The 72,089-nt window shown below is 40.7% G+C and overlaps 1 protein-coding gene across 1 annotated transcript; it reads right to left on the reverse strand.

Annotated features, from left to right (window-relative positions):
* Positions 1–19,066: 19,066 nt before the first annotated feature.
* LOC127650370 (acidic leucine-rich nuclear phosphoprotein 32 family member E) lies at positions 19,067–26,446 on the reverse strand. Its single transcript, XM_052135737.1, has 7 exons — positions 26,263–26,446; positions 22,268–22,417; positions 21,707–21,829; positions 21,296–21,458; positions 21,011–21,132; positions 20,877–20,922; positions 19,067–20,761 (listed from the first exon to the last, which is right to left on the reverse strand). Exons 1-7 carry the CDS (start codon positions 26,314–26,316, stop codon positions 20,685–20,687), a joined length of 735 nt encoding a protein of 244 aa, XP_051991697.1. The 5' UTR covers positions 26,317–26,446; the 3' UTR covers positions 19,067–20,684.
* Positions 26,447–72,089: the final 45,643 nt, after the last annotated feature.

The raw sequence follows: 72,089 nt of genomic DNA on the forward strand, positions 1-72,089 counted from the left end.
GTCTAAAAAGTTTAAAAAATGTAGGCATACTTGGTAAAACATAATTATTAATTATATATAAGTAATTATTTATCACAAAACGTGTCTTGGACTAACCAAAGTCTAAGTAGTGAATGTTTTGACTGTTTTGACATTGACGGATTTGAATTTCCGTTCATTACCGGAAAAGTTTAAACTCTTATTTTAGTGAGACATAGCTGATTGAGGAGTAGTGCTTTGCTGCTTTCCGGGATGCATTCAGGATGGATTAGCGTTTACACCTCAAATGCGATGAGGTCACATGCGTTTTTGACTAGCTTCATTTGTGGTTTTTGTGATCCGATCACAAAACGTTTTAGACCCTGTGTACACCTGTATTTTGCGCTGACCATAGGTGATCATATCGGCTGAAATGCATTTTAATTCCAGATATAAATGGGGTCTGAGGCTAGCATTCTTCCAAACACATCTCCTTTTGTGTTTCACTGAAGAAAGAAAGTATTACTGGTTCAGAATAACAAGAGGGTGAGTAAATGACAACAGAATTTTTATTTATTGGTTAACTATCCCTTTAAAACAATTTGGAATATTGAAAACACCAATTTCTACTAATCAGTGTGATGAACTGATTCTGCTGCCTGACTAGAATAAATGATTTATATCCCACTTCCTTTTGTTTCTCTCTTCTCACCATCCTTAACAAGCTCTGGGGCCCTGAATGTTCAGCACAACATTTCATTGTATTATCGAATATAAAGGAGTTTTGTATTCAAATGTGATTATGTAGGATCTGATGTGATATGTAGGACTGTCCCAGCAGCTGTTTCTATCATTTGCACTACATTTATTTTGGATTGGGCTCATGTTAACAGACTTGTGGCAGCTTTCACAAATAAAAGGTGATTCTGTATGAACTCCGGGAACTCAGGTGGGCAAGCAATAGAGTGGATGATCCACTACACCTGATTCACATGGAAGCAACGGTTCATCTGGGCCAGTGAGTGAGTGTATACCTGTGGGGAAAGATGGGGGTGGGGTGTTGCATTGTGACTCATTAGCCTTGCAGCATCTGGTTTTAGTGCGCTTCCACTGATTTAAATAGATTAATAGAGACATCCCAGAGACGGCATAACAGGGTTTGAGGCCTGGAGCAAAATGGTATTGCCTTGCTCACCCATACATTTCTTCATAGGACAAGGCTTAGAAAGAATGGCTGTTGAATGTGACCTATATTCATAAATAGATCAGCCACAGTGCAGCACAACGTGGGATGCATATGGGTTGTCTGTACCATTTATTTAATGGGTATGCCACATGCACCATTAATCAATCAAACCAATTCACTCCATTAATATGGCCCTGATGAAATTGAGATCCTTCAGGTCGGTTCAATTTGCTACCCAGATGAAAATTCAAGAGGACAAACCTAACTTGAGCAGGTTACTTTTGCCTTGTGATATCATTTTAAGGTAGTCAATAGTAGAGTGACAGAATCTGATGGTGATATATTAGCATTGGCAAACGACAACCAACGCTCAGTAATTCTTTTTTGTTCATCTTGGACTTACACTGACAACTATGTGTGTGGATGTACATAATTTCAACGCTATACTTTTCAGTTACCAATGCCCCTGTAGAAAATCACTACGCACAGCCATGATCAATTTAATCCACAAGTGTAAGAGTCCAATAACAGGGTGGTTACTGAGATTAAGTGACTAGTAATACGTATTTATCTCAATTTCAAAATTGCCATTGATTTCTTTGAGTAAAACTTTTTTAAAAAGAAAACTATAATTACACCTTTTTAACTGGATTGTTCACTGAATAAAAAAACTTTCATCATTTACTCACTTTCTATTTTTTATCTCACATCGATCTCAAATCCTCATCATTTAGGAACAACCAACAACAACAAAAACACAACAAACAATTGCGGTAAGTCGAGGCATCTTCTCATGTTATTTCTTCTTGCTTTGCATGTCACATGTTTATGATATCTTCTTCCATCAGCAGTGAGGGATTCACATGTGATAAATGTAAGGAATAAGCAGGCTGACGGAGAAGGAGAAATGTAAGAGAAAATGAGTAAGAGAAATGTATCCGAACGCTACTTGAGGTCAGTGAGGAAGAGAAGCCGGTAGATACTGTTTAGGATACAGGGAGTACAACGAGCAACACACACACTTTGGTTCCGGCTGAAGTGCCCCCACAGAAGGCAGACAAACTGGTTAATTTGAACGTCTGCTATCTGCCTTGAGACGTCACACAGGTCACATAAACTACAACACATAGAGACTGTATTACCTAGATATCTCATAGAGTCTGTGTCTGTTCCCTGAATTACCAAACACAAAACTCTCACTAAATCATTTAGAAAAAATCTGATTAATTTCAAACTTGAAAAAATTATAAAATAATAAAAATTAAAGATATACATCATATGAAGTAGGGCTATTAAACATTAGATCTCTTTCTACCAAAGCACACATTTATTACATTTATACATTTATTTAAATTAAATTATTACAGATAATAGTTTGGATGCAATATGTTTCAACAAAATATGACTTAAACCAGACGAATATATTAGTTTACCCCCCCCAGGTTATTGCTATTAACATGAGCCTCGTCTGAAGGGTCGAGGAGGAGGTGTTGCTACAATTTACAGTGAAGTTTCAGGTGTTACTCAGAGGACAGGATATAAATGTGTCTTTTGAACTAATAATGTTTAATGTGACACCGTCAGATATAAATTAGAATAAAAAAAAAAATCTGTTGTCTTTTGCCCTTGCTACAGTTTATAGATCACCAGGGCCTTATTCTGATTTACTTGGTGAATTGGCAAAAAAAAAATGATCAGATCTTGTAGTTACTGTAGATAGAGCTTTAATTGTTGGTGACTTCAACATTCACATAGATAATGAAAATGATACATTGGGATTAGCATTTATCGATATTCTCAACTCTCTTGGAGTCAGACAAAATGTGACAGGACCAACTCATTGCCATATTCATACGCTAGATTTAATTCTGTCATATGGAGTTGATGTTGATAATATAGAACTTCTGCAGCAGAGCGATGACATCTTGGATCATTACCTCGTCTCTTGTATGCTGCAATCAGCTAATGTTACTCAATCTACAACACGCTATCGTTCAGGTAGAACTATTCTTTCAACCATTAAAGATAGCTATACTAATAATCTTCCAGATCTATCTCATACACTCAATAAACCCCAAAGCCCAGAAGAACTTGATGAAATCTAATCAAGATTTCAAGAACCGGCTGGATCCAGCTCCGTTCCTGCTTTCTTTTGGACTCCACTGCTAAGTGTCTCTGAGTGCTGACAACTAAACATCATTTCAGTCTATTACGATGGACTTCAGAGGATGAACAGATGCCAACTCCAACCATAAGACATGGGATACATGGGATCATGTGCCATTGCCTGAACCATAACTTAGGATAGACCTAAGTTATGAAATTACTGGCCGGTTGAACTGTGATCCACCTCACTGATCTCTGCCTGCATCACCTAGGACCTAATATCTTCATGAAACACAAAAGGAGATTTTAGGCAAAATGTTAGACTCAGTCACCATTCACTTTCATTGCATGTGAAAAAGATGCAATGAAAGTACATAAGAACAAAAGTCATATTGAACAACAAGAGGGTAAATAATGACAGAATATTCAATTCTGTGAACGGTCCATTTTAAGTGCATAGTTTTGACATCTAAAATCTTCTGTCTCTAAGAATATAGTCTTTTGTGAGTACATGTGAATAAAGGGAAACATGAACGTTACAACAGAAAGGTCAAGACCATTTGCATGAGGACATAAATATGTGTCCCCAAAACAAATATTTAAATATTAGATTTAAAAGATATGACTAATTATGATGTCAGTTATGATGGCATGCCACATGAAGACATTCTCAAGGACATGCATGAACCAGTGTTATTAGAACAGCTGACTTATATATTATGTGACTTATACACTTCCCAGTTACAACTCTGTGTCTTCACCTTTCAACAATAGCATTTTACTTCCTTCTTTTGAGAAAGGATTTTCCCTAGTGTGAACTTTGTGTGGATTCTAGAATCAGAGCTAAAAATACATGCAGTTTTACTAATACCACACAATAAAAAACACACATAAGGCTCTGGGAGAGCAAAGGCCCAAATCTAATATGTCATTTCTTTCGGACCAGTGCACTGTGCACATGGCCACTTATAAAAATAACATGACAACAGAGAGCTTTTAGAGAGATGCTGGGGTTTGCATATTTAAACGATGAGCCACAGTGGAAAATGTAAACGCTTGGACATTAAGCTCTGAGAGGTTTAATGCAAAAGTTGTCTTTAGGATACCGTGCTATCTAGAACAATCTTGAGATAAAACAATGTTTGTTTAACATGGAATAATTACAATTTTTTTTAAATTTCAGTTTCTAAATTTGTCTGCTTTTATTTCCTTGTCCATAAATTAACATCTGGGCCTTTCTATATGTTCAAATCTCACTGTGAATTCTGCAACAGTAGGTCGACAGTTCAGGAGCAAAATTCAGTCTGTGCTTATCAGAATTCGAACTACTGCCCCCAGTGTTCAAAGAGGGAACTGTTTTTAAATTATGGGCATTCGTGAGCTCCAGTTTCTGAGTGGAATGTCCACAGAGGGGTGCCAAAAGCAAGATTATTTTAGTTTTAAATGATGTAATAAAGGAAAGAGCAATGGATTTTTTATTAATATTACCCCCAAACCCAGGTTCCCTATAATCATGAATGTAACCACCATAGACATTGGGGGAACACAAGCCCCCCAATTTTCAGATAAGTAGTTGAATATGTTTTTAAATATTGATTCTTAAATTGTTACGTTGGACATCCTCAATCCAGGATATGTGTTATATTCTTCCCTTCAATAAATCATTTGCTACTTAAACAAGTATTTTACACTTACCAGATAACGAGAAGAGAACTCTGCCATAATTGCAGGCTCTCTTCTGTCCCCATAATCACTTGAACCCTGGGTTCAAAACAGCTGCTGGTATGCCCTCTCATGTTTAATTCATTAAGAATACCGAACATATGATTATAGCTTTTAAAAAAGAACAAAAAAAAGCCCCTATATTAGTGTTGTTCATGTGTTAGGCACCATGCTTCCTGGTAGTTATGTGATGTGCAATGTTGTCCATGACCACCATTGAGGCAGTTATTATGTAGAGTGGAGACAATTAGCTAAATCAATAAAAATGACTTCAACCCAATGAATTTGATAGGACAACGATTAAGTAAAAGTAAAAGGTTAAAGTAAATTCCACAGTGTTGTGTGAGGTCTAGACATGGCCTATGGGATTTGGTCTGTAAGGGATTCAGAATGTAACCGTTACTGTATGTATGCATGTATTCTGGGGTATCTGGGCCAGAACAATATTTCAAGATAAATAAATAAATACAATAATTTAAATATATAAACATGCCTCTAAAAAGATTTCCTACTTACCTGGGTGAACACCCAGATTTGAATTGATATTTTTCCCCCACTTGCGGCTGTTGCATAATGAGCTACTACTGGCAAAATTGATCCTGCCAGGAACAGCTGCATACTGGCAAACATTTAATGAGTTCTCATCTTGGACTGTGAATGACACCATACACCATAAGTATTTTTCCCTTTGTTTAGGAAAAAAGATTGTGCTCAGTTTTAGAAATCTCTGGTGATGTTCTGTCAATTTATTCAAGCCTTGTTTTCTGCTAATGTCTATTTATGTGTTGACGTCAATACCAAATAAATCCTAGACAATTTAAAATCTCATGTAAATGTGGCTTTCTTGTGTTGTAGGGGTTTTACAATGATTTTTTAAAAATTATTAAGCCAGCCTCTTACAAATTAGATTAGATAACACATTTACAAATTAAGATCCATCCACACTATATTTCATTTGTATTGCTACGGTATGTAGCAAGACAGACGTCTATAAATTTGCAGTGCATCTTGCTGTTTTTTTTTGAGCAGGAGCACCATGTAATGTTTAAGGTCCACTCAGTAATTTTTTGTTTATGTTGTTCTGGGCAGTCGTCTTTAGGGTTGCAAAGTCTGCATAACAAAGAGAGCCTAAAGACCAATAAAATCCCAATACCAAAAATCTAAATATGACATACCTAAAATACAATAATACATTTTGTACATTATAAAAAAATGTTTGGTAACATTTGTTTTATTGATGTCTGTTCTAATGAATTTGACACAGTTTAAGAGTGATTTTAACGGTTTCACAGGGTACCATCTGGTTTCCTATGTTAACGTAGGACATTGGTTTGAATGGGAACTGGTAATTACACTTGTCAGAGCAGTAAATTGCAAGTGGAATTATTTTATTTGCAAAATCAAAGCATCATAGGCTGAAATGTCTCAATGATTGGCCTATGCACTTAAATTACATGTATTTATTTATGAAAAATAATGTATTAAACTGATTAATCTCTTTTTAATGGTTCTGTTGGTTTAGTGGTTGGATGTTTGCTAACCATGCATATCAACCTGGGTTAAAATCACCTTGATCATCTGTATTTTTATTTACATTGTTATAAGAGCATCCTTTACTTTTTAAAGGTTATGGGCATGACAATGCTGAATGTTTACGACAACCCTTGACACTACCAAAAGATGATCTTTCAGAACAGAGCATTTTTTTGTGTGTGTGGAGAGCATGTACAAATGCCAAAGAGCAGGTACAAATGCCAAATTGACCAATGGGTGAGAATAAATGAGAATAAACTCTGAGAAAGCATGAGACATTTCTCCAGAAACATAATCATTCTGAGTGTTCAGCAAATTCTTAAGATTTGTAATCTTAAATTTGTATGACAATTTTAAGAAGCCTCTTATGGAAAATGGAGTTAATTTTTTCTTCTTAGTAATTCAATAGATTATACTGTAATTGCTGGCTGTCAGATTCAGTTAAAATTTTGATAAAAAAATTATATAAATGGTTTGTCTGTGCACGTGTGTTTTACTAAATTGTTTTCATTATGTCTGTTAAAAATACATCACAATCTGTAGCAAAGCTTCAAATGCATTCTATCGAACCTGGATTTGAACCCAGGTCACTGAATGTGCTGCCTCTTTTACTTTTTTTAACCAACATCAGGCCTGATCATAAATACTAAATATTCATTCATTTTCAGGATTTAAATGTCAGTTTGTTTACATAATGCCACTGTTGTTTTTCTCACACACACACACACACACACACACACACACACACACACACACACACACACACACACACACACACACACACACACACACACACACACACACGTTGTGTTTCCATGTTTTATGGGGACTTTCCATAGACATAATGGTTTTTATACTGTACAAACTTTATATTCTATCCCCTAAACCTAACCCTACCCCTAAACCTAACCCTCACAGAAAACATTCTGCATTTTTACCTTTTCAAAAAACATAATTTAGTATGATTTATAAGCTGTTTTCCTCATGGGGACCGACAAAATGTTCCCACAAGGTCAAAAATTTCGGGTTTTATTATCCTTATGGGGACATTTGGTCCCCACAAAGTGATAAATACACGCTCACACACACACACACACACACACACACACACACACACACACACACACACACACACACACACACACACAGCACACACACAGCACAATTTAACATCCATAACAACACACCCACACAATTTTAGCTGCATCATTTATTCAGTTGGCCTGCAGTGCACTGTAATACAGCAAACAGGAAATAGGAAAAAAGCATGTATTAGCTCCATAGGCTAAACATGAGAATAATGGCGCCACCTGGTGGAATATATAAAACATTTTTAAATTTTAAGCCAGGGCTCTGGAATGAAAGCATAATATCGTAGAATTCATGATTTTATGCGTTAATGGCACTGCGATTAAAAATTGCAGTTTTAATGGGTTTCAATGGGGACATTTTTGTCCTTAAGGTTCTGAATGTAACTATTTTCTGTACACTGTGTATTATAGATGTATTAGAGGAACTGAGGTTGAAATATCAAAATTCTCCCAAAAATACACACCTTTGGCAAAATGTATGTAAATGTATGTAAAGAGAAATAAAATTACATTATATGTCCTGAGCAAAGTTGCCTGAATGGATGCCAGTGTGGTTTTATATTTCTCACCTTTTAACCCAATTGAGATATATATAATACACTCACCTAAAGGATTATTAGGAACACCATACTAATACTGTATTTGACCCCCTTTCGCCTTCAGAACTGCCTTAATTCTACGTGGCATTGATTCAACAAGGTGCTGAAAGCATTCTTTAGAAATGTTGGCCCATATTGATAGGATAGCATCTTGCAGTTGATGGAGATTTGTGGGATGCACATCCAGGGCACGAAGCTCCCGTTCCACCACATCCCAAAGATGCTCTATTGGGTTGAGATCTGGTGACTGTGGGGGCCATTTTAGTACAGTGAACTCATTGTCATGTTCAAGAAACCAATTTGAAATGATTCCAGCTTTGTGACATGGTGCATTATCCTGCTGGAAGTAGCCATCAGAGGATGGGTACATGGTGGCCATAAAGGGATGGACATGGTCAGAAACAATGTTCAGGTAGGCCGTGGCATTTAAACGATGCCCAGTTGGCACTAAGGGGCCTAAAGTGTGCCAAGAAAACATCCCCCACACCATTACACCACCACCACCAGCCTGCACAGTGGTAACAAGGCATGATGGATCCATGTTCTCATTCGGTTTATGCCAAATTCTGACTCTACCATCTGAATGTCTCAACAGAAATCGAGACTCATCAGACCAGGCAACATTTTTCCAGTCTTCAACTGTCCAATTTTGGTGAGCTCTTGCAAATTGTAGCCTCTTTTTCCTATTTGTAGTGGAGATGAGTGGTACCCGGTGGGGTCTTCTGCTGTTGTAGCCCATCCGCCTCAAGGTTGTGCGTGTTGTGGCTTCACAAATGCTTTGCTGCATACCTCGGTTGTAACGAGTGGTTATTTCAGGCAAAGTTGCTCTTCTATCAGCTTGAATCAGTCGGCCCATTCTCCTCTGACCTCTAGCATCAACAAGGCATTTTCAGCCCACAGGACTGCCGCATACTGGATGTTTTTCCCTTTTCACACCATTCTTTGTAAACCCTAGAAATGGTTGTGCGTGAAAATCCCAGTAACTGAGCAGATTGTGAAATACTCAGACCGGCCCGTCTGGCACCAACAACCATGCCACGCTCAAAATTGCTTAAATCACCTTTCTTTCCCATTCTGACATTCAGTTTGGAGTTCAGGAGATTGTCTTGACCAGGACCACACCTCTAAATGCATTGAAGCAACTGCCATGTGATTGGTTGATTAGATAATTGCATTAATGAGAAATTGAACAGGTGTTCCTAAAAATTCTTTAGGTGAGTGTATATATATATATATATATATATATATATATATATATATATATATATATATATATATTCAAAAATATTATATTATTTTGTAAACACACACACACATACGTATATATATATATATATATATATATATATATATATATATATATATATATATATATATATATATATATATATATATATATATATAAATATATGACTTGATAATTGCCAAATTGCTATATAACCCACCAGCAAAAGACACTTCACTGACTGCTGCCTACATCCCTCTGTTAATGTTTGTATGGACTACAAAGACTCTTAATCTATAACCTTGCAATTTAATAATTATCTTTACAGCTTTAAAGGCTGCATTACTGTCATTTTTAAAATATTAGGTCACTTAATCTATTCAATGAATACAACATTGATATTACACATACCATAGAAAAATAATATTGGCATATCATATCTTCTTGATGTAAAGCCAGAGGAGGATGGGTCATCTTCAGTGAACATTAACACCAAGGCCTACATAAAAATTCATTTTATGGATCATTTTAATTACAGGTCTCTCAGTCAAACTCCAACAGTATCATACCAAATAATCAAAGGAGAAACACACCTTTTACCGTTAATCTTTTTTCCTATCATGTTGTCATTGTGGGTTGCCTAGTTACAGTGTCACTCACTGATCCAATTTTTCGGTGTAACTGCCTATTTCACACATGATCCGTGTGTGATGTGGTACGTATATGGTACATATGCATGCAAAGCATATGTAATGCGGAAGCAGCACATGCTTGATTATGCTTTCACATAAGACGCGTTTGCAGTGCACAACTGATCCGCAGCTTCTGTATACCACAAATACAACAACGAGTAAGTATTTTGACATTATTTTGATTTTAAACATTTAAACATGGTACTTTTCTTACATGAAAAGGTAGTATCACAAACATTTAAAATTAAAACTTACCATCCACACAAAAAGCCGAGGAATCTGCTCCCATACTTTTTCTTTTGCATTTAAATCTTTATACAAGAAATCCTGCAGGTCATAGAGAACTTTATGTTTTCCACCTCCACGATGAGACGAGTGTCATCCATTATGTCTTGTTTTTCCAAATGTGAGGTAAGGTGGAGTTCTCACCACCAGCCTGTCACATGATTGCCGCTTTCTGCTGAGATGCGAGTGTCGCCCCCCCTATCCCACACACAATATAACAGGGTGTGTAGTGTATTTCACATGAACAAAAATAGACTTGGTGAGGAAATGATCGCTGCACTGCTGATTCTGCACCGCTCATGCAAGGCATTACAATGCTGTCTCCGTGCACGGTCTGAATGCTCTAACCTGTTAACATGGGCACTGAAATCATATTTCATATCTCATATTTGCAAGCAACTTTCTGAAAACGCTTATAATTAGTGGAATTGGTAACTGTGACTTTGGCCTTAACTCCAGCTCTGCTATGTCCTAACAAAAAGGCGTGAGCTAGCGCTGTGGTGTGACGCCATCGCTTACAAAAACTTCCAATTTCATTGGCTAGGCATAAACCAATCAAACGACTTCATTGACCCCTCCCCTCCGAACACTGGTCAGCATCAGGATTTTACAAGTGCAAACGTGAGTTTTGCTACAGGTTTTTCACAAATGTAGATGCAAAAGTCAAGGAGTGAATATTTAAAGTTGCAGTGCCAGATTTGAGAGGTTGTAAGTGTATTTGTGGTTGTACTATGAAAATGAATGAAAGCACAAAAGTTCATATGTAATTGCAACATTCATCTTCAAATGTTTATTTTACATGTTTTCAGATCGGTGCTGTAAGTGAAGGTTTCAACTTACGAGTACAAATGTTTTGTACAAGTTCTCAAATCAAAATATGCAAGCTCTTGAGTTTTGCTACTGATTTACCTTCATAGTTTTTGCTCAAAACATTCATATGAGAGCTGTGTTCATATTTGTGTTTGCATCCCTTATCTGTAGTACACACTACTACATTCCCTCACAACACTTCAGGCCTTCCTTTTAGCTTGTTAAGGAGTTTGAGGTTTTATTGTATATCTGATGGAGATGAAAGGCACATAAAAGCATTGCTATTATAGAAGTTCCCTCTAGGAAGAGTGTAGATATATCAAAAGCTATATGGCTACTCATCATATCTGCTCATCCAGTCTTGGCCATTCACTGCATTGACTCCATATAAGGCTTAATCAGGCTCAGGCTTTCTGATTGGACGACTCCAGCTCATGCGGTGGGGGTCGAGACAGTCTGTACATGGATGAGCTTCAGGCTGTGTGACATATGTGCTTGTGTGCATGTAAAGATTCAGATCTGTTGAGAAACATTTGCATTTTTTAAGGTGCACACGTATTGAAAATGCATTATTTTTCACATTCATTTGGAATTTGTAAAATCAAAATGCTCTTTGTGTGATGGCCATCATACACATCACTAAGAGACATCTTGTGTCATGAGACCATGAAACACCAGTGCATACCCTATGCAAAACAGGATGCAAATCTTAACAGAAATTTGTGTAGCTTCATCCATGGCCCTTTTAAGTATGTTTACAGAAATATCTTAACATGGTCAAAGCTTCTTAAACAAGACTTTATAATTATTGGGATATGATAAGTGGATGTGAGAATGAATTCGTGTAAGACAACAAGCAGTAATAGTGAACTAGCTCCCTCGAGTGGTGTTAAGCCAATGGTACAGTGAGAGGATCAGTAACAAAGATTAATTGTTTGGTGGTTTGCAAAATACCATCCTCATCTATTTACAGTAAAACATCAAGGACTTGGAGAATCAGGGGTGTTTTCAATCAATAAAAGCTTTTCATTTTAAATTCATGGTAGTAATAATGATGTTGTGAAAGTTTGATGTTAGATGTTGACAGCTACTGTTTGTTGACATCTATGATTGTGATGTTTCACATTTTACATTTCCAAGGCCAATACGCATAATTTATGCATAATAGTCATAATTATCTCAGTAGCGAGTGATGGAAAGATATTCTGTCCCTTACTTGCAAAGTAAAACAAATAAATAAAATACAAACTAAAATATCTGCACATGGATCATTGGACATGGACTTTTCAGTATAGGCCTATAACCTTTTTAAAGGTAATATTTCGGGTTCAATAAAGGTTAGGTCCAATTAACAACATTTGTGGCATAATTTTGATTACCACAAAATTCATTTTGACCTATCCCTCCTATTCTTAAAAAAAAAAAGAAGCAAAAATCTGAGTTACATAGAGGCACTTACAATGGAAGTGAATGGGGCCAATCCGTAAACATTTTCAAAAGTATAGCTACTGTATAAGAAGTAAACATAAGTGTGTTAACATGATTTTGTGTGATAATGTGAAGATACAGTACCTGTGCAAAAGTCTTAGGGGCATTTTATATATTTTGCTTTCAGTGTAGCCTATCAGGAAATATCCATTTTAGATTTAAAAAATCCTTTTGTCCAAATAGAGTTCAATAGAAGAACAAGGAGCCCTACAACAGATGGTATGGGCCCCACAGAGCCCGGATCTCAACATCATTGAGTCAGTGTGGGATTACATGAAGAGACAGAAGCAATTGGGACATCCTAAATCAGAGATTGGGAAAACTACGGCCCGTGATAACAGATAACAGATTTGTTTTAGAATTGCACTAAGTTTGTATCCATGTATGTGTATAATATTTTTTTATTATTATATATGTCTTGCTGCTGTTTTTGTATTGTTTTTGTTGTGCACTGGAAGCTCCGGTCACCGAGACAAATTTATTGTATGTAAGCATGGCAATAAAGCTGATTCTGAAATTCTTGCGGTTTTTAAAGGGTAACGAAACCCCTGCTCAGAGTCTGACTCCACCCACTAGCAATATTTGAAAAATGCTCGAAATGCTCTATCCCAGCGGGGATAGAGGGGACGAACCGAGGGCGGGGATGAGCGGGGGGTGGGGGGGGGGGGGTGTGCACCTGAGACCCGTAGTGACAGATTAATTGACAGCTGCTGTCAGACTCTTAAATGGAGAGTGACGCAAGTAGTTTTGCCACGGAGCGGTCTTTTGAAGTCGAGGACCTTTCTCCCCCACCTTCACCTGAAGTGGAGGAGGGTGAATTGTCTGTAGACACAGGGCCGGAGCCAAATCAATTCGAGCCGCTGGCTCAAACTGCGGTTTTAACTCCCTGCTGAGCATCCGAGTGCGCATTCACCTTCACTCGCATGCAGGAAAAACAAACGAAACGCTGTTCAGTGATGTTTATCCTTTTAGCAGGATTTTTATTTAGCAAGCTTCACTTGAACATAACATCAGTTAGCTGTTCTCTCAACTTAGAAGAATGTGACGTAAAGCGTAACGTCATCATGTACAAAACCATATACCTCCAAATAAAACTATACAGGTAGTCAATACCGTATTACAATGTATAAGGGTGCAACACGTTTAACACTCCCGCATCGCGAACGCGCGTTTGTCGGCCCCAGAGGATTAACTTTATCCTAACCATAAATTGTGATTCAAATATATATGATCACTCACCTCAAGACGCCACTGCGGTGGTGGAGTCTATGCAGGAGAGCAGCGTTTGGCACTGCGTCGCTTTTCACCGTGAGCTGTTTGGAGAAGCCCATTTCCATCTCCATTGCGTTGGAGAAGCAATCCCGCGTAAAATGCAGTTTGCACACTCCTACAGCTCTAGGCGGGAACTTGCGGTCTTCCAGAACAAGGACGTGCAACCCCTGGCGCCTAATTGATACAGTCCAGCAGTGCTGTTGCAACCAGCAACATTACACCTACGTACCATCCTGACCACTGTACTAAATACAGATAATCTACGCTACTAAATACAGATAATCTACGCTAACTTGAAGCTATCCTAACTGACGCAATACTATGCTACTAACTAACTATGCTACTAACTAACTATGCTACTAACAAATATGCTAATTAACTACCTAAGCTACACGAAATAATCTAAATAACTATATAAATGCTATGCTAAATAGATGATAAAATACTCTATCCTGATCGTTTTCAATACTCGCAATTCCAACTCCTGACTCGCTACAGTGGTTTTGACGAAACGAGATGGTTTTTATACTGCCATGGGCGTGGTAGCTCGTATCAAGGGCGTGGTGAGCTGGAACCTGCTTACGTCAGCTGTCACCGCTTACGCCACGGCAGTACCGCAAACAGCCAATAGGAAAATTCAACTGTAGTAGCCACCGTTCAACCTGAAGAGGGCAGCACTCAGACGTTTTTACACCATATAATGTAGAATTAAAACACTTTATACACAAATGTCAAAAAAATTACTTGAATCAATGACCAGTACTAATAAAGCCCCATTCTTACAGATCATTAACTAAAAAAAGTTGGTTTAGGGTTTAGTTACCCTTTAAAGACTACAAGTCCTCATTTTTCAAGCAAGCATGCTAACTATGCTGTCATCTTCAGAAAATGCAAACAAGGCTTTAAAACTTGCCCAACAAAATACATTTACGAAACACTCTGTAACGAAGGCTAGTTACGTAGTGGCACATAAAATCGCAAAGCATAGCCTTCATCGGATGTGGAGTTTGTGAAGGACTTTATGTTGGAGACTGCTGATATACTTTGTCCTGTTACAAAAAGCCAATTTGAGAAAATTAGCTTATCACGCAGAACCATAACCATGAGTGTGGAATGTAGCTGAAGAGCTAATCACCGAACTGAGGAAAAAAACAAAACAAACAAACAGGTGGCTTCACCATCTTTTCTCTTTAGCACTAGATGAGAGTACTGACATCAGAGACACGGCTCAACTTTTGATTTATGTCAGATGAATAAATGGAAACTTTGAAATAACAGAGGAACTGCTTGCGATGGAATCGATGATGGGAACAACCACGGGAGTGAACTTGTACGACTTGCTTGGAAAAAATGAACCTACTGTTAAGAAAACCGACAAACGTCGCAACAGATGGATCCTCAAATCGAACAGGTAAAAACATTAGCCTGCTAATAAGATTACAAGACAAAAGAAGAAAGGCCAAACTCAAAGAAATTAATACATCAGGAAGCCCTGTGTAAAAGTGTGTTGAAGCTTGAAAATGTTGTCAAGGTGGTTGTGAAACTTGTCAACTTTATACGGGTATGGGGAATTAATCATCGGCAATTAATTCGGTTGCTCACTGAAACAGGCGGAACACCATGACTTGCTGTCCCATTCAAATGTGCCCTGGCTAAGCCACAAGACACACATCTGCAACTCTTCGACATCCAGCGTTACAGTGCTTTGAGGTATTTCAAAACAGCACCAACTGATCAGTTTTATGCCTCACTAGATGAAAAATGTTCAAAACATTAAAAGGCATCCCCAAAGAATGCTTGTTTTATTTGGGTCTACTTTTGTGTGTGAACAAACCATCCCAGTCATGATCCACAACAAATCCCACCACAGATCAAATTGCCACTTGTCAGCTATTCTGAGGACCTCTACATCAAATATTACACCACACATTGACGCCTTTGCAAAGAGCAAGACCAGGCTCATTGTTCACATTAACATGGTCATAACCACGGCTGGGAAAGGCAAAGATTATGGGTTCCTCTGTTTTCAACACATATTTTCATGATGTTTAATATGAGGTAGTTATCTAGCAATGCACTTGAGATGATCTGATCATTGTAAATATGGCTCACAATGGATATTAAATAAGAATTGTTCCTTAACATGCCAAATGTTTCACTCAGTTTATTAATTATTTGTTTTTTTCCAGAACTGTATATTTACACATTGTCATATTTGTATGGATATCCAGAGATATGCACAAGGGTAGAGATGCAGGAAACTGAGTGTTTTAAGGTGTTATAGAAATGTATAATTGTAAGAACAAAATGTCCATGTATACCTACATTACATTAGTAATTAAGTGCCAATATGAAATAAATAAATAATAAAAAGGCATTATTTATCACACATGTAGTGTGTGGCCCCTCACTTGGTTTCAAAAACTTGATATGGCCTAAATAGAAGAACTGTGGCAAGATCTCCAAGAAGCTTGAAGCTTGCCAACAACCAAGAAAAACTCTGTCCAGATGTACCTGCTGTAAGAGAATTGGTGCTGTTTTGAAGGCAAAGGCTGTCACACCAAATATTGATTTAGCTTATTTGTTTTCATGGACTTGTGACATTATTTGATAAATGAAAGCTATTTATGGCATTATTTTTTTATTTTATTTCACAAGTGCCTAAAACTTTTGCAAAGTAGCCTACTGTATAACCAATTTTACATCACTGTTGCTTTGATGTAACACTGAAAGCCCTAAAAAACTAAAATGACCGTAAAACTGTGAACTGAACTGTAAGCTCATATAATTCATAAGCTCAAATAAAATACGTTTTAACAGAAGAATTAAAGGGATAGTTCACCCAAAAATGAGAATTCATCATTTACTCACCCTCATGCCATCCCAGATGTGTCATGTGTGTGACTTACTTTCTTCTACAGAACACAAAGTTTTTAGAAGTATATGGAACTCTGTAGGTCAATACAATGCAAGAGAATGGTGACCAAAATTTTGAAGGTTCAAAAAGCACGTAAAGGCAGCATAAAATTATTCCATACGACTCCAATGGTTGTTCCATGTCTTCCGAAGCGATCCGATCGGTTTTGGTTCAGAACAGAACAAAATATAACTCCTTTTATTTGATTACACTGATACACGAATGCATCAAGCACTAGGAAGTGTAATCGAACATTAAATTATGATTGTGCCAAGACACTGCAACGGCAAGTTTACACTGATCAATCACAACATTAAAACCACTGACAGTTGAAGTGAATTAAGTGTATTATATTGTTACAACGGCACCTGTCAAGGGGTGGGATATATTAGGCAGCAAGTGAACAGTCAGTTCTTGAATTTCATGTGTTGGAAGCAGGAAAAATGGACAAGTGTAAGAATCTGAGCGACTTTGACAAGGGCCAAATTGTGATGGCTAGACGACTGGGTCAGAGCATCTCCAAACGGCAGGTCTTGTGGGGTGTTCCCAGTATGCAGTGGTCCAAGGAAGGACAACCGGTGAACCTGCGAGAGCATCATGGGCACCCAAGGTTAATTGATGCACGTGGGGAGCGAAGGCTAGCCCGTCTGGTTTGATCCCACAGTACTGTAGCACAAATTGCTGATAAACTTAATGGTGGCCATGATAGAAAGGTATCAGAACACACAGTGCATCGCAGCTTGCCGAGTATGGGGCTGCGTAGCCGCAAACCGGTCCAAGAGCCCATGCTGACCCCTGTCCACCGCTGAAAGCGGCTACAATGGGCACATGAGCTTCAGAACTGGACCATGGAGCAATGGAAGATGGTGGCCTGGTCTGATGAATCATGTTTTCTTTTAGATCATGTGGATGGCCGGGTGCTTCGTTTTTCTGGGGAAGAGATGGCAGCAGGATGCACCATGTGAAGAAGGCAGGCCAGTGGAGGCAGTGTTACAGGCATTGTTCTGCTGGGAATTCTTGGGTCCTGGTATTCATGTGGAAGTTACTTTGACACGTACCACCTACATAAAGATTGTTAGAGACCACGTACACCCCTTCATGGCATGGTATTCCCTGATGGCAGTGGCCTCTTTCAGCAGGATAATGTGCCCTGCCACACTGCAAAAATTGTTCAGGAATGGTTTGAGGAACATTACAAAGAGTTCAAGGTGTTGACCTGGTCTACAAATTCCCCAGATCTCAATCCGATTGAGGATCTATGGGATGTGCTGGTCCACAAGTCCAATCCATGGAGGCCCCACCTTCAGAGGTCTTGTGGAGTCCATACCTCGACAGGTCAGCGCTATTTGGCGGCACGAGGGGCACCTAAACGATATTAGGCATGTGGTTTTAATGTTGTGGCTGATCGTGCAGAGTAAGATTAACTTGCATTGTATGGACCTACAAAGCTGACATTTTCTTCTAAAAATCTTAGTTTGTGTTCTACTGAAGAAAGTCATACACATCTGGGTTGGCATAAAGGTGAGTAAATGGTTTTTTTTGCCCAATTCACTTCGATTGTATATGCCTAACTGTCACCTCAACTTTTGCTTTTTTATGTGGTAATCAATATTATGCCACAAATGCTGTCCATTAAGCTTAACATGTATCGAACCCAAAATATTCCTTAAAGCTCTTTTTGAAATAAACCTACTGCAATATTCCTGACAGATCACAATTTGTATTGGAGTTGCATAAGTCTTACTTCTCATTACTACCAATCACCCAGAGAAACACTCTCACTTATCAAATCTATAAATAATGAGAAGAGAAGCATCATGACTCCACCTTACCAGTGTTCCACAGGTAATTCTATTGGCTGGATGATGTGAGCTTCAATCCTGATTAATTAATGACACTTGTGGTAACTCTGCCTGTTCTGATATTGTGTGTTCATCACACCCTTTTCCACGATGGCCTGCCGCTTAAAGTTTGTGTAACTCATAAATGATAAATGGTTTTGTACAAGGCAGTAGAGCTCTCAAGCCACAAACAAAAACTACACTTGACATGTGGATTGTTTGTAATTTAAATGAACATATTTCTGCTCTTCTATTTTCTTCACACAACTTTTAATACTGTGGATAAATTGTTTCTTTGAAGAAAACAAAATAATTTTCTTAACAGCAAGGACATTAAGGTGAAAGGTTTTCCTTTATTTTCCACATCAAACATACGTCGCATTCATTGAAAGTCTGTTATAAATATTTTCCAAATTCATCTAAAAAGAGATTGAAACATCACTAATTTCCATCAACGCTGGAGACATTAAAAACAGTGCTTTCTCACCTGTTTCAGGCTACCATTTGCAAAAACAAATTTATAGGCTACAATGTGAAAATTCATAATTTTATAATCAGATTACAGAAACCTTTTCTGCACAAATGTACATCTTTTGACCATAACATCCCAAGGAGCTGTCATTTTAATAATCAAAAGGACAACTCATTCACTCATTACACTAACTCCAACGGTTCATGATCGGAAAAACAGAGCTTGCAATCTAAGAAAAAAATGAAGGAAAAAAATACCCAAACTTCCAATTGAAATAAAAACATCAAAATCCAACGAAAAAACTAATCTTTGAGAGGTTTACAGCACATAAAACCCCAAATACAACACTCGCACAACAACCAAGAACTGGAAATTAAACAGGTGACCTGTGTGTATGAAAGTAATTTTAAAACAATTGACCAAATAGATTTGTTAAAAAAGAGAGGGGGAGAACAAACACAAAAAACGGCAACCTGTTGAAACAGATACTATATACATATTGCCATACAATATTAGATTAAAAAGGTATTACTCTGTAAAATGCCTCAACAAAAGGTAGAAACTAACCAGTTTCAACAAAGACAAAAGGTACAAAGGGTTTAAAACCAACAAAGCTGTAAAACATGAACATGAGAAATTTCCAGCAATGCCATTTCTCTTAAAATTGAACAAATCTTGATCTTCAACATTGCTCTAGATCCAAAATGACATCTTGTCAAAAATAGGTGACTTCTGCATAAAACATGAGGAAGGGTGAAATGCTTACAGGTTAAGAACAATCCATGATGTATCTGTACTAAAAACTATTTTGAGATTAATACAAATTCGATAGCTCAACTCCCAATCTTTGCCCAATTCATTTACATCACATTTACATACATCACACTTAAAATGTATGAGATTACATGCCATCTGGTTTGCCTACACAAGCAAGCCTGATCTATAAGAAAAAGTGAAGGTTTGGAGACCATCCCATTCAAAGAGTGTGACAAGATCCTTGGCAGTGTTTGGTCGATCAAGGAACAAAGGGGTTGATGGCTGGAGATGATTGGTGTGCCGCTCCATGGTGGGCTGAAAATGAGACCTGGAGAGGTAGAGGAAGAGCAGGACTCTTCTCACAGAGGCCTTGCGTAAAGTCACTGGGAGCCGGATTTGGACAAGCAGAAATCCTAGTGCTGTCTCTAGATGCAAATGGGCTGTCGACCAGCATATTTGGAATCACGAAATCTCAAACTTGACCCGCAAACCTCCCCAAGCACACCCCTTGATGACACTGATTTCTGTGTTGAGAAATAAACTTGGAATGGCTATAAATGAATCGTCAATAAACCCCTTTTATATATAGTGTAATATATAATGTATTTATAAAAGAAAACACTTAGCTTCTACAATGACATATCTATGGTTTACAAAGAGAAAAACAATCTGCAAGATCACGGTCTTTTTCAGGGTTGATCTATTGTTTCCAAGAAGTCAAACAAATAGGGTTAGTCATCATCGTCATCTTCACCCTCATCTTCAGCGACCCTCTTTCGCTTCTCCCCTCGAACTTCAGCCTCTTCTTCTGCACAGAGTAAATAGTTGTTGCTCATTATAGAGTAGCTCAATACAAATGTGACCGCTTTAAGGATTCAACTCAAGATGTTCCATTGATCCTGAGGTTGTTAATTAATGCTTACCCTCTCCTTCCTCCTCTTCCACATAGTCATCATCATCTTCCTCATCCTGTTATGAAGTGAACCATTAGAGATTATTAGCAATATAAAGTTTTAGATAGGCAATCAATGTTGGAAAAAGGTGGAAGCTACATTACCTGGATGTCTTCTTTCATTAGATAGGATAGCCCAACTTCTCCACCCTCTGAGCCTTCCTCCTCTTCTTCCTCATAGTCTCCAAGTTTCCCAGCTCCTTCCTCACCATCCTCATCCTCATCATCTATGCAGATAAATTAGCAACATTCATTTAATGTAACCAACTCTTATGTTTTCCCATTTACATTTCGCTACATGTATGATTTGTAAATGTTTCAGTGCATCTATTTGATAATATCCAAAACATATTAAACAAAAATAATTTCAGTTTTGTTCACTGTTTTTACCATCATCGTCAGCTTCCGAGTCTGGAGCTTCATTGTCCTCTGCATCAAAGCCATCCAGGTATGTGACCTGAGGCAGCAGTTCAAAGATGCTTTCCCTGTAGTCCTCCAATGTGGTGATCTCGCAGTTGAACAAGTCCAAACACTTTAGGTTCTTTAGGTTTTGCTTAAAGACAAGGTTGAACAACTTATAGGTTTTGTATTAACAATTTATGAATGGCAAAAAAAAAAATAAAACACTTTAAAACTTTTAACTATTAACATTTAACTATTTGTAGGGTGCAATCATACATTTTATGGGCACATTTCTTCACAAATTCGTAAAGATTATGTGCATGATCTCCCATATACATGCATATTCTATCTATACAGTGATTATATACTGGGCAAGTAAAAATTCATCAGTGTTTTTACCAGGGCCTCCAGTGTGCAGAGTTCTTTGATCTTGTTGCCACTCAAATTTAGGTACGTTAAGTTGGGGCATTTCTCTGCAAGTGCCTCTAGTGCCCCTGAGATGTTATTATCACTCAGCTCCAACTGTAAAATTAAAAACATCCTTAATCTATATACACAGGGAAGTCAAGGCAAAACAAGTTACTTAGAAGTCAAACTTAAAGTAATTACATAGTTTATACTAATCAATATTCACTAAATTATACAGCACTTATTGTAAAAGTATTATGTGGAGTTGCTTGCAATTACGTTTTTGTAATTATGCAATACATTTAATATGAACACAACAATGTAAAGATTTTTGGTAGGCAGTGTAAAGATTTTGGGGCATTCTCCACTTCAGTATTTTGAGTACCTTTATAAAAAAGAATGTCCAAATTAATGTGAAAACTGCTTATTCTGTATCCGATTTCTGCATGGTTAGCAAATAGACTTCAGTCAATTTTCTTCTCATTAAAACATCTTTGACTGATGTTTTCGGAGTTAAATTGTGATATGAGCTTGCTAGATCTTTTGACTGACCTTCCTCAGTTTTGGCAGTGAGGGTAGCTTGGCAACAGAGGTGAGGCCCACATTGACCATGCTGAGGAACTCCAGCTCTTTAAACTCATCTGTCAAGCCTTCAATCTCTCCGTCACTCGAGCGACAATTATCCACCACCAACTCTGCGACCTGCAAAAAGGCCATGTTATTGATCCAGAGCATTCTCTATAGATGAACATTATGTTTTCAGCATACACCATGATAGTTTGTTAAAAAGCAACATGACATCAAGCACTGTTGATCTGCCCCAAGCACCAGCACAGAGTGAGAGACTATTCAGGGCAACATCTCATGTTCTTGATGAGAAGAGGAACCGTCTCTCCTGCCAGAAAGCTGAGCAACTTTTGTTCTTGAAGAGAAACTTGGCACTTTTACTTGAATAGAAAGCAGTCCACTATGCTATGTGTATAGCAATTACATTAAAATGTGTTTAGCCCTGCAAAACTTTGTTTTTCACTTGAGGCTACATCTGTCACAAAGTATAATATTAATACAATTATTAAAAATATATATATATTTTAAAATAGGTATAAAAAAAAAAAAAAGGTGCATCCTGAATTTTCGGTTTCTGCCCAGAATTTTCATTTTGGTGCATTACTACATGATTGTGTTTAGAAAATTTTTCTTCAACTAATTTACTTAACACAAAAATGCCCTGGGACTTTGTTAACATGCTGGTGTTCTTGTTCATTTGTTATCGCCATTCCAGCTTTTAAGGCTATTTTCATAAAACCTTTAAAAATTGATTATGTAATGATTTTCTTGTAATAACACATTTGAAGCACAAATGCCATGCACTGCAGCCCTACTATTTTAATCAATAATTTGTTGCCCTTGTGGGAAGAGAAACATGTTACATTTTGTGCAGAGCTTTCAGAATGGCATTCCCTTATGAACCAGCAAGTATGTGCACGCACGCACACACTCTTTTAATCCGACAAGGTAATAAAAAAAAATAAAAAAAACTCACAAATAGGTATAAACATTAATAAAAAAAAATTGGCAACATGTACAGTAGTCAGATGATTATAACAAAAATATTTAGTTATTTTATGATTTATGAAATTGAATTGTAAAATTGAATTTATTATTATTTCCACTTTCATTCATCTCCGCAAATTCCGTGGGATTGTGCTCACGGTTTGAAGTGTTTCCCACCTGAGCAGATACATTTTTGCAACAAACTTTACTGGCTAGGTAACCATCAACATTGATGGTGCCTCGTGGGTCTTTTATATAGCAAAGTAATCACAGACAGAGGACTTAAACTTCTAAAGTTGTGCCTTCGTGATGCGCAGCGCTCGTGACACCTGCATGTCACCTTTACAATTGAGTGGCAGTCAAATGTGCAATTTAAAGATTTATTTTATCTAGCCAAGTTTTTATGATGCTGTGTAAATGTCTTGATCAAATTGATTTGGATTTTAGAAACGTTCTGAAAAAAAAAAAGTCATTATCTTCATGCAAAACCTTAAATGAGAATATTTCAACAGTATGATAACAGTCCGTTTTAAAAAACCAAGGTATTTTCTAAAACCTTGAAACCGTTACATCCCTAGTGGGGACATTTGGTCCCCACAGTCAGGGTTGGAGAGTAACGGAATAAATGTAACAGGATTACGTATTTAAAATACAAAATACAAGTAACTGTATTCCACTAGTTACAATTTAAATAATTGATATTTAGAATGCAGTTACATTCAAAAAGTATTTTGATTACTTTGCATTTTATTGTCATTTGTTTCATTTAATATTTAGTCCTTTCAATATTTATACATATAAATGATGTGATCCAAAGTGCATTTGAACAGCGGTGAAACACTTTCTTATGATGTGTTAAATTCATACGAGCAGACAGAGAAGTAAGTTTGAAGTAAGTTTAGAGCAGAAGAAATACAAATAAACCTTGTGTAAACTGTCAGCTTTATGCGAAGCTAAAATGCACTTTCTAGCAATTTTACATGTACCAGGCACGATCATATTTTTTATCAAGAAAATTCACGTTGGATCATAATTCGTTTTTTCTAGTAAAACCTTTGATATTAGGGCAAAAATCATATTCTTGGTAATTTTTGTATTGTTTTTCCTGTAAAAACATCTAAAATTCCTTAAAACAAGATCAATTTGATATATCTTTTTTATAAACACTTAAGAAGATATTTAGGATTTTCAGATAATGTATTTTTAACATGTGTATTTTGTCTTGGCAGAGTTTTTATAGTCAAATCAAGTGAAAAAAATTGACCAGTGCTGAAGTAATCCAAAGTATTTATAATACATTACTGACCTTGAGTAATCTAACGGAATACATTACAAATTACAGCATGTATTTTGTAATCTGTAGTGGAGTACATATCAAAAGTAACCATCCCAACCCTGCCCACGGTGTAGTATAAACACACACACACAGTAAAGCTTTTTAACATCAGGATTTGGGCTGGATTTACAGCCAGCGCTTCACAGGGAGATTTAGTGCCCGCGATTATTTCCGCGGCGACAACCTTACGCTAAACATTGCAACAGTTATTTTACTAATGACGCAATAGACACCCAAGTTAAAAGCCACGTATCATGAATACACGTCTGCGCTGTCGGAGCATTAACTATTGTTCGTGCAAATGGTTCTTTCCACCAGAACCCTCATTCAAAAGAAGCGTGGCTCAGCGCTTGCTGTAGGCAAGCCTACAATAATCTACTAATGTGTGTGTGTGTGTGTGTGTGGGGGGGGGGGGTTTGCCCCTTCACCATCTGCCACATTCCTTCAATTAATAAAACGATGACGGAACACAAACGGATTCAAAAACGCAGTTAACCCCAATACATTTTGTTTAACGTCAATAATAAAACATAATATGAGGTTAAATAATTGCGCCATGTTTGATGTAACAATTTGGGGAAATGGTACCTTGTTTATGTGAAATGGCTTTGTACAATATATACATATGCTATATATGGCTACGCACGCGAGTAAATTTAGTGAATCAGAAATCTCCCTTTTTCACGCAGATTAATAAAACAGAGTCAAAGCCACAAAAACACCGTCATTCGCGTCTGAACTACTGATCCAACAAAATGACTTCGACTCCCGCCCGTCAACACGAACACTCGAGCAGCATTCACGCGCACCACAATCTCCAACCACACACACGGCGAGGCGCTGCAGAAGCGATGAACACATTATTATACACTGCGCTTTGCTCATAATAACATTGACCTGACATTCGCTCGCCATGTCAGCTCAAGCTCTGCACGTAATGGCTTTGAGGGTTTGCGAGGAAGATCGAAGGGAAGTGCCCCCTGAATGTGCCTAATGTCGAAGAGTTGGAGTGTAAGATGTCCGCCTTCGGAAGTCTAAAATACTCGATTTACAAGGTTAGAGAAGCCATAGTGAGTCAAGTACACATCCGTTTAAAAGATACAGCGTTAGCGGTCTTTCGCTCACATACATAAGCTCAAAAACGCTTTGGTGGCAATCGTATAATAACACTGGTGCTTGTTTTCCTTATTACCGTTTCCAGTCGGGGAAAGCGGGTATATTGTCTCATCAATGGACTATAAAATTGTGGCCGAATTGGACGTCACTTGAGTAAAATATAACGTTTCTGAATAATAAGATAAAAAATACGCGTTTAAATAAAGTACGTTATTTTTGATGTTCTAGTCGGGACGCCCACATCGACAAGTCTTGAGTTCACAAAAGATTCAGTAGTTTTTCGCGCTAGTATAACGATAAGACTTGCTCCAAACAACAGAGGTATTTATCTTTTAATGGTATATTATGTGTGTTTCAATACATATTTGGTGCTCTGTTGATATAGGTCTAAAAATATATCATATTCGCATCCTTTTACGCTCATGTCGTCTTACAGCCCCCCCGTTTAGGAACTATTCCGAATGTGGACGATAGACAGGTTGCGAACCAACATCATTTTGCGGTTCCGTGAAAATAAATAATTAAAGTTCAAAGATCTCACCTCGGCTGGAGTTCTGTTTCTCAGCTCTAAACCGATTCTTTTCTTCATCTCCATTTTGTCGTTGGTGGTTGTTACACAGAGGCAAGAGCGTTTAAAGAAACACAATTGTTACAAACTCCAGAGAGCGGACCAACTGCTCGGCTATCTTCAATGGCTGCCGTTCGCTAACTGATCCTCCATGATACCTCGCACCCAAACCCCTTCCTGAGACCCCGCCCATAGCGCGCCCTGATTGGTCCGTTTTTATTTTTGAAAGCGCGAGCGGTGGACGGGCCTGCCATTCAAATGGATCACACTTATCAGCATAATCGCTCTTCGTAGACTGAAGTGATTGGTTGGAAATGCGCGCGCAGGACATTTTAGACGGGCCGGTCAGAACGTCAGTATGAAGCTTAGGGTTAGGGTTAGGGTAAATCCGCCCATTCTTTGTGCTCATTGGCGCCTGAGACCCATGTGTTTTTTAATACTCCAATAATTCGAAATAAATTTGGAGCCCAGGTTAAAAAAATTCTACCAAAAGAGCATAAGGTTTGAACGACATCAAATGGCCAAATTATTAAAGAACGAAGTGTTGTTTTCTTGGGCCATAATGCATTTTTTTGTTGCTTCCATCCAAATTAAATGTGTTTGTAATTCGAGCACATAATACTATCAACCACTGAGTATATCCCATACTGTTATGCTACAAAATGGCTGACCATAAATCTAGACAGTCATGGTGGCTTAAAGACTGCAAGCATGCCTCGCCATCTGTCCCATGCAATGTGCTGCTGACCGCTTAACCAAAGAACTCACAAAGACCAAAGTCCCATTTGGTCCACCAGAAAAGAGTACCAGCAAGCAGCATATTCTGTGATTATTAATTGTATTATTATTTGTAAAATAATAAACGAAAACTCCTCCAGAATTTCTTCTAAATATGTCTTAATCATAATGATAAAGTAACTGTCTCCTTTTATACACAAATTATGCTTTTAGCAATGTGCATTATTGCAATACCTCAAGGTGACCACTAGTGACACATGGCACACTGACCCTGAAATGGAATGGAGACCACAACAACAGATCTCTAAGCTGATTTATCTGGGCTGCCAGAGAAGTGAATTATCTTTTGTGTAAAACAGTTGTTAGAACAGATTACATTTTTATTTTTATATTATAAAGTCAGAAGCGGAATATACCCCCAAATGCTATTTACAGAGCAGTTGGGAAACTTGAATAATAAATCAGGCTGTGTATACATAGCACAGAGATAGATATAATGCTGCAAATAAGATTATTTGTCATACCTTTGTGTGCTAACATATTGATATCTGAAGCCCAATAATTTTATGTTGGGTTGAGGCACATGTGTATAACTTCACAAAAGACAGGAAACAGGAAATGTTGTTGCAAAGTGGGGATGGATAAGATGCTGCAACATGCTGCTCAGAATTAAACAAAGCAAAACACAATGTAAACACTTCAACAATTTTAAATAGAATTGTTCACAATTGTATTACAAGTTACATGTTGTTTTGATAATGTCAGTTTAGTCATACTCATATTCAAGTTATTTTACACTAGCACTAACTATCTTTATCATGCTTATTAGGAATAGTTCAACCAAAAAAGGAAAATTCTCTCATCATCTGCTCACCCTCAAGCCATCCCAGAATTGTATGACTTTCTTTCTTCAGCAGAACACAAAGATTTTGAGAAGATTATCTCAGCTCTGTAGGCCCAAACAATACAAGTGCATGGTGGCCAGAACTTTGAAGCTCCAAAAGCACATAAAGGCAGCATAAAAGTAATCAATATGACTCCAGTGTTTAAATCCATATCTTTAGAAGTGATATGATAGGTGTGGGTAAGAAACAGATCAATATTTAAGACTTTTTCTTTTACAATAAATTGGTGGCGTTATGCACGAAGAATGCGAATTGCCAAAAACAAAAGAACAATGTTCAATTAAAAAAAGAAAAAGAATAGAAGGACTTTACTATTGATCTGCTTCCCACACACACACCTATCATATTGCTTCTGAAGTCATGGATTTAATGACTGGAGTTGTATGGATTACTTTTATGCTGCCTTTATGTGCTTTTTGGAGCTTCCACGTTTTGGTAACTATTCACTTGCATTGTATGGAAAATCTTTGTTTCTGTTCAGCAGAAGAAAAAAAGTAATTCACACCTGGGATGGCATTAGGGTGATTAAATGGTGAGAGGGTTGTGATTTTTGGATTCAGTTTTCCTTTAACTCGATTTTAAGGCAAGTTGGATGAAGGCCGAACAAAAATATCCACTAGGTGGCAGAAATATCAAAAACATGGCAAATACCAGTAAGAACTGGTTAGGACTGCTTGAGTGCCTTTTGGCTTTAAGGAAAATGCCACTAGATGGAGCACAAGAGCTTTGCACAAATGTAAACTTACACAAGCCATATGTATATATATATATATATATATATATATATATATATATATATAGATAGTACTTAAAGACATATTTCCAATTTGAATGTGTTTTTCACACAATCAATTTATAGTATTAAGACGTGGCTTGCGTTGCTGAACCAATTTAACACATTTCTAATGTGCATTGTGCTTGAACCCTGGATGATTTTCTGGCTTGACCTTTTTTGAAGGCCATTATCACGTCCTCTCTGTTTCCTGAACCCTTTTGTCTTCCGACTTCATGGTGGCCCACTGAGGGGGTAGACAGATGGGGGAAGAGGGTTTCACGTTCAGGCATGAATAATGGGAGCCACACACTTTTGTATTCTCATGCAAAAAAACAAACAATGGGCCAACGGCAATCAGACTGCCTTGGGAATCCCTAACAAGTGATTGATATGGGAGTGATTGAGATAAATAAACAGCCAGACACAAAAGACAGGCCCAAGAGACTACATACATACGTTTTTGGTTATAAAAGTGTGAAGACTATTTAGAACAATTAGTCATTAAAATAGGGAGCATACAAATTGCAGAACAAAACACTAAAATGCATTGTCATAATTCGTGTGAATTTAAATATACAGATTTCTGTGAAATTATTTGTAAACAAAATAGTACACTGTAATTAGGTACCATATATGTTTTTTTTTTAATTACTTGAACTTGTATGATCAAGTAAAATGAACAGTGTAGCCCAAACAAGCGATAGGATGAGAATCACAATAGTATGAAGCTGCTCTGGACTTGGTTTGGAATTACAATACATGAGAGTCATTTAATTGGCTCCAGGTGTAGCTGCCAGCCCACACGAACAAGGTCAAGTGTGTGTGGGTTTGTGAATTGTTCCAGGATGTTGTGGCAGATTTTAAAGAAGCATAGTGGTTTGGGATATGGATACTAAACTCTGGGAAATTGCCTTCTTCTTTGGAAAAAAGCTCTGTAAATCACAAGCAGAAAACTAGAAACATGACAAGAAGTGCACTTAATGAAAACAGCAACTCTATTCAAGATTGCTGTTATTATCACAAGACTAATAAAGTGGTCTGATGAACTGTACAAATTCACTTTGAGAGCACTGAATACTATAGGTTTCATAATAGGTACTTAAAACTTGAGTAATGTCAAAGAGTGAACAACATTTGTATACACAATGCATCTGGACATTTTTTCAGATTATTAATTTCACACATGAATCCATTCAGTCCAGCGTGCCTATAATATTGTTTTGCGAGCTAAAGGCTTGTAATTTATCATTACAAAGATGCCATATCCAAAGAGGAAGACTTATTTCATGGCTGTGTGAGCCGTGTAGAAATGCCTTTGCTTTCAGTGAACACATTGATGCTCTATGAATGAAACTCATTACATAATAAAGAGAGAAGAAATCGTATTGTTTCCAAATGCATTGTGTTATTGAATAGTTTATGTGTGCATATGTGTTAGTATATCACACCATGTAGCACAATGTGAAACTGAGGATGTGTTTGGGAGTTTGGCAAGAAGTGTGCTTCACTGTGTTCATGGAGGTTGTGAATATAGCTTTGCTCATGGCAATAAAATGGGTGTAGCGTGATGCTTTACACTTGGTCTGTTTTTTGTTCTTGAAAGCAAATTAAAAAAAAATCTTTGAGGGGAGGGACAAAATTAATGGAATGAGTGCCCTTTTGGATCATCTGTCACTCTATATTTAGCCCAGAGGTGGAAGCAAGTCACACATGTTCAAGTCACAAGCAAGTCTCAAGTCTTAACCATCAATCTCGAGTCAAGTCTCAAGTGCACTGCAGACAAATCAAGCAGGCCAAGTCGAGTGGGACGGATTATGACTTGCAAAGGCCCCGGGGCCAAATATCTCCAAGGGCCCCCCTCTAAAAGTTGTTGACCCAATGTTGATGGGTTTTCGAGCTGGGGAAATCACAAAAAAAAAAGACCCTGGGCCTTAAAGCCGGGCAGTCAAGGGCCCCTGGTAGTGAAGGGCCCCTGGTCACCGGCCCAGGTCGGTAATCCATCCCTGTATATACACTCACCTAAAGGATTATTAGGAACACCATACTAATACTGTGTTTGACCCCCTTTCGCCTTCAGAACTGCCTTAATTCTACGTGGCATTGATTCAACAAGGTGCTGAAAGCATTCTTTAGAAATGTTGGCCCATATTGATAGGATAGCATCTTGCAGTTGATGGAGATTTGTGGGATGCACATCCAGGGCACGAAGCTCCCGTTCCATCACATCCCAAAGATGCTCTATTGGGTTGAGATCTGGTGACTGTGGGGGCCATTTTAGTACAGTGAACTCATTGTCATGTTCAAGAAAACAATTTGAAATGATTCCAGCTTTGTGACGTGCATTATCCTGCTGGAAGTAGCCATCAGAGGATGGGTACATGGTGGCCATAAAGGGATGGACATGGTCAGAAACAATGCTCAGGTAGGCCGTGGCATTTAAACGATGCCCAATTGGCACTAAGGGGCCTAAAGTGTGCCAAGAAAACATCCCTCACACCATTACACCACCACCACCAGCCTGCACAGTGGTAACAAGGCATGATGGATCCATGTTCTCATTCTGTTTACGCCACATTCTGACTCTACCATCTGAATGTCTCAACAGAAATCGAGACTCATCAGACCAGGCAACATTTTTCCAGTCTTCAACTGTCCAATTTTGGTGAGCTCTTGAAAATTGTAGCCTCTTTTTCCTATTTGTAGTGGAGATGAGTGGTACCCGGTGGGATCTTCTGCTGTTGTAGCCCATCCGCCTCAAGGTTGTGCGTGTTGTGGCTTCACAAATGCTTTGCTGCATACCTCGGTTGTAGCAGTGGTTATTTCAGGCAAAGTTGCTCTTCTATCAGCTTGAATCAGTTGTCCCATTCTCCTCTGACCTCTAGCATCAACAAGGCATTTTCAGCCAACAGGACTGCCGCATACTGGATGTTTTTCCTTTTCACACCATTCTTTGTAAACCCTAGAAATGGTTGTGTGTGAAAATCCAAGTAACTCAGCAGATTGTGAAATACTCAGACCGGCCCGTCTGGCACCAACAACCATGCCACGCTCAAAATTGCTTAAATCACCTTTCTTTCCCATTCTGACATTCAGTTTGGAGTTCAGGAGATTGTCTTGACCAGGACCACACCCCTAAATGCATTGAAGCAACTGCCATGTGATTGGTTGATTAGATAATTGCATTAATGAGAAATCGAACAGGTGTTCCTAATAATCCTTTAGGTGAGTGTATATATATATATATATATATATATATATATATATATATATATATATATATACATTATGTAAAAATTATGTATTTAATATGTAAATTGCGTTATTGAACATGCATGTTATTTTTATCGTGGGCACTAAAAAAATACGGTTAATACTTCTAGATACATTATTATCCGAATTGTTTAGATTTTTAGAATTAACTGCAGACGGGCTAAATAAAAATGCAAATTCGCTCTCTGACAGTAGGTGCCGTTTATGCAGCAGAAATATAGCTGTAATCCTGGTGACACCTGTACACAAAGCAGCCCTGCACTTATAAACAATACTTTATTAGGCATTATACCAGGGGTCGGGAACCTGTGGCTCGTGAGCCACAAGTGGCTCTTTGTTAAAAATCAAGTGGCTCACCATTCACCAACACATGAACGTTTAAAACTTTCTAGAGATAATTTTCCAACAGAAAATGCAGGTGCGATTGCAAAGCTTGAAGTCAATGACACTGTTTTGGTTTCCTTTCTCCTGAATTTTACAGCCTACTTCTAGTGAACAAGGTTTGAAATGAACACCCACCAAATGCGGAGTATTTTGCTGATGTACCAGTCACTGTGGAAAGCGACCTGTAAGACTTCTCGGTGTGATATATTAGCAGAAATTAGACACAAAGATGCGTGTTTGATGAAACATGAGTATATTTTGAAGAACAGATGAAAGAAAAGCCGCTGATGCACGTCTGATTTGATTTGTGTGCGCAGTGAGCTCTGAGAGCAATGAAAGCGCTTCTCCAAGACATGAACATTCATGAGTTCTGGGCCTCATTTCCCCAATAACTATTGATCTTAGCTGTTAAGAGCATTTTCTACGAGCGATTTTATGAATCTTTGTTATTTTGTATGTGCACCCAGAGTGTGATATAGCACCCACCACCTGCAAAATGCGACGAGACTCAATCCATTTTGCGAGCTCCTCGTCCAAATGTATTTTATGCTCGAGTAATTTTGCTCATCTACCTGCAACAGGTGGGTGACCTGTAAGATATCTCAGAGTGACACATGACAAGAAATGCTTTTAGTCAAAAAAACACGTGCTTGAAGAAACACCCTTTATTATATTTTTAAGAACAGTCAAAAGAAAAGCTGTTAGTGCTCGTCTGATTTGATGTTTGACATGCAACGGGACACTGTCTCGTGAAACAAGCGCATGCAAAGAGTTATCACTCCTTTTTATCTGTTTAATTCAACTGAAAACTGTTTGGAAGAATAATGCCGTCTATGAGAATGCTGCAAATTATCTCCGATCATCTTGTGAGTTTCATTTTATTTCCACAGAGCAGTTCACTCTTACACATTGTGAAAGCAGCTCTGGTGGTTCAGTAATATATATATATATATATATATATATATATATATATATATATATATATATATATATATATATATATCCAGGTATCTTTGTATTAAAGAAACAAGACAAAAATAATTAAATCATAAAGTAATACAAGACACGTTCACCCTGAACCTAAAATTTAGTTATATTTTCTTTTCTTTAAGCAGCATAAACTGTATTAACAAACGCAATACAAACACATTTAATAAGAACACACATTTGGCGGCATTTTTTATGAACACAAGTGAATAAATTATGCTTATATATTATGATGATTATTATAATTGTCTTTACAGTTATAATTGTCTTTAGTTCTCAATAAGCTTTAACCCAAAGCTAAACCTAGCCATTAAGTCTAACCCCTTCCCCAAACCCTAAATATTACAATGATTTTAATAGGAAAATAACTTTTCTGTACATCTGAAGAAAGAATGAAACAAGGGAAGCATATTAAAGTTATTGACATGCATCAGTTATTTGCATTACATAAATAAATATGGAACAAGGAACCAAATTTGTTTACAGATGATTCCTTTCTAAAAATAAAGCTAGCTCAAATTTGAAACCTGTATTGTATCAATTTGAAATTCTGTTTGTTGATTGACTGGTATAAAAATCTTACCTTTTTGTACAAGCCAAGCCGTACAATATCTACAATTCGTCCATCTTGTACAATTTATTATGTGTTTTAATGAAAGTATGTTGAGTTTTGTCATTTTAGAAAATGCATAGTGAAACTTTACTATTACTGTTTGTGCCCTTTGTAAAAATATGAAATCAAGTCTGCATAAAAATGTACACGTTTGTATCTTCGTCCTTTTCAAAGGCGTTTTGAAAGTCCTATGGTCAAATGGATGAGTCAAATCAGATGATGTTATCATCTTTCAGAAAATTCCCAATCCAAAGGCTCCTTTCTTCTAATACAAATGCCTTTAGGTCAGAAGACAGTAGGAGTCAGAGCAACAATGCAGATAAAGGCTTTTATCAATGACCAATTGGTCCAGTTTAAAAGGTAGTTCTCGAGAGATGAACTCAGAAGAGAGGAATATTTGTGGGGGAGATAAATTATATTTTAAATGACTAAGGCCAGCTGCACACCCTGTTTCACCCCCCTCCCCTTTTCCTGTTCATCCATTATTTACCAAGTACACAACCATCTCCACAAACATAACTTCCCATCATATGCAAAAGAACTGAGAAAAAAATGAGGACATCTGTGGACACACAGTCTTCTTAAATTAGACTACCCAAAGTTCCTTTACTCTGGGAGTGTGACGTTGAGGTCACATACAAATCAGTCCCAGATAATCTCACCCTCTGTTTTCATAGGCTTAACAGGATGGCCATTCTAACCATATTCCATGACTGATTTACAAAGGAAAAAGAATATGGACCTGAACACTGTATAAGGTCAAGGACAGATGTCCATAACTCCTCCTTTGGGGACAAGGAGAATGCTGTCTTGGGACTAAGCTTTTAACCATTCTGCAAAGGCCTTTCTGCACAGCCTGAAATACATGAGAAACTATGGAACATTGTAAATCAGTGCTTTATTTTTTAATCCTTCACTCAAATAAAACAAACCTTCGGTTGGAAAAAAATTTTGAGATGTGAAGTTAAGACATTTGTAAAACAGTTTGTGGAAGCCTTTATGGAAGTTAATTGGAGCAATATTCAATATGTTGGTTGCAGGTAACTTACTGAATAGTAAGTTGTTGCAGGAACATTGAGTCAGATGGTTCTTGTTTTCCTTAGACAACATTAAAATTGAGGATCTCTTAAATTACTTTGGCAGTTCATCACAATGCACTTAGCAGAAGCTGCAAGCTGATATTTCATTTAGTTGACAAGGCAACGAAGGCCTGTACTGACCGGATGAGCTGTGATGGGCTCAAAAGTATGTAACTATTTCTGGTAACAAGTGTGATTCTACCTAGATGCTCGAAACAATATTCACCTATAATACAATGTCATATTTTGCACCTTTTAATTCTTATTCAACATGGAATCATATTGACCTGTATAAATGTTTCTACCATTTCATACTGTAAGCCCATTTATCGATCCAATGACGGTCTCCAATAATACGGGTGAAAGTCTCTGCGCGTTACTGTCTTTCTTGTTACGCAACACAACAATATTAAATGAAATACATTTTCTCTTATGTATTACCTCGTTGTTTCATCTGACTCCATAAATGAAAAAGGTTTTTAATGATATCTGAGCATCATTAAAAGTGAGCGAATGTTTGATTATTCTTTTAACTCTTTAATTATACTTTACCCGTTTAGATTAAGAAACTATGTCGCTTTGAGGTCCTTGCGTGTTTTCTCTACACTGCGGGTCTCACGATCACAAGCGGCCAGTATTGGATCATCAAACAGAGGTAATTGCTATATACCTGAGATCGGTGTAACGAACCCCGCTCCTCTAGTGCTCCCCGCTTCATCGAGCTCACAGGCTCGCTCCCCGAGCTCACACACTCACTCCCAATCACCCCCCTCTGGCTCTCATGCACGCTCCCAATCACCAGAGTATTAGTTTCACCTTTACTCGTCCCAATCACCTGGTTATTCGTTTCACCTGCACCGCTCGTTTTCTCCCCTATATATATCACAACCCTTTCGTTTCACTCTTGCTGGTTATTGTTTAGTTTACCCCTTCGCTTTGCCAGCTCTAGTGTTCCCCTAGCTCCCCTGTATATTCAACTCGCTTGTTTACCCGTTCTGCTATTCTGACTTCCCCGGCTTAGACCTTACGCTTTCCTCGACCACTCTTTTGTAGTTTTGCCCCGTTGCCATATCCTGATTCCCCGGCTTCGACCTTACACTCCCCTCGACCACTCTCTTCTGGATTTGCCCTATTTGTACTTTTGCTTTGCCTGCAATAAACGCAGTTTGACTATACATTGTGACTGTCTCTTCTTGTGCGGGTTACAGAATAACAAACCATACAGAAGACAGTCACAATGGAATCCATTGAGGATCTCCGCAGCTCGCTAGAGCGGATTTGCACGGCGCTTTCTGCCCAAGGATCTACGGTTGGGAAACACGACCAAGCGCTCACGGCTCAGGGACAGCAAATACAGGAAATACTGCAAATGGTACGTACCATTTCCGATCAGTTTCAACCTGTTCCACCTGTGTCTGTCCCTGTACCCGTTGATGTTCCCACCGCATTTCCCAGCGCCGCGAGCTTTCAACCCCCGAGCGGTTTGACGGTTCGTCGGAAGCTTGTCAGGGTTTTTTAATGCAATGTACTGTTTATATGACGTATCACCCAATTTTAAGCACTGACAGTGAGAGAGTACATTTTTTAATCTCACTGCTCTCGGGTAAGGCACGGCAATGGGCCACTGCATTGTGGACTGCCGAGAGCCCCCTTTTGACGTCATATGATCAGTTTTGTCACCAGATTGCCGTGGTTTTTAATCACCCGGCAGCTGGTAGGGATGTAGGCAGCCGCCTCGTGTTTTTGAAACAGGCATCACGCACAGCCGCTGCCTACGCACTTGATTTCCGCACCCTTGCCGCGGGTAGTGGGTGGAGCGACCCCGCTTTGTTGACTGTGTACCGCCTGGGTTTGAATGACCAGCTCCAAATGGAATTGGCATGTCGAGGAGAATCGCTGTCGCTGGAGAACTATATTCAGCTCTCCATCACAGTGGATAACCTGCTTCGCAACCGTGCTTGTCGGAGACCCTCTGTCGTCCAAGAGCCTGCTACGCGTCTCAACTCACCTAAACTCGTTTCTCCCGAGTGCTCTTCCTAATCCGAACCCATGCAACTTGGTCGCGCTCCACTAACCCAGACAGAACGAGCTAGACGGTTGACACAGAGCCTCTGCCTATACTGTGGCACCCCGGGTCACCAAATTGACTCATGCCCAGCCGGTCCCCGGCGTTCCCTCTCCAAAAGCCAGGTGAGAACATCTGTCTTTCTCAACGTTACCCAGAAACAAGTCTGCCTCCCGGTAATGTTGAGTTTTAACAATGTCTCTTTTTCTACCCCAGCCCTAGTGGATTCCGGGGCAGCGGGAAATTTTTTAGACGATGGCTTGGTCCAGAAACTATCCATCCCACTCAGTCCGGTCGTGCCACCTCTCAGAGTTAACTCTCTAGATGGGGCACCCCTCGGTTCGGGTCTCATTTCCTTCCGGACCATGCCATTGTCCCTCCAGGTGGGCTTGTTTCACACGGAGCTCATCCAGTTTTTTATAGTGCACTCACCTAGAGACTCTGTGGTTTTAGGCCACCCCTGGTTAACGCTTCATGACCCCCACATTTCCTGGCACACGGGGGAGCTGTTGCGCTGGACTGACCACTGTTTGTCACATTGTATTTCCCTTCCTCCACCTCCGTAGAGAGCCCCGAAGTGAAGTCTCCTGTCTCCATCCCTCCTGAGTACTCCTACGCTGATGTGTTCGAGAAGACCCAGGTTAGTCTCCCCCAAAAATCGCAGTGTGGACTGCGCCATCGATCTCCTTCCGGGGTCCCCACTCCCTAAGAGCCGAGTGTACCCCTTAACGCTAACCAAAGCCATGGAGGACTACATCGACGAGGCGCTCAGTCTAGGCATCATTCGGCCGTCCACCTCCCCGGTGGCGTCTGGCTTCTTTTTCGCGGGCAAGAAGGATGGCGGGCTTCGCCCCTGCATCGATTACCGGGCCCTAAATAAGACTACGGTGAAGTTCGCCTACCCCCTGCCTCTCATCCAACCGTCCCTCGAGCAGGTCAGTAAGGCTAAGATCTTTACTAAGCTCGACCTCAGGAGCGCGAACAACCTTGTACGCATCCGCAAGGGAGACGAGTGGAAGACTGCGTTCATCACCACCAGGGGGCACTACGAGTACTTGGTGATGCCGTACGGCCTCGCCAACTCCCCCTCGGTGTTCCAGTCATTCATGAACGACGTCTTCCGGGACATGCTAGACCTCTTCCTCGTTGTCTACATCGACGACCTTTTAATTTACTCCTCCACACTCTCTGAACACACCGTTCACGTCTCGAGAGTGTTACAGAGACTGCGAGAACACGACCTGTTCGTGAAGGCAGAGAAGTGTGCCTTTCACCGCCCCTCCGTCTCCTTCTTGGGCTACGTCTTATCTGCTGGAACTATGGAGATGGAGACCGACAAGGTTGCCGCAGTCCTGTCCTGGCCCGTGCCCAGCATGCTCAAAGAACTCCAACGATTCCTGGGTTTCGTCAACTACTACCGGCGTTTTATTAGAAACTTCGGCAAGATCGCCGCACCCCTCACGTCCCTGACCCGAGGCAACCCGAAGTTCCTCACTTGGAACACACCCGCCCAGCAGGCCTTCCAGGCCCTAAAGGAGGCCTTTACAACCTCCCCAGTTCTCCAACAACCTGACCCCACTCTGCCGTTCGTGGTAGAGGTGGATGCCTCAGAGGTGGGGGTGGGAGCTGTACTCTCCCAACCACACGGGACTCCCGCCAAGCTATACCTTTGCGCTTTCTATTCCCATAAACTGTCCTCCCCCCAAACAGAACTACGACGTTGGGAATAGAGAGCTGCTGGCCATCAAGCTAGCCCTGGAGGAGTGGCGTCACTGGTTGGAGGGCTCTAGGTTCCCTTTCGTCGTTTTCACCGCCCATAAGAACCTGTAGTACCTCCGCTCAGCCAAGAGGTTGAACTCTCGACAGGCCAGGTGGGCGATGTTCTTTACCCGCTTTAACTTTTCTGTCACTTTTCGCCCGGGCTCCCAGAACATCAAGGCTGACGCCCTCTCTCGTCTCTTTGACCATGGCTCAGAACCCCCGGGGTCGGAGACAATCCTCCCCACGTCGTGTGTCGTCGCACCCGTTAGGTGGGAACTGACGGAGGCCATCCTGCAGGCTCAAGGCGACGAGCCCGCGCCTCCTCAAACGCCCCCCAACAGGATGTATGTACCCACCATTATTCGCCCCCAGCTCATGCAATGGGTTCACACTTCCCTCTGTTCTGGCCACCCAGGAATTACCCGTACTACCGAGCTCCTTGCTAGGAGATTTTGGTGGCCCTCGCTCAAGGACGACGTCCACGACTACGTCCTCTCGTGTCCGGTCTGTGCCCAGTCCAAAACACTTCGTCACCTTCCCGCAGGACTAACTGTAACCTATCCCTGACCGATCATGGTCCCACATCGCCATGGACTTTATTACCGACTTGCCCCCCTCCAACGGCCGGACCGAGATCCTTGTGGTTATAGACCGTTTCTCCAAAATGTGCCGCCTGATTCCCCTACCCGGGTTACCCAACGCGACACAACTGGCCGACCACATGATCACCCACATCTTCCGAAACTTCGGTATTCCCGAGGAGATCACTTCGGATCGGGGTACCCAGTTCATGTCTCGCTTCTGGCGGGCCTTCAGTGACAGACTGGGTATCCAACTCAACTTCTCCTCGGGATACCACCCCCAGACCAATGGCCAGACCGAGCGTCTCAACCAGGAGATTGGCAGGTACCTGCGAGCCTACTGCGCCCAGACCCAAGGCAGCTGGCACACCTATCTCCCCTGGGCCGAATACGCCCAGAACAGCCTGGTCAGCTCTTCTACTGGTCTTACCCCTTTCCAGTGCGTCCTGGGCTACCAACCACCCCTTTTCCCGTGGGAAGCGGATCCCAGTGACATTCCGGCAGTGGATGCCTGGGCCCGAAGATGTGCCCAGGTCTGGAGAGCCACCCATGACCGGATTCAACGCTCCACCCAGACCCAGAAGGCTAAGGAAGACCGCCGACGCCGTCCTGCACCCCTGTTCCATCCGGGCCAAAGGGTTTGGCTCTCGACCTGAGACATCTGCCTCCGTCTCCCGTGTAAGAAGCTAAGCCCCAAGTATGTCGGCCCTTTTAAAATTATTAAACGTATTAACCCAGTCACTTACCAATTACTTTTGCCATCCCGCTACAAAATTTGTCCTGTGTTTCATGTTTAATTTTTGAAGCCCGTGTTCTATAGCCCCATGTTCCCGCCCACGGCAGCCCAAACACCCCCTCCACCACTCGATGTCGGTGGTCAACCCGCCTATACGGTCCGGGCCTTGCTAGACTCCCGACGTCAGGGTGGCGAGTTGCAGTATCTGGTCGACTGGGAGGGCTACGGACCTGAGGAACAGTCGTGGGTACGATCGAGAGATGTCCTGGACCAGGCTCTCAAACTAGACTACCATCGCCAACATCCCGATCATCCCGCTCCTCGCAACCCAGCGCGGCCGTCCGGAGCCGTCCGTAGCAGAGGTGGGAGTACTGTAACGAACCCCGCTCCTCTAGTTCTCCCCGCTTCATCGAGCTCACAGGCTCGCTCCCCGAGCTCACACGCTCACTCCCAATCACCCCCCCTCTGGCTCTCATGCACGCTCCCAATCACCAGAGTATTAGTTTCAACTGTACTCGTCCCAATCACCTGGTTATTCGTTTCACCTGCATCGCTCGTTTTCTCCCCTATATATATCACAACCCTTTCGTTTCACTCTTGTTGGTTATTGTTTAGTTTACCCCTTCGCTTTGCCAGCTCTAGTGTTCCCCTAGCTCCCCTGTCTATTCAACTCGCTTGTTTACCCGTTCTGCTATTCTGACTTCCCCGGCTTCGACCTTACGCTTTCCTCGACCACTCTTTTGTAGTTTTGCCCCGTTGCCATATCCTGATTCCCCGGCTTCGACCTTACGCTCCCCTCGACCACTCTCTTCTGGATTTGCCCTATTTGTACTTTTGCTTTGCCTGCAATAAACGCAGTTTGACTATACATTGTGACTGTCTCTTCTTGTGCGGGTTACAATCGGTCTTGTTCACGTTCACACAATCAAAGATACTTCAGTATAGCCCCATGGAATTGCATACACTTGAATGTAACTTAACGTTTTCTTCAGTAGAGGTCACGGCCACTATTACAGATGTAAGATGACCACCATAACTTATCTTGTAATAGCTTTGGATTGGCCATGCGTGGTTTCCCACGTACACTTATCTGGAGAAACATCAAATTAAAACAGAGGTAAAACACACCCGAATTTAGATTGGTCAAGCAGCGTTTGCTGTTCTAAACGGAAATTCCCTTTTTGTCTTTGCAAACCAAGTACACTTGAATTGATGCCAAATATTAGTCGTCACTAATCTGACGCAGACTTGCGGTAACATACGAATCATTTAATCTGTTTGGGAAACACAATGTCAGAGTCAGTCAGAATAAAATCAAATGTTGACAATTTATTGACCAGGTAAATAGAACAATAATTCAAAATCCAATTCATAGAGTGAAATCATCAATCAAGTATAATAACAGCAATTCAGAAATTGAGGAATTCATAGACACATTTACCTGGCAACAAGAACTACACACAGCGATCGTGTGGGAAGTTTACCTACAGATTCCCTGAGCAATGTGTCGCATCTCCTTAAATACCCAGATAATTCAATATGCTTACCAAATGGTGGTGTCTGTCATTATAATTAGATTTTGGTCCCCTGTTGAGGGGGTTCCTGTAGATTAACATACAGGAGGTATGGAGGATCTGGGGGAGGGCACACCTTTAAGGGGCACACCACATTTCACATATTTTATAACTTTTTTTAGCTTTTCATTATGGCTGGGAGGATGAGACCAGTTTACCAGGCGCACTGAGAGACTTTAAATGATACCAAACATGTTATAGTTACTTTTTTGTACACACTTCACATTGCATAGGTTTTTAGTGAGCTTTAAGTGAGGAAGAGGAGTGAGATGAAGAGACTTTAGAAGGGAGGTGTTAGCTGCACAGTTTGTTGCATCTCGGATGTTGCTGTTACATCTGCGAGAGAGAGTTCAGATGTTAATTCTCATGAGAGCCTTTTGTTTTCTCGAGTAGCCCAGACTCACTGGCACCCACCTTACAATACCTTTCCTGTTCCCAAAACATGGTTTTTCTCAAACTGCACCGTAAAATGGATAGTTCACCCCCCAATTTTTTTTAATTCTATCATATGCTCTAATATTGTTTTAAACACATATTACTTTTTCTCTTCCATGGAAAAGGTGATGTTAGGCAGAATGTTCAGTCTCAGTCACCATTGACTTTCATTTGTGCTGTACGGAAGAAAGAAAGTCATATGGGTGTGGCGCAACATGAGTGTAATCAATGTCAGAATTTTCATTTTTGGGTGAACTAAGGGAATTCCTTTAAGGGAATTATTGTCTGTAAGTTTCACCTACCCATAGTTGTGTGGATTTAACAGCTAACTGTCAATCAGTTTGAGTATGCTGTAGTCAGAGATCGTTTTTTGTAGTGAGCTCATTTCCTGCAAACATTTTCCAGCAAGGGGAACGATGGGAACCAAAGATCTTGCAGGTACCCCAAACTTTGGCCTCCATCCCAAATCCCTTCTTTCCTTCCTCTCCACAGACATTAAGCTGTGTGTGGGTTTAGAGAGAGAAAACCCTCCAAATACTATAAATGTACACATTTAAAGTAGCTTAATATATGGAAAAAGATGTGAATGCTTTAACAGTCACTTCACTTTCAGTGGACATTTAGATAGATTCAAAGTCTCCATACCAAGATTAATCTATCATTATATGCTTTATGGTGCACAAGGTATAGATATTTCATAGCAAAAAAAAAGTTTTTAGTTTCTTCCAGCTGTGTCGACTGCATCCTCTCATTCGAACTTGTGCAGTCTTGTGGTCTTCCCAGTTCTGCAGTGTAGCAAAAAGACTGTTCTTATCACTTGAGAAAATCTTCCAGTGCCAGCATTAAATAAGCTATCTGCAAATGGAGGTCCAAGTGTAAACAGTCTGCTCTATCAGGCTGATATTTATTCTTTGAATTAGGCAAGTGCTGCTTTTCTTTTTTTTTTTTTAATAATGGATGTTGGACCAAATATTAGCAGTGATTTTACACCATGATATGAAGCATGCAGTGTTGCATGCACACCAGTTTCATTGATCTCATACAGCCGAGCATGTAAAACAGGCCATCGAGGAGATGCTGAACACTTTGTTTACTTAGCAAACAACTAAAACAGTCTGCAGCTCTGTTATCTTGACAAATACAAGTCTCAAATCGGGACTCAGTATCAGCAGATATTTAATATTTTAAAAATCGGGTCGGGAGTCAAAAAAACTGATCGGGGCATCTCTAGTTGTGATACTGAAAAGTTTATAAAGAAGCTAAATAAATAAGGTGAACGGAAATTTCACCTGGCTCACCGCTTCCTCATTTGAGTATATCAGGAACTTGTTACAATGATCTATCTATGTTGCTTACACTAATATTAACTTCTGACATTGATAATCTCTGATTATCAAAGTTAAACTCAAACAGAAAGAGTTTAATGTGCAAGCAATCCATGACGCAGTATTCATTACTGGCCTGTGCTTCCAGTATGCATGAAAAACAGCTTCTGGATGAGAGCCCAGATTCCAAATGCTCTTTGCTAAACACTCACAAATGTTTTCTCCCATTGGCTTGTCCATTGTGGGACCTCACAGCCAGAGTGGCAGACACTTCCCTGCTCCCCCTTGGGGTCCCCTGTGACCCCAAGACTAATCTTCTCTCTGTTCTCATGTACACACATCCTATTTGATGATCATCAGGTCATCTGTGCCCAAGCTGAGAAATCAGTGGGAGTGTGGCTCACATCCTGCTCACATGTAAATCCACAAAGAACCCCAGAAAAATTAAACTAGATTGGATTAGTCACAATTACAGGACCTATGCAACAAAGCAAAAAAGTCTTATAGCCTTTATACTCCTAATAGACCTATTTATTAATTCCTTATTTTTCCAAATTTCTTCCTCTTAAGAGTAATACTTTCTGTTTTTCTTGAATGTGTACTTCACTAATGTGACATTTTTTGGCTGTGAATGAACTAGTGGTTAATGGATGTAATTGTTCTTGCTGTTGAATCAAAATTGCCACATGAACATCATAAATGTGTACCCTGTATGCATGTTCTAGTGCTTTACTACTGAGACTGAGTGTGGTCGGGTAGTGGGCTAAAGTACTGAGCTGGTAAGCAGAAGGTCGCTGGTTCAATCCCCACAGCCACCACCATTGTGTCCTTGAGCAAGACACTTAACCCCAGGTTGCTCCGGGGGGATTGTCCTTGTAATAAGTGCACTGTAAGTCGCTTGGGATAAAAGCGTCTGCCAAATGAATAAATGTAAATGAGACTGGCTTTTGATCAGACTATCGGCCTGAAATCTTTTTATCAGGATGTCAGCCAATGGGGCAAAAACTTGCCTAATTCTAATTCATGTATCAAAGACAGAGCCTAGGGTGGCAGTCTTTTGACTTTATTTCAGCTTTATAATGTAAGTCACAATTGTGTTTGTATTGATTTACATATATAATTCAGTCCTCTAGTCAAGTTATCCAACTGCCAATCCCCCAAATGCACTTGGCTGCCAACAAAACTTGTAAAAACTTGTTCACAGAAGAGTGGTTTAAAGGGGCAGTTCCACCAAAAATGACAATAAATTCAACATTTACTCCCCCTCACGTTGCTTCAAAAGACATATGACTTTATGTCTTCTGTGAAACACAAAAGAAAATGTAAGGCAGAATGTTAGAGTCTTTCATGCTATTTGCATATATTAAATAGTTATTAGCAATTATCAGCTTAGCTGCCTCCTTACCCATGCCAAAACCACACTAAATCAAATTATTATGCCCAAGAATCACGCAAAATGATGAAATAAGAAACTTAAGAAAGACTCAACCTTGTCCCCCTTGTCTAAAAAACCTCAGCCACTCCATTGAAGTGCAATAATACATGGAGAAATATTTGAGTTGGCACCGTGCACAGTGTAAACTACTGACATGCCTATTTTCCACGAAATGACCCATGTGGTCACTGACAGCGTCCTTGCAGTCAGTATAAGGTTTTGCACTCTTTTCAATGGGATGCATTTCAGATTTCAGCACAACCCAAGGGTGTGTCTGCAGCCCCTGGGCACAGATCATCACCCCATGAAACAAGAGGGCTAGGGCTGATTCAAAGCAGGAAAATAGATCTGAACTGTTTTAGGAAGAAATGATCTTGTCTCACGGATGCATAGCACACCCACGCAGTCCCACGATCCAATTCACACAGCTGGGGGTTGTAGAGAGAGTTAGAACAGAGCCAAGTCTCGCTGACTCAGAGTGAGGACTGGGGAACAGGCCATATCAGTGCTGCATGACAGGAAAGAAAGGCTGAAAGGAATATTCATTAATTTGCATAATTCACTTACAAACACCCACTGTGCTTTTGCTCTTTTCTGCTACTGAAGTTCTGTATATACCTAAAGCCTCTCCTCTAGCCCCTGCTGAGAAGAGAGGATGTGTAGGTCAAAGCCCCACTGTCTCTTCACTCTACAACTCACTAACTACTGGCACTTGGCATTTCAGAGTGTATCTAATACTATGGGCAGCATATAAAGATATTAATTTGGCCTATTCCTTAAAATGAAAGATATTCAACACATCTGAGCTGTGGTGTAGTGGGATGTGCACATCAGGGCATTTAAAGGCTTTTGGCTTGTGGGGACCCAGGTTTGAGCCTAGCCTATGTTATGTCCCCATCCAGTTCCTTCTCTCTTACCCCTACTTTTCTGTCTACTCTATATTATCATGTAAATAAATGCAAAAAACAAAAAACAATTCAAGCAAACAAACAAGTGTAGGTGGGTTGTAAAGAAACTACACATGATACAAAATTATTTTTTGGAGTTTTATTCTGATGGCTTTTATATAAAAAAACAGCTGTCAAGGGCCTTGGTAGATCAGCGAGTATTGACGCTGACTACCACCACTGGAGTTGTGAGTTCGAATCCAGGGTGTGCTGAGTGACTTCAGCTAGATCTCCTAAGCAACCATATTGGCTCGGTTGCAAGGGAGAGTAGAGTCATATTTGGTAACACCCTTGTGGTCGCAATTAGGAATTCTCACTCTCAATGGGGCACGTGGTAAGTTGTGCGTGGATCGCAGAGAGTAGCATGATCCTCCCATGTTTTGAGTCTCCGCGGTGTCATGCACAGCGAGCCGTGTGATAAGATGCGTGGATTGACTGTCTCAGAAGTGGAGGCAATTGAGACTTTTATACAAGCGGTCGATGCTTCGATACAGGTCGATACGAGCCGTGCTATATTTAAAAAAAGAAAGAAAGAAAATACAAAAATTGAAATACGGTATAGGCAAATGTTAAATGAAAACACAAACAGGGCATTAGCCTACCCACATGCTTCCCACAGCATTTTATGCAGCTAACACATGCTTAAATCACTCAATGCATTTTATGCATTTAATACATGCTTAAATCACTCAATGCATTTTATGCATTTAATACATGCTTAAATCACTCAAAGCATTTTATGCATTTTTTAACCAGGCTTTACGGACATGTATTAAAGTTCTTAATTACACATTAAATTAAATTCTTATTACACATGTTCTCACATATTACACTTATTCACTAAACTGGAAAACTTTCTGGGCTAAAAATCATTAAATAAGATATGATTAATACTAAATTTACATTCCCAGTTCTTGCATGTCCACCAAAATGTAGTCAAACCCCACACATGCAATCCATATGCATCCTTCAAAAATAATCCATAACAAACATTAAATTTTAATATACGAATCCTCTGAACACGTTTAATGGAATTTATAAGCATCTTGTGTAAAATATGATATTTACCCAAAGAATTCTCAAACGATGAACAAAACTGGGAGCTCTCTTGCCCAACATTTGCGACTGCTGGAAAGCAGTTGTTGCAAAACTCCAGTTCTTAAAGGGGGGTTAAATCACATGAAATTTCTCCTCTTGGATAAACAAACAAAACCAGAAATGAAAGTGTATATCATGTATGCATTTATTGGCACTTTTGTTTGAGAGATTTTGTGTAATTATGTAAAAATTATGCAGTTCAATAAAACTAGTCTGTTTACAAGTGATATTACATCTTGTCTCATTTTTTCCTCAAGCATGCTCTTCAAAGACACTTTTGTTGACTTGGCATAAAAAGTACACTAACTTGAAAAAACTTTAGCAGGGGCAATTCTTTTGCTGTGGTGGAAATGAAGCCAATGCTATGGGACAGTTGTAAGTTTTACAATAAATATTGAAATGGTTTATGCTTATTTCACTCTTTGTTTAGATAATAATAGTTTTAAAATGGATTTTTCTTGTTTAATATTGAAAATCTGGGTCTGGGACAAGGTTAAAACATTAAAATCTATACATAAAATGAAATAAAGTTGTAGGCCTGGTAAATACGTTTACAATTCAGTTTTAATAACACCTCTCATTTAAGAAGAAAACTCTTTAAATGTATTCAGTTGAATAAAAATCAACCCCTGGGACATGTACTGTATGTGTACAGCATTGAAGATACACCCATACATACTTAAACATATACATATAAATATAATTTTATTTCTGCACTTTGCCTTGATTTATATGATATATAGAAAAGACACATGACACTTTAACTTCAAGTGAAACTAAAACCATTATATGTGCAAGTGTAAAATTCAGGTCCTTGCTAGTACGATTCTGCTGTTTCAAGTGAAAGTTACAGCTCGTACAAAGTACTGTAGTGGTACCTTGGTTCAATGCTGATATCAAAGGGTAATACTATGTTACTTTAATATATGCCATGGTCCTAAATAATGACCATATTCATAGACCATGGTATTTATGTGGTACTCTAAGGGTCTTCCAAGAATACTATAAAGTATTACTATGTGATTACAATATTTTCATGGAATCATGCCTAAAACCTTGTTAATATCATGGTAGTTTGGTACCATGGTAGTGTTTTGAAAGCATTGTCTCTAATAGCTCGCCAAGACCATACATTAAATGCCTTTCTTATCCTGTTGAAACAACCCTTTCCAACTGCACAGCATGGCAACCAAGTCTATCTCTAATCAAGATGGGTTGACAAACAACAGGTACAATACCAGTGTCACACAGCTGTCTGGATGACGCTTGCATCTGCTACCCTATACCAACAGCTTTACTGAACTTTCTGTGGGGTCGGTGACCCACATCCTAAACCTTGTCTTTTTATCTGATTCAAAAGTCTCAAACAGTTATATTCCTAAACATGATTTGTTTAAATGGACAAAATTGAAATATTTAGTCGTAATCCACTGGGTTGTGCCAGTGCATTGTTAAAAAGAGGTGCTAGTGAACAGATTAATGAGATATCTAACATAAGTTGCCACCCCCTCTCACTCCTTCCTCCCACCCATTCTCTTAGCTCTTTCTTCTCCACAGACTCACTCACACATTGCAGTCATTCAGAGGCACAGCGTGGAGGCTGCACATACACACATCAATACGTCTGGTGCGACATGGCAAGGCTACATTACCGGTGTGCAATCATTTCAGTGTGCTTGGCAGGAGCGCTCCTATTGCTGCCACTCTGCTCGGGTGAGTGCGGAGAAGAGTGAGTGTGTGTGTGTGTGTGTGTGTGTGAGAGAGAGAGAGAGAGAGAGAGAGAGGAGAGAGAGAGAAATGGAAAGAGAGCACCAAAGAGAGTGCAGAAGATTGATTATTATTTCAACGAGAGGGAAGTTACTATGTGTGAATGTTTGGACTGGGAACACAGATCTAGTGCGTAGTGAAATGTTCCAGAGATCATTGGCACAGGGGTTTACAAAGAGACAAAAAATGTTTTATTGTTCAGGTAGTAGGCACAGTAGTCTTACTGAGCAATGATACAAAAATATGTATGTTTGTGAGCCATGCTGAGACCCCCTGACAAGTAAGGTAAGTGCTGGGGCATCTGGTTTTGATTTGTATCTTCGAAGTGTGGAGGCAACTTACGCAAGCCAGGCTCTATGATTTGCAGCAAGTAATTACTTTCTAATTATAACTATTAAACAGACCTTAAGACAAATGTACAGGATGTCTAGCTTAGTGATGTGTGGGGATGTACTGCTGATTTAGTCAAATTATTGAGCAAAATGACTATGAACAAAGCAGAGCTTGCTTAATCACTGAATAAGTGAATGAATCACTGTTCATTTGTTAAAAACACTTATATCATGCTTAGGAAAAGTCATACTGTGTGTTCCTAAAGATCAACTGGTGGAACATGGCACTAGCAACACCAAGGTCATGGGTTTGATTCCTAAGGAGCAAATATACTGATAATATGTAAAGTATACATTGAAGTCACTGTAAGTTGCACTGGATAAAAACGTCTGACAAATTATTGAATAAAAGGATAAGTTGTCAGTTTCGAAAATTCCCAGAATAGAGACGCAAAAGCTAGTACATCGTTACTCACAGTCCAATTCGACAAAGCAATGCAAACTCTTCGGACTGACAGATGGTATGAATGTAAATAGCACACACACACATACAGCTCTCACTTCCTTCTCTTTTTCGGTCCATTGACTTACAACAGAAACAAGAAGGAATATGTCTTTTGTGCTGAGGGAGAAACTGTCATAGACAACAACCATCACAACTTCATTGTGGTAGTGTGCAGAAATTTTACAATAAGTGAGAAGTACTTTAAAGAAATGTTCTAGGTTCAGTACAAACTAAGCCTAATCTTAAAACAAATCCACTCATCACTCGTTTCTTAGAAAAGCAGTTACAGTAAAGCACTTACAATGGAGTGAATTGGGGCCAGTCTATAAACACTAAAATACCCTTTTTTAGTAAACATTATTTGTTTAAATTATTTTAGTGTGATAAAATTGCTTACTATCCATGTAAAGCCATATTCAATACAGGGATTACAGGGTTTTGTTGTCATAACAATGGAATTGGACATAACTTTACACAGATAAGTTTAGTTAGTGAATTGTTCACACTAATATCATGCTAACATGACTTTACTTCTCAACATTATGCCACAAATGCTGCTGGCTGAGCTTAACTTGCATTGATCCAACAAAATTTTTTTAAGAAAAGAAGACTGAATGGCACGGTAACTCTTTAGAATAAGGTTTATTAAACATTAGTTTACTACATTATTATCATGAAATAATAATGAAAAATATTTTTTTAAAACATTAACAGTTGTATAGCTACCATTAGTTTATTGAATTTGCAATATTTAATCTTTTAATAAATTTTAAAGATTAATAATGCTATAAAAAAAAAATCATGGTTCATTGTTAGATCATGAACTTATTGTAAAGTGTTACCAGTGACATCCATAGCAAGAATATTCACCTTTACTGTACATTTTTACCCTAAACTAATATTCACAAAGTGTCACACCATATACATTTCTGTATTATTCTGGTAATCACCATTGTTGTTGTGTGCTTTCAGTCCAAAGTCAATTTATGCTAAAATGTGTTGTTAAGACAGATCACTTGGCAGTCTGGACTGGGGGATGTACCCATCTGTATCATGGCCTGTGCCAAAAGCCTGGTGATTTTCGAAGATAATCTTAGAATTATTGAAGCAGATGTCATATGATGAGTTGCATGTCTGTTTTGGTTGTGCTGTTGGAGTGGCCCCACCACCCCCTGGGGTTTGGGTAAAGTGATACAGAGAGAAGTCTGCCAAAAATTATTATGGGGATGATGTTTTAACTTAAGGATATTTTCGTAACTTTTCATGCTTGTTTTGACATTTGTTTAGGATAACATCTTGAAATCACAAGTTCGGGGGTTCTGAATGATTGATGTGGTAACACAGTGGTTACTCTTGGAGGGAGTTGGAGGGGTCAGGTTCTGCCTGACTAAATTTCCAATGGCTCACAAAAATCTATCTCTTTCAGCGACAGCTATGAAATGTCAGTCTCAGCTTAAAAGCACACTGTCCTTTTAGTTGAAATAGTTGAACTAGGTTAGTTTTTATAAGTTATAGAGAGGAAGAGGTTGGCAAAATGCTAAACAATATGTGGAACCTCTAGACTGTGGAATTCTGCTCATATTCAGTTCTTAGTGCTAATGACACAAAGACAGTGAGTGAGAAGAATAAATGTCATATAATGAGGTGTACAGGGAGTACAAACTGTTGGATCACAGGTCTACGGCTCTGCCCCATTTACTTTCCATGCTTTGGGAGAACTTGAAAGGAATACATGTTCAACAGGGCATGTGAATACCTTCACCCTGAAATCCTTGCACCATGTTAGCCCCTTGCAGATAAAAATACAGCCCTGCTGTTTAAGTTTCTTTATTTGGCAAAGCTACCTGATGAAGGGGGCACAGTGTTTGGATAAGAACACAGTGACAGGGACAGTGTTTGGATAAGAACCATAAACAAGTCATTGTGGTGAGTTGTTAGACTGTAGATTGGGACTAACCTCTTAGTATTCTCACAATAGATAGCACTTAAAGGGATAGTTCACCCAAAAATGAAAATTCTGTTGTCATTTACTCACTAATGTTTTTCCAGTTCCATATGACTTGATGCAATGAATGTGAATGGTGACTGAGGCTGTCATTCGCCTAATATTTACTTTTGTGTTCTATAAAAGAAAGAAAATTATACAGATTTGGAATGATATGAGGGTGAGTAAATAACGACAGAAATTTCATTTTTGGGTGAACTATCCCTTTAACAGAAGACAACAGCTTTACCCTTCCCAAGGGTGATCACTTTTAAATAAACAACACATTGCATATTCAAGAGACAAACTGCAGGCTTGGGCAGACATCCCACTCTCTGTCAGTTTACAGCATCGCAAGCTGTTTTTGATACCACTTGTATCATTGGTGTTGATCAAGTTTTAAATTGGCCCTGTTTCCCACGAGCCTTATGTGAAAGAAAATTATGACATTATCAGTGCATTAACAAAAGTGATAGTTCTCCCAAAAATGGAAAAATTCTCTCATCATTTACTCACTCTCATGACATCCCAGATGTGTATGACTTTCTTTCTTCTGCTGAACACAAACAAAATGTTTTAGAAAAATATTTCTGCTCTGTAGGTCCTTACAATGCAAGTGAATGTGATCAGACCTTTGTAGTTCCAAAAATAGCATGAAGGAAACATAAAAGTAATCCATATGACTCCAGTGGTTTAATCCATTTTTTCAGAAGCGATATAATAGGTCTGGGTAAAAATGTAATTTTTTTGGCTCCAAATCTCCACTTTTGCTTAGTTTCACTTTCACATCAGAAAGTGCAGATTTAGAGTAAGAAACTACTTAAATATTGTTCTATTTCTCACCCACACCTACTATTGCTTCTGAAGAAATTGATTCACTGGAGTCATATGGATTACTTTTATGCTCCCTTTATGTGATTTTTGGAGATTCAAATATCTGATCAATATTCACTAGCTGAAATATTTCTCCAAAAATTTTCGTTTGTATTCCGCTGAAGAAAGAAAGTCACACACATCTGGGATGGCATGAGGGCAAGTAAAGCTGTGCTCACACTGCCAGCTACTTTGTCGCTGCATGTCGCCAGTGGCTTGTGGTTAGGTCGCTAGTGTTGTGTATGGAGAGTCTAAACAGCACTGTTTCTTTACAATTAATATTATTATTGAAATATTTGGATCACGTGAGCTCTACCATTTTCTCTCATATTAGCTGTCGCTCCCGTAAGTCACTCTTCATTTGCATAAAGTTAAACATTTCTCAACTTTGTTGCACTGCTGGACACACCCACATTCGGTCGCCAACGGTTGCCATCGCTCGTGTTGCCGGAAGTTGCCAGCTCTCATTGAAAATGAATGAGATGAGGTCGTTTTGTCGCTGCGTGTCGCTGGCAGTATGAACACAGCTTAAATGATAAGAGAATTGTCATTTTTGAGTAAACTAGCTCTTTAAGGATAAAGCATGGTGTGGCAGGGTGGAGGGCGGGGCCGGGTCGTGATCGTACACACCCGGTCCCGTATTAGGCTAATCAAGCCTCCCGAGAGGGATAAAGGTCGACTGCAGAGGATCGTGCGGGAGAGATAGTTTACAGACATGTCCGTCGTGTGTTGTTTTTTGTTGAAGTTTTCTTAACTGGCGAGTAAGAGTTTTTTTTTTTCATCTCTCTCTCTCCTCTCTCTCTCTCTCACTGTCGCTCTGCGTTGGCCTTTTCCCTATCTTCTAAATTTTACAGTGTTTTTTGGGGGGGTACTACGCTGTTACAGGAAGTACCCCCCCCATTTTAATTATTTCTGTTTCCCTCCCCTTGTCCCCTCCCTCGTCCAGGTAGATGGGGATGACCTGCCGGCAGACTAGACTTAAAGCACGCCCTCCCCCAGGGAAAGGGGGGGGGGGTGTACGTCAGGCTGGGGTCGTGATCGTACACACCCGGTCCCGTATTATGCTAATCAAGCCTCCCGATAGGGATAAAGGTCGACTGCAGAGGATTGTGCGGGAGAGAGAGATAGTTTATGGACATGTCCGTCATGTTTGTGTGTTTGTCTTTTGTTTAAGTTTTATATTAAACTGTTATTTATATCGAAAAGCCAGTTCTCGCCTCCTCCTTTCCATTGATCACCTTACACATGGTTAGTCCTAATAGTACCAGCAAACCGCCACAAGGCAAATTCCAAGTGTCCTTTCTTGGTCATGTGTGTCTGAGTTTTTATTGTATTCGACAATGCTGTCAGTCAGAAACACTCCTGTAGTCCTAAAAGAGGAAAATGCAATGCTATTGAGAAATTTCAGTTAGTTGATGGAAAAAAGAAACACAAATTGTGAAATTAAAAACAGACAATCTTTAGGAAGGGGGCTGAATGATATGGTAACCCAAAAATGTGCTTCATGCAGTCAAATTTTAATTAACTGGTATGATATAAGTCAAAAATGTAATATATCATTAAGGAATCAACCTGAATACATTTGGTTACACCAGCATAACTCATTTTTAAGGTTAGATCAGGTATCAAGTTTGAGAGTCTAGGTATTACATACGTAGCTGTAACAATTTAATAATTTTTTTTCTGTTTTCTATTCTATTCTGACATATGATATTTACCTTTCTCCTTGAGGAGTTCAAAGGAAATGGAGTCATACAAATCCAGATAAGCCTGAGGCACATGATATGGGCCTCTTGGGTTAAATTCCCAGGTGTAGATATCATTCACATCCCCTCAAGAAAAAATACTGAACACTGATCACTTTGGTTTACTAAACAGCTGGATAAATGAATGTAAAAGAAAAGCCTAGGATTATTTTTTCAGCCTGAGGAAGTCAAAACGCAGGGTCAGTTCCCATCCTCTGTACTTTAAAACCAAGCTTGGAGGAGGGTCAGCACTTAAGGGACTCCAGTGCGCAGTGATGCCTTAAGCCCCATAAATACACAGTGACTCTGGGTTAGAAGATTTCCATATGATCTCATAATCATCCAGAGACAAATGTTTTTTGTAGTCCCATCCATGATCCTGCTATCCAATCCTGCTCTGATTTTTATCAAGTGACAGCATGATGCTCCATGTTTCAGGTGGCCTGTTAGTGTTGTTATTTTGGGACAGAATTGGAAAGAATATTTTACTTTTTCAAGCATTTCTACATTTCTACTTTTGGACCTAATTGATTAATTAATTACATAGTTTCAGATATATGATATAGATGCTTGTGTAAGTGTAATTTCATTTGATACACATTTACAGATAAGTAAGAAATTGAATCTGTATCAAAGGTATCAAATCTAAATAAACTCAATATAATAGTGAAAATTTTGCAGTGAGCCCATATTTGACCCTTAACCACAGTTAAATAGGTCATTTTTAATTAGAATATATAAATGTCATTGCATTAGATAACAAAATATAAAGGCAAGTGACAATTATTTTAAAGACAGATATAAGCAGGGCTTTTGTGGCACCATGCGAGGGTCGGACATATGACCGGCGAGCTCCGCGCACTTTGCTAGATTTGAATTCTTGTTGTGTCAAACCAGAGAGATTCGATACACTCTGTTTCATAACTGTTCTATAAAGACAATATGTCAAAGAATTCTAAATCTTCTGGCTCTGGAGATTTTAAAAGACACTTATGTGCTCAAGCTGACACCCCTGACAGGGCCGCAGACCAGGGACTCAGTTTGGACAGTGCGGTGGAAGAAATTCAACATCAACTGTCCAGCATGTCGGTGATGCTGACGAGGGTCGTAGCGGACGTGGAGGATCTTGCTGTAATAAGTCGATCGATTACGGCCTTGGAGACAAAATTCTCTGAGTTGGTTACAAGAATGGGGGATGCAGATAAACGGATCAATTATCTGGAGTCATTGGAGATGGAATTAACTGCTAACCTCTTAGTGACCAAGGCAGATTTGCAGTGCATCTGAGAAAAGTTGGAAGACCTAGGCGAAACAGTGTCCAAACTGTTGGAATTTCTGAGAACAAAGAAGGCCGAGATGTGGTGAAATTCCTAGTCGAGCCGACATAACAGGCCATAAGCTGGAAATCGAGCAAGCTCATAGAAGTGCAGAATGTTGTCTGATGGCCTCAGAGAATTGACCTGACTGAAATACAGATATAACACTATTTTGTCATGGAAGGTGGAGTTTTGGCTATTTAGGGCGTGACAGTCATACTTTGAGTTGGTGGACAAAGCAGGAAAAATTTTGGCTAGCTATATAAAGCAGAGAGAGTCCTTTTCCACCATTCACTCATGAAATCTGCTGGTGGTGAAATATTTACCTCTGCCATTGATATTAATAATGCTTTTAAGGAATTCTATCTTGATCTCTATAGTTCCACGACTTCATCTGCTGATGAATACATTAGAAACTTTGTAGAACCATTAGAGCTCCCTAAACTGACAATGGAGCAAAACATTTCTCTTGATTCTGAGATAACCTTGGAGGAGCTTTTCGAGGAAATTAAGGCCTTGCCTACAGGCAAGTCTCCGGAGCCAGACAGATTTACCGTTTAATTTTTTAGATCTTATGCTACAGAACTGGCTCCACTTTTGCTAGATGTTTATATGGAATCATTAAAGAATGGAAAGTTTCCACCAACCATGACACAAGCCCGGATCAGTCTGATTCTTAAAAAGGACAAAGCTCCAAGTGTTAGGGTTACCTGTCTTGTTTCACTGTTGCCCTTTTGTTTGCCATTTTTGTCACTTTTTGCATTCCTTAGTTTTCACTTTTGTCCCTTGTGTAACTCCATAGTCTCTTTGTTAGCTTTCATGTTCACCGTTCATTGTTTGCACCTGCCCTCGTTTATTTGCCATTTTGCTTCTGTTAATCACCTAGTTATCTTGTTTGAGTTCTGTTTGTTCATTGGTTCCTGTCTTCCCATGTCCACGTATTTAACCCTGTCTGTTTGTTTAGTCTCTGTCTATCGTTGAATGTTGTTAGCCTGGTGTGTGTTCCCTGCCCGTTTTCCTCAGTCTTGTGTTCATTTCCCCATCGAGGGTTTTTCCTTTGTTCCAGTGGTTTCCCATGTACCTGCCTTGTTTGTTCCTCAATAAAAGTTGAACTGCACTTGGATCTGCATCTCCTCGTCTGCCTTCGCTGCCCATTCCTAACAGAACGATAGACCAACTATGGATCCAGCGGTTCAGCAAGCAAACTACCACCTGCTCTGCTTACAACAAGAAGACCGCCCTATAGAGGACCACATCCGCGACTTCCTTGAACTGGCGAGTATTTCGGATTTCCCGGACTACTCTCTGGTGGTCTTCTTCAGGGGCAATCTACACCCCGCACTGAAGGAGCGGCTGCCACAGGCGACGCGTGACTGGACCCTCCGTGACTTCCTGGTGGCGACCCTACTGGTGTGCGCCTCACTGCTCGCGGTGGGCGTTGCTGAGAAGGACCCTGCCTCACCGTCCACAGTGGTGTCTCTCCAGCCACCCCCGGCGCCCCCTGTAACACCAACTCCACCTGTCAACGAGGTCACCCTCACGTCAGTCGCCTTCCACGAGCCAGCACGGCCCTCTTCGTCTGCCGGAGGAGGGAGAGAGCGGGCTTCCGCCTTCGGTCCACGCCTGCCCGGTCTTCGAGCCTGTGCCCACGCCTTCCACGGTCAGCGAGCCTGTGCCCACGCCTTCCACGGTGAGCGAGCCTGCGCCTACGCATGTCACTGTGAGCGAGCCTGCGCCTACGCATGTCACTGTGAGCGAGCCTGCGCCAACGCATGTCACTGTGAGCGAGCCTGTCGCCTCAGAAGTCAGTGAGCCAGTGCCTGTCGCCTCAGAAGTCAGTGAGCCAGTGCCTGTCGCCTCAGAAGTCAGTGAGCCAGTGCCTGTAGCCAGGACCGTCCAAGAGCCAGCACCAGTAGCCAGGACCATCCAAGAGCCAGCGCCTGTAGCCTCGACTGTCCCTGAGCCAGCGCCTGTAGCCTCGACCGTCCCTGAGCCAACGCCTGTAGCCTCGACCGTCCCTGAGCCAACGCCTGTAGCCTCGACCGTCCCTGAGCCAGCGCCTGTAGCCTCGACCGTCCCTGAGCCAGCATCTGTAGCCTCGACCGTCCCTGAGCCAGCGTCTGTAGCCATGACCGTCCAAGCGCCAACGCCTCCCGAGCTTTCCAGAGCTCTGCCTCCGAGCTTTCCAGAGCTCCGCCTCCCGAGCTTTCCAGAGCTCCGCCTCCCGAGCTTTCCAGAGCTCCGCCTCCCGAGCTTTCCAGAGCTCCGCCTCCCGAGCTTTCCAGAGCTCCGCCTCCCGAGTCTTCCAGGGCTCCTCTCGAGCTTCCCAGAGCTCCGCCTCCCGAGTCTTCCCGGGCTCCGCCTTTCAAGTCTCTCAAGTCTCTCGGGCCTCCCAGGGCTCCTCTCGGGCCTTCCAGGGCTCCTCCTCTCGAGCCTTCCAGGGCTCCTCCTCTCGAGCCTCTCGGGCCTTCCAGGGCTCCTCCTCTCGAGCCTCCCAGGGCTCCGCCTCTCAAGCCTCTCGAGCCTCCCAGGGCTCCGCCTCTCAAGCCTCTCGGGCCTTCCAGGGCTCCGCCTCTCAAGCCTCTCGGGCTTCCAGGGCTCCGCCTCTCAAGCCTCTTGAGCCTTCCAGGGCTCCGCCTCCAGAGCCTGTCGAGTCTTCCACGGCCCTACTCCCCGAGCCTCCTACGGCTCCACCTCCAGAGTCTCCTACGGCTCCGCCTCCCGAGCCTCCTACGGCTCTGCTCCCAGAGACTCCAGAGCTTTCTAGGGCTCCGCCTCTCGAGCCTCCTACGGCTCCGCCTCCCGAGCCTCCTACGGCTCTGCCCCCAGAGACTCCAGAGCTTTCTAGGGCTCCGCCTCCCGACCCTCCTTCGGCTCTGCCTCCCGAGCCTCCTTCGGCGCCGCCTCCCGAGCCTCCTACGGCACCGCCTCCCGAGCCTCCTACGGCGCCGCCTCCCGAGCCTCCTACGGCTCTGCCCCCAGAGACTCCAGAGCTTTCTAGGGCTCCGCCTCCCGAGTCTTCCAGGGCTCCTCTCGAGCTTCCCAGAGCTCCGCCTCCCGAGTCTTCCCGGGCTCCGCCTTTCAAGTCTCTCAAGTCTCTCGGGCCTCCCAGGGCTCCTCTCGGGCCTTCCAGGGCTCCTCCTCTCGAGCCTTCCAGGGCTCCTCCTCTCGAGCCTCTCGAGCCTTCCAGGGCTCCTCCTCTCGAGCCTTCCAGGGCTCCTCCTCTCGAGCCTCCCAGGGCTCCGCCTCTCAAGCCTCTTGAGCCTCCCAGGGCTCCGCGTCTCAAGCCTCTCGGGCCTTCCAGGGCTCCGCCTCTCAAGCCTCTCGGGCCTTCCAGGGCTCCGCCTCTCAAGCCTCTTGAGCCTTCCAGGGCTCCGCCTCCAGAGCCTCTCGAGTCTTCCACGGCCCTACTCCCCGAGCCTCCTACGGCTCCACCTCCAGAGCCTCCTACGGCTCCGCCTCCCAAGCCTCTTACGGCTCTGCTCCCAGAGACTCCAGAGCTTTCTAGGGCTCCGCCTCCCGAGCCTCCTACGGCTCTGCCCCCAGAGACTCCAGAGCTTTCTAGGGCTCCGCCTCCCGACCCTCCTTCGGCTCCGCCTCCCGAGCCTCCTTCGGCGCCGCCTCCCGAGCCTCCTACGGCGCCGCCTCCTGAGCCTCCTACGGCTCTGCTCCCAGAGACTCCAGAGCTTTCTAGGGCTCCGCCTCTCAAGCCTCCTACGGCTCCGCCTCCCGAGCCTCTTACGGCTCTGCCCCCAGAGACTCCAGAGCTTTCTAGGGCTCCGCCTCCCGACCCTCCTTCGGCTCCGCCTCCCGAGCCTCCTTCGGCGCCGCCTCCCGAGCCTCCTACGGCACCGCCTCCCGAGCCTCCTACGGCGCCGCCTCCCGAGCCTCCTACGGCTCTGCCCCCAGATACTCCAGAGCTTTCTAGGGCTCCGCCTCCCGAGTCTTCCCGGGCTCCTCTCGAGCTTCCCAGAGCTCCGCCTCCCGAGTCTTCCCGGGATCCGCCTTTCAAGTCTCTCAAGTCTCTCGGGCCTCCCAGGGCTCCTCTCGGGCCTTCCAGGGCTCCTCCTCTCGAGCCTTCCAGGGCTCCTCCTCTCGAGCCTTCCAGGGCTCCTCCTCTCGAGCCTCTCGAGCCTTCCAGGGCTCCTCCTCTCGAGCCTCCCAGGGCTCCGCCTCTCAAGCCTCTCGAGCCTCCCAGGGCTCCGCTTCTCAAGCCTCTCGGGCCTTCCAGGGCTCCGCCTCTCAAGCCTCTCGGGCCTTCCAGGGCTCCGCCTCTCAAGCCTCTCGAGTCTTCCACGGCCCTACTCCCCGAGCCTCCTACGGCTCCACCTCCAGAGCCTCCTACGGCTCCGCCTCCCGAGCCTCCTACGGCTCTGCTCCCAGAGACTCCAGAGCTTTCTAGGGCTCCGCCTCCCGAGCCTCCTACGGCTCTGCCCCCAGAGACTCCAGAGCTTTCTAGGGCTCCGCCTCCCGACCCTCCTTCAGCTCCGCCTCCCGAGCCTCCTTCGGCGCCGCCTCCCGAGCCTCCTACGGCACCGCCTCCCGAGCCTCCTACGGCGCCGCCTCCCGAGCCTCCTACGGCTCTGCCCCCAGAGACTCCAGAGCTTTCTAGGGCTCCGCCTCTCGAGCCTCCTTCGGCTCCGCCTCCCGAGCCTCCTTCGGCTCCGCCTCCCGAGCCTCCTTCGGCTCCGCCTCCAGAGCCTCCTTCGGCTCCGCCTCTCGAGCCTCCTATGGCTCCGCCTCCCGAGCCTCCTATGGCTCTGCCCCCAGAGACTCCAGAGCTTTCTAGGGCTCCGCCTCTCGAGCCTCCTATGGCTCCGCCTCCTGACCATCCTTCGGCTCTGCCTCCCGAGCCTGCTTCGGCTCCGCCTCCCGAGCGTCCTACGGCGCCGCCTCCCGAGCCTCCTACGGCTCTGTCCCCAGAGACTCCAGAGCTTTCTAGGGCTCCGCCTCTAGAGCGCCCTACGACTCTTCTCCCCGAGCCTCCTTCGGCTCTGCCTCCCGAGCCTCCTACGGCTCCACCTCCCGAGCCTCCTACGGCTCCACCTCCGGGACCTGTCCCTGTCCGATGGCCTCCTCCCAGGTCCCCTGGGCCGGCCCCTGATCTGCGGCCATCTCCCAGACCACCTAGACCTGTCCCTGTCCAAAGGCCGCCTCCCAGGCCTCCTCGACCTGTCCCCGTCTTGTGGCCGTCTCCCAGGCCTCCTCGACCTGTCCAGTCCTGTGGCCTCCTCCCAGGCCTCCTGACCCAGTCCCGGTCCTGCGGCCTCTTCCCAGGCCCCCTGACCCAGTCCCTGTCCAGCGGCCTCCTCCCAGGTTCACCAAACCTGTCCTTGCCCTGTGGCCAGCTCCCAGGCCTCCTGAACCTATCCTTGCCCTGAGGCCAGCTCCCAGGCCTCCTGAACCCATCCTTGCCCTGTGGCCAGCTCCCAGACCTCCTGAACCTATCCTTGCCCTATGGCCAGCCCCCAGACCACCTGAACCTGTCCCTGCCCTGTGGCCAGCTCCCAGGCCTCCTGGACCGGTCCCTGCCCTGTGGCCAGCTCCCAGGCCTCCTGAACCGGTCCCTGCCCTGTGGCCAGCTCCCAGGCCTCCTGAACCTACCCTTGCCCTGTGGCCAGCTCCCAGACCACCTGAACCTGTCCTTGCCCTCTGTGCCCCCTTGGACTTCCTGCCTGCCCTTTGTGCCCCCCTGGACTTCCTGCCTGCCCTTTGTGCCCCCCTGGACTTCCTGCCTGCCCTTTGTGCCCCCCTGGACTTCCTGTCTGCCCCTGTTGCCCCCTGGACTGCCTGTCTGCCCCTCGTTGCCCCCTGGACTGCCTGTCTGCCCCTCGTTACCCCCTGGATTGTCTGTCTGCCCCTCGTTGCCCCCTGGACTGTCTGTCTGCCCCTCGTTGCCCCCTGGACTGCCTGTCTGCCCTTCGTTGCTCCCCTTGGTCTGTCTGCCCACTACAAGCTTCCCCCCCAGTCAATGGACATTTGTTCTTCATGTTTTTTTTTTTTGTTCTGTTACTGTTGATCATCTTGAATCCGATCCTTGAGGGGGGGCTATGTTAGGGTTACCTGTCTTGTTTCACTGTTGCCCTTTTGTTTGCCATTTTTGTCACTTTTTGCATTCCTTAGTTTTCACTTTTGTCCCTTGTGTAACTCCATAGTCTCTTTGTTAGCTTTAGTGTTCACCGTTCATTGTTTGCACTTGCCCTCGTTTATTTGCCATTTTACTTCTGTTAATCACCTAGTTATCTTGTTTGAGTTCTGTTTGTTCATTGGTTCCTGTCTTCCCATGTCCACGTATTTAACCCTGTCTGTTTGTTTAGTCTCTGTCTATCGTTGAATGTTGTTAGCCTGGTGAGTGTGTGTGTGTGTGTGTGTGTGTGTGTGTGTGTGTGTGTGTGTGTGTGTGTGTGTGTGTGTGTGTGTGTGTGTGTGTGTGTGTGTGTGTGTGCGTGCGTGCGTGCGTGCGTGCGTGCGTGCGTGTGTGTGTGTGTGCGTGCGTGTGTGTGTGTGTGTGTGTGGCGTGTATTTATCACTTTGTGGGGACCAAATGTCCCCATAAGGATAGTAAAACCGAAATTTTTGACCTTGTGGGGACATTTTGTCGGTCCCCATGAGGAAAACAGCTTATAAATCATACTAAATTATGTTTTTTGAAAATGTAAAAATGCAGAAAGTTTTCTGTGAGGGTTAGGTTTAGGGGTAGGGTTAGGTTTAGGGGATAGAATATAAAGTTTGTACAGTATAAAAACCATTATGTCTATGGAAAGTCCCCATAAAACATGGAAACACAACATGTGTGTGTGTGTGTGTGTTCATGTTCATTTCCCCATTGAGGGTTTTTCCTTTGTTCCCGTGTTTTCCATGTACCTGCCTTGTTTGTTCCTCAATAAAAGATGAACTGCACTTGGATCCGCATCTCCTCGTCTACCTTTGCTGCCCATTCGTAACACCAAGCGAGTGTAAGAGTAACTGTCCAATTTCCCTGATCCAACTAGATGTTAAAATATTGTCAAAAATTTGGGCTAACCGATTAAGTAAAGTTATGACATCTCTTATACATATAGATTAGTTGGGGTTTATTTGGGGCCATAGCTCTTCTGATAACATTAGATGTTTTATAAATATCATGTGGTCAGTGGTGAATGATCAGACTCCGGTTGCTGCCATCTCACCTAACACCAAAAAGGTGTTTCATATGATAGATTGGGATTATTTTAAGATTTTGGAAATGTACAGGTTCGGGAATACTTTTATTGGATGGATTTAGTTTCTTTATTTACGGTAGCAGCAGTACAAACAAATGGATTAATTTCAGATGATTTTACTGTGGATAGGGGCACCCGGCAGGGTTGCCCTATTTTCCTATTATTGTTCTGTCTTGCCCTGGAACCATTAGCAGCCACATAAGAAAGGAGGAAGACTTTCCATGGGTGGTGGCAGGAGGTATGGCACATGAGCTTTTGCATTACGCAGATTCAATATTTTATCCTACTAGATCTATGCCTTGCCTCCACAGAATTATAATTTCCTTTTCTAAGTTCTTGGGATACAGAGTTAATTGGTTTAAATCCGAAGCTTTGGTTCTGACAGCATACTGCCCGGTAACGGCTTCTCAGCCAAGTGCCTTTCAGTGGCCCAAACAGGGCATTAAGTATTTGGGTATTTTATTCCTAACAAAGTTGTGTGATTTATTTAGAGTTAATGTTGACCCTTTAATAAAAAGGTTTTCGAGCAATGTGGACAGGTGGGCTTCACTACATTTATCTTTGATTTCTAAAGGTTAATGTTATAAAGATTCATTGTATTCCAAAATTCAACTACCTACTACAATCTCTCCCCATTGAGGTTCCCCTCTTTTATTTTAAACAATTTGATAGTATAGCTAAATCCTTTATCTGGAATGGTAAATGTCCTCGGATGCATTCTAACAAGTAACACAGGCCAACTGAAAAATGTGGGTTAGGTATCCCCAAGATTTTTTTTTACTATTATGCTTTTTTTTTTATATTTGGCTTTGCTTCCACCTGAGATAGGTCCTCCCTAGCTCTTTATTGAACAGGAGGTCTTTGCCCCTATCTTGCCAATGCAAAGTATTTCTACCATGCTGCCCGGAAAAGTAAAGACACATCCCGTTATCTCGCACATGCATTTAGTTTGGACAAAAGTTTTCTGTGTGTTCAGTTTGGACATTTACCTGATTCTTGCCGAAAGTTTTTGGTTAAACCCTAAATTGTGCATTAACAAGTCCCCTTTCTGCTGAACAGAAGGATTGGGAAGGGAGTTGCTACACTGGGTGACCTGTATGAAAATGGAGCATTGAGATCCTTTGAAAATATTATACAGTGGTTTGGGATTCCCAGATCTCAATTCTTATTTTATGAAAGTTGATTCTGTGTTTTCATGTGCTGTTAGTTAAAAATAGTTAATTACAAAAAAGACAGATATAAGCACAATCACACTTTTCAAGCAAAACATTTGACAAGAAGTTTGTTTAAAAAGCAAAAAGTATTGTGAAGCTTTCTGGTTGTGAGACGCTAGTGTCCAAACACTGTGTATTTTGTAAACGCCTTCCTCAATTTTTATGGATATTTATAACTCTTCAGCATGAATGGATTCACTGATATCTTCATTCATTCAGCATCTCAGCCTCGAGTAATCTCGCATGTCACATACATCATGAGAAGACAAGATACTCTGATAGAAAGAGCATCTTTTTGAATAACTATAGCTGTCTCACATAATTGACAAATGGAAATAGTATGTGAGAAGCAACACAAAGATCTCACGTTACTTACACTGCTTCTTTTCAATGGGAAACAATGTCCTCAGTGGTTCAATGTGGTGACCAGATAAAGTTAAATTATGTTTATGAAATGTAGATAAGTCATAACTGATGACTAACATGCTGTGATGCTCAAGATTATAATAGAAAATGAGACAAGCTGAGTGATTTGCCCAGACAATAACATTGATGTCTTGTGAAACCTAAAAATACAATTCAAAATGTTTTGCTAAATCTAATCTCTTGTCTTTACAGGTGTGAATGATGACCAATATAATTTTGACTATGATTCCACTCAATCCCCGGAATACTTCTTCAATTCAACATTTGATTACAGTGCTTTTAGTAGGTTTTCAATGGTTTTACATTTTTAGCACTTTATTCTATAGTTGTAGAGGGTGAGGTTTATTACCAAACATGCAGATATAGATTTGGGTAGTTGATGCATAAAGTGTCTGTTGACCATTTATTTTAATAAATATAAATGTATATGTATGTATAAGGGAACATTTATATTTTAGGCCCTGTAACTGAAATCATCTTTTTGCCATCACGATTTCATTTAAAATTTTCCTGCGGTGTGACAAATCTAAAAAAAAATAATAATAATAAAAATAAATAAATAAATAAATATATAAATATATATATATATATATATATATATATATATATATATATATATATATATATATATATATATATATATATATATATTATTTGGAGTTCATAAAAGCTGTATGCATAATAATATAAAATAACAGCAAAATTAACGGTTTAAAATGTTGTGATGGTCATGTTTAACTACTTAATTTAACGTTAATATTAAGATATTTGATAACTTGATAACTTGATGACTCCGATTTCATGAGACTAAATATTATATGAGCTAATGGTGGCTATAAACCAATCGCTGTCAGCATGATTTTGTAATTCAGTGACATGAAAATATTAATCTTAGTCAGAGAATGATGTGTATGTATTTACTACCTTTCAGTCTCACTAAGCAATATCAGCAGTGAAGAACTAGAGAAGTTTCTAATGGGAGGAGGAACATACACTGAAGGAGACACAAACATTCCAGAAACAGAAACAGATGGAATTGTGCGAGAAGAAAAGACCACTGAGCCCACTATCTTTGATAGGAATAAGGTATCGCCTGAACATCCAATTTTATTATACATACTGATGCATTTGAATCTGCTGAACACATAAAATGCTTACATGTGTCATGGCCAATACATTATGAAAGGCAACCAAAGTACTGAGTACTGTGGTGTGCCTCTCTTGAGACAAAAAGGCCCTGTCTCTTTGAGATGGGATTTAGAAAGGGGCTGGTGTACTTTGGCATTTTTGTGGACGGACAGAACTCCTCCACAAAGAACTTCAAAACACAGAGGTTAGATGTTCGGCATCTTAAACCCTGTGTTTAAAAAAATGACATACAAATGATAAATTCAGTCAGTCATATAATTTTTTTTTAATCTTTTGTAGAATGTATGAAAAAGATGTAATTGACCTGGACTAACACCACAGGAAAAAAAATACAAACATTGTGAAATACAGAGTTGTTGAACTTTGCGAGAGCAAATCTTTGTCGTAAAGTCCACTTGTGCTCCGTGGCGATTAGAGTTATTGCAGAACAAATAAATACCAGTCTCTATATTTAATGCCAGCAATGTATGCTCAGAAAATATCATGCTTAATGAATGCAATGAAACTCCACTAAGTGAAATGTCATTTTTTTTATTAGATCAGTCGTTGTGTGCATCTGACTGAACACTATGAACCTGCTGAATGAGCAATCTGGGAAAGGGGGCAAATGTAAACATGTGCCCCTATTATTTTTAAGAATATGTATCCCACAGAAAACTCCATATGTATCATATCCCATGTTCATGTTGGGAAGTTAAATAATGGCTTTGCATAAAAGGAATGCATCTGCAAATACTGTAAGGGAAACACAGAACATTGAGGGGGATGGCAGTGTTCTCTGATCAGTCCCAGCAGTGCCACACCCGAACCAATTTAACCATGCACATTTAATTAAACAAGCTACTAATAAGCCATTTGAATTACTATGAAGAACATCTGCTTTGAACACATAAAGAGAACCATGAAATGCGTCTTACTGTGACTCTGCTCTACACAGTGGTGAGAACACTAAAGCACAGATGCACATGATCCGTCTGAATGAATAGTTCAGCAAGTATCAGCTATTCATTTAGCAGAACCTACAGTGCATCCGGAAAGTATTCACAGCGCTTCACTTTTTCCACATTTTGTTATGTTACAGCCTTATTCCAAAATTGATTAAATTCATTATTTTCCTCAAAAGTCTACAAACAATACCCCATAATGACAACGTGAAAAAAGTTTGTTTCCTGTTTCCGCTGATCATCTTGAGATGTTTCTACAACTTGATTGGAGTCCAATTGTGGTAAATTTAGTTGATTGGACATGATTTGTAAAGGCACACACCTGTATAGGTCCCACAGTTAACAAACAGAGCACAAACCAAGCCATGAAGTCCAAGGAATTGTCTGTAGACCTCTGAGACAGGATTGTATCAAGGCACAGATCTGGGGAAGGGTACAGAAAAATGTCAGCAGCATTGAAGGTCCCAATGAGCACAGTGGCCTCCATCATCGGTAAATGGAAGAAGTTTAAAACCACTAGGACTCTTCCTAGAGCTGGCTGCCAGGCCAAACTTAGCGATCGGGGGAGAAGGGCCTTAGTCAGGGAGGTGACCAAGAACCTGATGGTCACTCTGACAGAGCTCCAGTGTTTCTCTGTGGAGAGAGGAGAACTTTCCAGAAGAACAACCATCTCCACCAATCAGGCCTGTATGGTAGAGTGGCCAGACGGAAGCCACTCCTCAGTAAAGGGCACATGACAGCCCACCTGGAGTTTGCCAAAAGGCACCTGAAGGACTCTCAGACCACGAGAAACAAGATTCTCTGGTCTGATGAACATAGATTGAACTCTTTGGCCTACAGGCACCACTCATCGCCTGGCCAATACAGTGAAGCAAGGTGGTGGCAGCATTCTGCTGTGGGGATGTTTTTCAGCGGCAGGAACTGGGAGACTAGTCAGGATCGAGGGAAAGATGAATGCAGCAATGTACAGAGACATCCTTGATAAAAACCTGCTCCAGAGCACTCTGGACCTCAGAGTGGGGTGAAGGTTTCTCTTCCAACAGGACAACAGCCCTAAGCACACAGCCAAGATAACAAAGGAGTGGCTACGGGACAACTCTGTGAATGTCCTTGAGTGGCCCAGCCAGAGCCCAGACTTGAACCCGATTGAACATCTCTGGAGAGATCTGAAAATGGCTGTGCACCGACGCTCCCCATCCAACCTGATGGAGCTTGAGAGGTCCTGCAAAGACAGAATGGGAGAAACTGCCCAAAAATAGGTGTGCCAATCTTTTAGCATCATACACAAAAAAACTTGAGGCTGTAATTGGTGCCAAAGGTGCTTCAACAAAATATTGAGCAAAGGCTGTGAATACTTCTGTACATGTAATTTTTTTTTTTCATTTTTTATTTTTAATAAATTTGCAAAGATTTCAAACAAACTTCTTTCACATTGTCATTATGGGGTATTGTTTGTAGAATTTTGAGGAAAATAATGAATTTAATCAATTTTGGAATGAGGCTGTAACAACAAAATGTGGAAAAAGTGAAGCGCTGTGAATACTTTCCGGATGCACTGTATATACTATAATGTATATCAATTAAATACAATTATATAAAATACTCAACTTCATGAAGTATCCACCTTTTTGAACAGCACTAATGCTGTTCCCATGTATGCTAGATACTTGTTGAATGCTTTCCCTCACTCTCTGGTCTAGCACATCCATAAAAATCTAATAAAAAAAGTATGTTAATTGTTTTTGTTTAGAAAAGAAATTAATATGTAGTCGCAATATATATTTGTGTAAAAATCTAACATAGCATTTAATCAAGAGTCTTTAGCTAGGATTTTAATGTCAGGAGGAACATAAATTCAGTCAAATTTTTACTAACAGCGCTGTCATAAATAGAAAGATTGAGGAGAATAAGAGAAGAAAAAATCTAAATGATTAGTTCCAGTCATGCAAAGATATAAGATGAGCACTGCCAGTTGAAGGATTACAAAAGTGTAAATCTAATAGAAACGGACTCACAGGTTTTTCTTGTTAAGACTTGCTTACACAGAGCTCAAAATATTACTTAAATGAAATATTTATTGTTCTATTCTTAAATTCTTTACAAAAATTAATGATCTTCTCGCACATCCCAATGATCTTCTAGCCTGTTTGATTTGACTCCACTCTTTTCTTAGATCACATTTGGCATTTGTACATTTATTGCAGCCTAATGCTAGAGGAGGATGTGCTCCCACAGTGTCTGGTTCCTGTCAAGATTTTTCTCCTTACACTACCTAAACATTTTTTTCTCTCTGTTTTTTCCTTTTTGGCTTGCTCATCGGTCGATTGGCTTTAAGAAATAAAGGTATTTTTCTGTAAAAATGCAATGAAACAAAATGTGCTGTGGGAAACAAAGTACAAATAAAAATGCCATGACTATTTAGACTGAAAGCACCACATATTGATACAATTCCTGATTTTATTTGTATTATTTTAGGCATCTAGGTCAGCACCTATATGTTTCCTATTTACTTTGATCCTGATGGCACATCAAATACTCAGACTGCTATAGGAGACTGAAAAGGTGAGTAAACCTTAATCTATCTATCATCAAAAATCACCATGCTGTTTTCATTTCCAATTGGACAATTCAGGGAATTTGAAAATTAAAATTAACATTGTAACATATAAAAATTAAATAGTATTATGATATACTATATTTATCATATTTGCATTTACAGTATATATTATTATATGTATTGCATTATATAAAAACAGTATGGGAACATATGGGTGACTATAAATTATGTTTTATATGTTCTTTTCTTTCATACAGACTACATAGTTACTGGAACATCTGACTGTAAGAATGAATGGAAGGAGTGTATAAGATGCAGTGACTTAAAATAGACCTTATTCAGAGCAGCGCATGGGACTGTACTGCAGTTTAAAGTGTCTTTGGATCATTCTGCTGACAAAACATTGAAAAAGTATATTTTCAAGAACATTCAGTAGACTACATGAGTTTTGGAATGTCAGATGGGATCTAGGAACTTTTCACAGATTTATTCCATGTGTGCCATTTAAGAGATGGCAAAGACCTTCAAAGATGGCGCTACTGTGAATAAGGTCAATAGCAGGTCAAAGCTCCTGTAATTAGTGTGAGATTCTCTAAGGAGTCTGCAGAGGGCAGTCAAACATTGATGGTGGTACTCTTTTTTGCGAATAGTTTTGTGGGATGTTTGGGTGTAACAGGTCTTTTAAAATGTGTGAATGGAAAGCTCACACTGTAAAAATTGCAGGGTTCCCACAGTCATGGGAAACCTGAAAATATCAGGGAATTTTAGAACTTTGTTTTCCAGGCAAGGCATGAAAAAGTCATGGGAAATTCTACAGTGAATATAAATTTTTTGGTAACACATTACAACAACATGAATGCAATGGACAATACATTTACAGCATTTATTAATCTTGGTTAATGTTAGTTTCAGCATACACAAATAAAAATGTTAAATCAAAAGTTGTATTTATTAACATTAGTTAATGTACAATGAACTAACACAAACTAACATTGACAAAGATGAATAGATGCTGTAAAATGTATTTTTTGTTGTTTGTTAATGATACCTGTTGCATTAACTAATGTTGACAAATGGAACATTATTGTAAAGTGTTACACATTTTTCTACTTTTGCTCTGCTTTGAAACATTGAATCACCAAGAAATTGCTCTTGTGTAAAGTAAAACTTTCTCACAAAACAAAATGTCATTCGAGTTATGAGCAAAACATTCTTTTGAGATAATGGAAATGGTTCAAAAATTGGTCTAAAAGATTCATTTGCAAATCGCCTGAATAAATATATATATATATTTTTTCAGTAAACAAAATCGCCTGGAAAAGTCATGGAAATGTATTGGTCAAAAAGTGTGGAAATCTTTAAAAGTATTTAGTGCAGTTGTCCTCTTAAGAAGCTATTTTACCTGACCTGACCCTTTAAATGTACTTTTGTTAGTGTAACCTAATGTTGATTCAGTCATAATATAATCAATATAATATCATAATTGTTTTTACGTGAATAAAGCCAGTTAATTTAGATGTTTTTGCATGAAGTATATTTTGGGTTATTTGACAAAAAAATTTAACAATGCAGATTTTACATTCTCAGACTTGACTCATTAAAAGTTGCAGGATATTTTTTATTGCTTAATGTTTTGTTGTGCTCCCTGCTTTCCACCTAATACACCTGCACTCATCATGAAATGTAGCCAATAAACTAGAGATAACATCTTTTAATACTTTAGACTCAGTGGCTCTCTGTTTCTCCAAATATTCTAGAAGTCCAAGAGGAGGAAGTGCAGATGGACAGATAACCTGGATGAAAGATAATTTGACATCCAGAACAGCCAGAAAACATCCACACACATGTATGCACTCACATGCACAAATACACGCACAAAGAGCTCAAGCACGGACAGCAGTGGACAGCATCCATGAAAACCCATGACAAACATTGGCTTGCAAGCTGTTAATGAAAGACATACAAATGAATGTGCTGGCAATTTGGTGCCATGTAAAACAATACAATTTATTTTTTCTTTTCAAACCAAGGAATGTTATCACACTTGTCTCTTATGCAACTCTGAGTGTGTTATCAAAGGCACACTTTTATCTATACTGTGAACATCCTTTGATTGCCATGGCAAGGATAAGTATCATTCACAATGGAAAATATTAAAGATGTCATTTGAGAATCAAGCAAATCAAAAATGTCATTTTTCAGCATAATTTTACATAATTGGCCCAGGATTGATTGTATGATTGGATCCAGAATGGGCAAATGTAGGAACACATAAATTTTTTTTTTTTTTTGTATTAATTTGAAGTTTTTCAATGTCATTTAAAGCATGTTTAGTATAATGAGTTCTTGGAGATACTTCACATAGGCACTTTTCTTTGCCACTGCACATCTAAGCCTCACTACTTCCTCAGTTATCCTATATAAACATTTGCAGCAGATTATTCTTTTTCTTTCCTTTTTAATGGATTTATTAATATTGAAATGTTTTAATAAAAACAAATAAGGGGTGGTGCTCTGGACCAAATTGCACATGAAATTGTGAGCAGGTTAAGCATTTTTGATGTGTTGTTACAAATTCTTAATAAATATTTTGTAATACACTGTTGTCTTATTGTGCCGTTTTATCATTGCCGTCACACAGATGATATCAAAATATGTAAAAAAGCAGAAACACAAAGCAAGAGCTATATATTGTCAGATTAGAATAAGTTTTTCTGTTAAAATTAACTCTACTTTCTTAGTAGTCTAATGTTAAACATAGTAAACAAGATGTGAACAATATGCTTATATAAGTATATTATATAAGTTATTTCGAATTGTACAACTTTGTTGCCATGATGATGCAATGCCGTAAGCCCTAAAACAGCAGTAAAAATGAAGATTTAAACACATTTTACAAATATAATACAAAAATATTATACATTACATAAAGTTTTCACACAAAAAAATATTGAAATTGTTAAATTTAGAAAATGATAAGCTTCGCATTTTTGCCTTTAAACTCCCCCAAAACGGACTCTGTTCACTTTCATTGTAAGTGCCTCACTATCAGGCCCGGATTGGCTAATCGGGAGCACC

The sequence above is a fragment of the Xyrauchen texanus genome, chromosome 10, assembly GCF_025860055.1.
Source record: "Xyrauchen texanus isolate HMW12.3.18 chromosome 10, RBS_HiC_50CHRs, whole genome shotgun sequence".
NCBI lineage: Eukaryota > Metazoa > Chordata > Actinopteri > Cypriniformes > Catostomidae > Xyrauchen > Xyrauchen texanus.

What these genes read in the sequence shown, in the direction of transcription:
- LOC127650370 (XM_052135737.1), bottom strand. Translation starts at nt 26,316, where the DNA reads ATGGAGATGAAGAAAAGAATCGGTTTAGAGCTGAGAAACAGAACTCCA. An exon ending in CACTGCCAAAACTGAGGAAG is followed by an intron (nt 21,830 to 22,267) that starts GTCAGTCAAAAG and finishes TTAATTTTACAG; the next exon opens with TTGGAGCTGAGTGATAATAA. An exon ending in GGAAGAGGAGGAAGGAGAGG is followed by an intron (nt 20,762 to 20,876) that starts GTAAGCATTAAT and finishes TACTCTGTGCAG; the next exon opens with AAGAAGAGGCTGAAGTTCGA.